Here is a 72089-nt window from a genome sequence, read left to right on the forward strand (position 1 = left end):
AATTTGTCTGCCTCTGAAAAAACTTGGCATTTGGATTTCCTGGCATACGTTGATTTTCGTGACGTCACGTGCAGATGCCTCCTTCTGAATCCCATGTCAGTGTTGGTTTGTTTATGAGAATACAACCTAGTGGTTTTCTGCAAATTTCTTCAATGTTATCACGTAATTATTAAAATGGTTAACAGATGTATCGTAGGAGGGTGTAGCAACACCAATCTTGATGGGATTAGTACTCATCGTTTTCCAAAAGACCGGACAATGAGAGAGAAATGGGAGCGCTTCGTGTGAGGCACCCGGAAAAACTGGCAACACGCAACAGACCACAGCATCATATGCGGGGCTCACTTCATAAAGCCCGACGACTTTGAGAACTATTTACAGTGGGAAATGGGCTTCAAGAAGCAACTTGATCTGAAAAAAGATGCAGTTCCATCTGTTAGAATGCCCAAAGCAACACTGTCTCCATTTGTGTCAGCGTCACCAAAGGAGCCAGCCGTGTTCGTCTCCCCTGACAGAAGGTGAAGTCCTGCATCCACTGAGGCCCTCGAAGCTGAGGACCAAGCAGAGCCGAGAAAAAGACCAAGAAAATCGGCAATTCACAAGCTGACTGTTGCCAGGGTAAGAAATAAGAGAGACTATACTCTAAAGTAGGTGTTCCTGTGTTTGTCTCTCAGCTTGCTGGCGGATCCACACGTGACGTCACGAATCTGGATCAATATGGCTCCAGACTCTCTTGGTATTTTTCCAGACGTGTTTTGTTATTTTATTTTTTTCTGCTGTAGACAGATGGCCTTGTGCAAAATGACCCTTCTGGATGAGTGTGTAAAGGGACATACTTTCATATAAAAAAAACCCCACTAAATTGGTCCAGGATATGCACTTTAACACAAGCCAAATACACGCGCTGGGAGTGGTAAGATGGCGGCCAGATGGCTTCACTCATCTCTACAGCAGGGAATACGCTAAGAGCTCTCCAGATTTTATATAGAGCTCAGTGCAATAGGAGCTGGAGACTTTTATTTTGAAAAAAAAAAGGCTGTAATTTTCCTTCAGAAACAGCTTCCTGTTGCTTGTTTCCGGTGATGAATGTAAACCTGTGTAGGAATATCAGAGTTGTTGTTGTTTTTTGGCTAGAAATTAACGACATGGCGTAACCCCCCCCCCCCAAACAACAACTTTACTCTCATAGTTAATGAACTAGGAACTGTACAGCTCCATGACCAAAGCTAATTAATTCAGCAGCAATGTAGTTATGACGTTTTATAATAATAATAACTCTTCTAAATAGAGTTATGTAGTTAGCACTTGTATGACTGTTGGTGTTTAGTTTTCATTTTTATTCACAGCAGTCAGAGCTGCACTTCAGTGAAATCTCTCCAGTGTGTCTGAGTTTCCTCGTCGCTCTTTCTGTCTGTTGTGGGACAGACAGGACAGGACAGGAGTGATGATGTTCACGGAGTGTTATGAGGACACTTGCTCGGCGGTGGCGCTGGCAGTGAGGAGAGGAGAGGCCAGACTGCTCCAGAGACTCCTGAGGAAAGGCCACTCGGTGGATGTGAAAGATAACCGCGGCTGGAGCGCTTTACATGAAGCTGCTGCTGGTGGACATGCGCAGTGTGTGCGCCTCCTGCTCACCGCTTCCGGTCAGTTCTAGCACACAAACACTGTCAGCCTTATTCTCGTGATGACGTCACACAAACACTGTTGGACTGTTTCTTTATCTCCTCTCTCTGTGGTGGTTCGGTGTATTGTGAGAAATCTGACAATTTTACATTATCAGGGGCCACATTACAGAAACTTCCTAAGTGTAAAATCCTATCTTAAGTTAGGAAGGCCTTTAGGAGTTTTGGTATTACAGAAGGAGGTTTCCTAACTTAACTTAGGAAGAAATCCTATCTTATCTTAAGATAGGAATTTAGCCATTACAGAACCATCCTAAGTTAGGAATATCTTAAGTAAGGATGCCAAAGTTACAAGGCCATACACTCTGTCCTAAAATTCAAATTTTCAACTGTCAGTAACTGAAAAAATGGCAGCAGCACTGCTAGTAGGTCTGTATGAGGATGAAGAGAAAAGAAATTTAATGGTTGAAAGGCTACTGAGACCACATAATGACATGTTGAATTTTTCGGATCGTGTTTTGATGTCTTTTTATCGCCTGCCAAGACATTTAATTTTGAATTTGGTGGAGGAGTACACTCCTGACCGCTGACACTATTTCGGCAACCTCCTGCCACTTTTTTTCCTTTACTTGGGATGTTAAACTCGCCGAAAATTTCCCAAACAAGGTGGACTTCCTCTCGTCCACCGCCACAACTAAAGCCTCCAGCTCGTCGTGCGCAAAATTAAATGCCCTCCGCTTCTTTTCTGTCATTTTTGTCAGCTTTTCTGAAGACTTTCTCAGTCTTTTCACCTATAACGGTTTAGGTCGTTACAAAGTAATTATTTCGTGCACATTCGAAGTGGCAGAAACGGACACGACCAATCGAAAAAAATCACTGACAGAACAGTTAGGATTTCCTAACTTAAGATATGATAGGAGGCCAAAGATAAGATAGGAAACGGCCAGCAACTTAGGAATTGTTTCTGTAATAGGAAGTTAGGATTTTTCCTATCTTTGAGTTCCTATCTTAAGTTAGGACGAGCGGTTAGGATTTTTTCTGTAATACGCCCCCTGGACTGGACTAACAACACAGATGTCCTGTACAAGAAGGGCCAAAGTCGTCTCCACCTCTTGAGAAGACTGAGGGCTTTTGGTGTGTGCAGGACACTGCTTAGGACTTTTTATGACTCTGTGGTAGCATCAGCGATTTTCTACGCTGTGGTCTGCTGGGGCTGTGGAAGTTCAGAGAGGGACAGGAAGAAACTTAATAAACTGGTCAGAAGGGCTGGCTCAGTCTTGGACTGTCCTCTGGACTCCATTGAGGTGGTGGGTGAGAGGAGGATGTTAGCCAAGCTGACCTCAATCATGGATAATCCCTCTCACCCCCTACATGAGGCTGTGGGGGCTTTAAGCAGCTCGTTTAGTAGTAGACTGCTACACCCACGGTGTAAGAAGGAGAGATACCGCAGGTCATTCATACCTGCTGCTGTCAGACTGTATAACACCCACAACTTGTAACGTAGCACCAATAACCTGTTTGTCATTTAATTTGCACTACTTCACCACTACTACCTCTGCCATCTCTCATCGATGCAATTATTATGTGCAATAGTATAGGCCCTAAACTATTTTTATGCATACTTGTATACAGGGTGCGATTTGTCATAAAACCAGAAGGGGGGGATGTTTTTTTTTTTAATCATGAAACGTCACAAAATTAAGGTAACAATAGGCTAACAGCTCAATAACATCCGATGATATCAAATGAATAACACTAAATGAAAATGAACACTAAACCAGAGATAGTAAATTCATCTTCCTATCCCTCTGACTAAATACACGAACACTAACACGACAAAGTTCACATTGCTTTTCGCGTTGCTGTGATGTTTCTCTCCCTCCGGATTAAATGGACAGTGACTCGAAAATCACTAAAATACATGAATACTAAATGAACAGTTTGCTCTGATGGCGCAGTTCACATTGTGCGCAGCTTTCCGATTTAAACTGTTTTTTTCTCATCCTTATACTTCCTGTTTCATCGACTGTAACGGATTTGCTTATTTAGTAATTTTAATACAGAATTTACTTTGAAATTATAATCAGACACTCCAACGTCCCCCCTAAAAAAAAAAATCAGCCATGAAAAAAGCGGCATCCGCCAAAAGGCGCGCTGTTTGCATCCCTGCATAGAACACAAAGATATTGTTATTATCTACAATGTATCTATTTGCTGGGGACGTTCGTGAACATCAAAGCTGCCACTTCGGGCCATTTTGAAAGTGAGTGCAATGTAGACCATAGAAAACTGTGTCACAACATGCCTGTCATGTCAACTTTTTTTTTGGTTTGTTTGTTTTATTGACGGGGTTGTCCCCGAGGATTTTTTTTCAGCAGAGATAAAAACCAGAGGGGGGGGATGATCCCCCCCCATCAAATCGCACCCAGCTTTTATATATATATATATATATATATATATGTATGTGTATGTGTGTGTGTGTGTGTATATATATATATATATATATATATATATATATATATATATATGTGTATGTGTGTGTGTGTGTGTATACAGAGTCTACCTGTAATGTGCAATTTTTCCGAGCCTCTCAATAAGGCAATTTTTCTATACTTTTTCACGGTAGATAATGCAAATAGCCCTCTGTATTTAATCCTTCATTTGTCTAATTTTTATTTCAGTTTTATTTGTTATCTGTTTGACATTTTCTTGCTATTGTAACATGTGAATTTCCCCGATGTGGGATGAATAAAGTGAATCTAATCTAATCTATATTCTGTGGTTGGTAGAAGAGAGCAACTGGACTTGCTTGAAGATTCTTGAAAACGTTTCGCCTCTCATCCGAAAGGCTTCCTCAGTTCTGTCTGACTAATAGGGAGTATCAGGTATTTATCCTCTCATGGATCATCATAGGATCAGAATTCTGATGGCTGCATTGTAGGTGGCTGATAAAAGATGTCTTAGACACCCACCTCTGTTCAGTGATGGCCGTTCCAGGTTGACAAAAATGAATGATCCTCTCTGGCTAAGATGTCTGCCAGTTTTCTGGAAGCCCTCTCATGCCCCTTTTCCACCAAAGCAGTTCCAGGGCTGGTTCGGGGCCAGTGCTTAGTTTGGAACCGGGTTTTCTGTTTCCACTGACAAAGAACTGGCTCTGGGGCCAGAAAAACCGGTTCCAGGCTAGCACCAACTCTCTGCTGGGCCAGAGGAAAGAACCGCTTACGTCAGCGGGGGGGTGGAGTTGTTAAGACCAACAACAATAACAAGACCGCGAAAGATCGCCATTTTTAAGCGGCGAGAAGCAGCAGCTGTACAAACGTGAAGTCATCCATTATTATTATTATTGTTGTTGTTGCTGCTACTGCTTCTTCCGTGTTGTTTTTGCTTCAATATTCGCGCCAAGGTTTATGCAAACGTAGTGACGTAACTGACGTATACAGCGATGTAATGACGTGTCTTCCCGAGCTATGGAAAAGCAAACTGGTTCTCAGCTGGCTCGCGAGTTGAACAAGTTGTGAACCAGCACTGGCTCCAAACCAGCCCCAGAACTGATTTGGTGGAAAAGGGGTATCATACTCCCACACCAGTCGAAGGGATCTCATCCCAAAGTGCGTAGAAACATGTCTGTGAAGATTCTCAGTCATCCAGGTACATAGTAATCTGTGGTTGGTAGAAGAGAGCAACTGGATTTGCTTGAAGATTCTTGAAAACGTTTCACCTCTCATCTGAAAGGCTTCCTCAGTTCTGTCTGACTAATAGGGAGTATTGACTGGTGCGGGAGTATGAGAGGACTTCCAGAAAACTGGCAGACATCTTAGCCAGAGAGGATCGTTCATTTTTGTCAACCTGGAACGACCATCACTGAACAGAGGTGGGTGTCTAAGGCATCTTTTATCAGCCACCTACAATGCAGCCATCAGAATTCTGATTCTATGATGATCCATGAGAGGATAAATACCTGATACTCCCTATTAGTTAGACAGAACTGAGGAAGCCTTTTGGATGAGAGGTGAAACGTTTTCAAGAATCTTCAGGCAAGTCCAGTTGGTCTCTTCTACCAACCTTCTCTACCTCTTCTAAGACATCTTTTATCAGCCACCTACAATGCAGCCATCAGAATTCTGATTCGGATTCTATGATGATCCATGAGAGGATAAATACTTGATACTCCCTATTAGACAGACAGAACTGAGGAAGCCTTTCGGATGAGAGGCGAAATCTTTTCAAGAATCTTCAAGCAAGTCCAGTTGCTCTCTTCTACCAACCACAGATTACTATGTACCTGGATGACTGAGAATCTTCAGACATTTTACATTATATATATTAAAAAAAACCTCACCTATCACTTTATTAGGACCACCCAACCATCCACCTGCAGTTTTATGCAGTTCTCTAATCAGCAGCACTAATGCAGATACAAATCAAGAGCTTCAGTTACTGTTCACTTCAAACATCAGAATGGGAAAGAAAGCAAGCACAACTTTGGGTGGTAAAAGAGAGCAACTGGACTCGCTTGAAGACGTTTCACGTCTCATCCGAAAGGCTTCTTCAGTTCTCAGCCTTTCGGATGAGACGTGAAACGTCTTCAAGCAAGTCCAGTTGCTCTCTTTTACCACCCACAGTTTACTATGACCTGGATGACTGAGAATCTTCACCTTCACAGACAAAGCACAACTTTATTCATCACACACTTGTGAAATTCCTCTCTGCATTTAACCCATCTGAAGTAGTGAACACAGACGTGAGCAATGAGCACACACACATACCCAGAGCAGTGGGAAGCCATGCTTAACAGCACCCGGGGAGCAGTCGGGAACTAGGTGCCTCGCTCAAGGGCACCTCAGCCCAAGGGCCGTCCCATATTAACCTAACCTGCATGTCTTTGTACTGTAGGGGAAACCGGCGCACCCGGAGGAAACCCACGCGGACACGGGGAGAACATGCAAACTCCACACAGAAAGGCCGCTGCCAGCCGCTGGGCTCGAACCCAGAACCTTCTTGCTCTGAAGCGACCCTGCTAACCACTTACACCACCGTGCCACCCACAAAAAAAATCATGGTCTCAAATTATGATCTCAAAGTGTGACTGACTTTCACTGTAGCATGGCTGCTCATATTGTCATTACTGGAATTACACGAAACAGAAATGCAAGCATCACCAAGCTGTGAGCAGCATCAGGGCTTGTAGTATTTTGTTTACTGTGTTTTGCTCAAAATACGGTGCAGTGAACTCTGTCTGTTTTCAGAATAGTAAGAAAGCACTTGCTCATGAATTGTCTTAGAAGCATTATTTAGTACTAATGAGCACATTTTGTTTCACAAGTGTAGTGTCAAGACTCTAAAATAAATAATCCCTCGAAAGGGCTCAGTTATCCCCTGAAGGAGCTGATTTATTCCCACATGGGACTTTTGTAATTGCAAACTGAGCAGATCGCTCAAAAGATTCCAACGTTGTCTTCGCTGCCTTGAGTTTTTGATGAATGGCTGGAATTCTTGGCGTAAATATCTGCCAAAAAGCTAAAAAAAACCCCTTACAAAACCTTTCATTTGACCTGTCGGAAGGACCAAACAAAAGCTGTGATAATCAAAAGGTAAATTTTCTTAAAATAAACACCACTTACTTGATATTGAATCAGTAGCGGTAAACCACGAGGTGAATTTTGTTTATCTTTTTATCTGCCGATTATCTTCCGATACTATGAAGTTATAACGAGGTTTCTCTTATTTTACAGTCATTCTTACATTCTTATACTCGTTTTTGTGTACCTTTGATAATGAGAGATCAACTGTTCGTATCACGAGATCATGATTCGCTGTTCTGGTGATTGTAATGCTTATGTGCAGTGTGCTATTGTTACACTCATTCTTACAACATGATGACATAGTGAGGCAGTAGCCACAAAAACACTGAGTGAGCGACAGTTCTGTAGGTGGAAACGTCTTGTTGATAAGAGACGTCAGAGGAAAATGGCCAAATTGGCTCGAACTGCCAGGAAGGACGTAGTAACTCATATATAATCACTCTTTACAACCGTGGTGAGCAGAAAAGCATCTTGGCATGCAACAGCAGAAGACCACATTGGGTTCCTATTAAAATGGCCAGGGAGTGGATGTATATATTTCTCTAAGTTGTCAACACTTAACAACATCTTTATTTCTCATCCTGATTTCAGAATCGGAATCAGAAATCAGAGTTGAGTTTATTGCCAAGTACGTCCTCACATAAGGAATACTTTGGCGATTGGTGCTTGAACAGTTAAAATAGAAGAATTTAGCAAAGACAAAAGTAGCTATATACATAGAATAAAAAAGTAGAAGAATCTGAAATATACAAATTTGAAAAAGTGGACATATTTAAGGGTGTGTGCGTGCATGAGTTATTGGAAGTCCATGCTGTACAGTATGTCTGGAATCCTTGACTTGCAAGTGACGTCAAAGCAAAATAGAAACCCGGATGTCGGCCATGTTGGTGGATCTACAAACACGGGGTCAAGTGACATTCCATACAAAACATAGTCATGCGTGTGCAACTCTCTTTGTTTTTCCACTCCTTTAAGCGTTCTTTTAGCTATGCCATATCTTTGTGCTGTATACGTATGGTTGTGGTCACAACAGTACTTGTGACCGTGGCACGTTCCGATTTTTTAGAATTCCGTCCGTGATTCGGAAAGAGGGCGAGGAAACTTAGTACGGAGAGGAGACGAAGGGATCAGGACACTTCGTCCAACGACCATTTTGTCCAATAGTTAAAACATTTCATCCAAAGCCTTTTTCATACGCACTATCACTTACCGGTATTTTATATTTCAGGTGTTCACGAACGAAAGCCCCGCAAGAGCGCTGCTCTGCGTCTAAAGGTTTAACATGATCCAGCTGGCTTTAAAAATTAATAACTTGGCCAATGGAGCTCACAGCGAAGCCAGATTTTACAGGCACCTCCCTCTAAGCCTCCCCTTTCAAAAGAACATGGTCTCAGGTTGGTAGGACCGTGCCTCGGCCCGGGATTCACAAACGAAGTCCCTGCGAGAGCACTGCTCCATACCTGAAGATTTAATATGATCCAGCTGGGAACATAGACATGCAAGCGAGTAGCCTGCAATGACCAGGGAGTTAACTCATCCCAGGGTCAGCAAGTGGCACGGGCCGACATGGTTACCCCACTTAGTACGCTCTTTAGTGTCGAAGCGCACATACTATGGCGCTCATTTGATTTACAAAAATATGTTTTACTTCGGTCAGATTCCATTGAGAATTCCTCCTTTTTTCAAGCAAACAAATACCTGAAATATAAAATAATTGGTAGTGCGTATGAAAAAGGCTTTCGACGAAATGATCTGTATACGTACTCTGGTCAGTAGAAGCGTCTTATCTTCGGAAAAGTCTGACTTTTTTTTAAATATGGGTCAAAACCACACACATCTATCTTCTCTTTGTATCGAATCGTCACTCGATCATTCAAATCGTGGTAATACTGAGAAAATTCAGCATTGTTTACAGACAAGCTTTCAGTGGCTGCCATCCGAGTTGCTTTGTATATCCGCCATCATGGCGGACGGTCATGACGTAGCACATTTTGATCACATGGTTGCAAGTCATCTATGTGCAAAAATATGTCACATGATGAAGATGGAGAAGAGACATGATAAGAATGCGTGAGAGGAAGAGAAGGAATATGTGTAATGGGCTAAGTCAATAACCAAGCTATACATTGTGAGCTGGAATGTGCAATAAAGGTTTGCAGAATGGAGATGTATAACATGGCCTTGAAATGCGCACAATCGCAGTTCAGAGACAAAGTGCAGTAATGTTACAGATTGGAAGTGTGAGGTTAGAGTCAGTGGGTAAAAAACTGGCCTTATGGTGTGAGGTTTTGGTTCTAATGGATTGCAACCTCCTACCAGAGGGGAGTGGTTTGAAAAGTTTGTGTCTGGGGTGAGAGGCATGAGAGGGGTCGGCCACAATCCTTTCTGCTCTCCTCAGGGTCCTGGACCTGTACAGGTCCTGAAGAGATGGAAGGTTGCAGCCAATTGTCCTTTCAGTAGCGCGAATGATGCCCTTGTCCATGGCAGTGGCAGCAGTGTACCAGACAGTGATGGAGGAGGTGAGGATGGACTCGATGATGGTGGTGTAAACGTGCGCCATCACTCTTTGGCAGATTGAACTTTTTCAGCTGCCGCAGGAAGTACATCCTCTTCTGTGCTTTCTTGGTAAGAGAGTAGGTATTCATCTCACACTTAAGGTTCTGGGTGATTATAGTGCCCAGGAAGTGGAAATACTCCACAGAGGTTACTGGGGAGTGACACAGGGTGATGGGGGAGGGAGGGTGTGGCAGAGCTCCTCCTGAAGTCTACAATCATCTCCCCTGCCTTTAGAGCATTGAGCTTGAAGTTGTTCTGCCTGCACCAGGACACCAGATGGTCAATCTCCCACCTGTAGGCAGACTCATCCTCATCAGAGAGGAGTCCAATGAGGGTGGTGTCGTCTTCAAACAGAAGTTGTTGATTAATTGTCTATTACAGCAGCTCTGACAGTCATGCTGGCTTCAAGGCAAATCACAGGTGTGGTGTTTTATTAACCTGCTCATTGTTTTCATAGCCACAGCTCTTTCGCAGGGACTTGTATGGCAGTTCGTGCAAATATGGCCAAAAGTTTGTGGACACCTGACCATCACACCCCATTCCAGATTTAGTCCCTGCTTTGTTTTCCACTAGATTTTGCTGCATGGCTGTGGGGATTTGTGTTCATTCAGCCACAAGAACATTACTGGTGCCATATGAAGAGGCCTGGGGGTGCAGTCAGTCTTCCAGTTCATCCCAAAGATGTTCAGTGGGGTTGAGGTCGTAGCTCTGTGCAGGACACTTGGTTCTTCCACTCCAACTTTGGCAAACCATGTCTTCATGGACCTTACTTTGTGCACAGAAGCATTGTTGTGCTGGAACAAGCTTGGGTCCATAGTTCTAGTAAAGGGAAACTGTAACACTTCAGCAAAGACATTTGAGACAGTTGTGTGCCTCCAACTTTGTGGCAGCAGTTTGGGGAAGAACCACACATGGGTGTGATGATCAAGTGTCCACAAACCTTTGTCCACATAGGGCAAATTATTACATTTTGTTTAAATCTGTTTATTAATCCTTTTACACCCACAGGGACCTATGCAAGGTCTGATTTATCCTCCCAACTCCTATTTACTTACTGCCGTGCCAATCCAGTACTTTGGCCTAGATTTTCCTGGCAAAGTAGTTAGGACTTGGGTTGTTGCCTGTGTAAAACTACAGAACAGCTGGGCCTGATAAGCTATCAACATCTAGTAATTGGAAGCAGTCATGCATTACTAGGGAAAAGCACTGAAGAACTGGGGGTATCCACTAGTGCAAATAAACAGTCGCTGGGGGTGGTCCCAGTTTTAGTGGTGCAAGTAAATAGGTACTGGGAGTGGTCCCAGTTTTAGTGGTGCAAGTAAATAGGTACTGGGGGTGGTCCCAGTTTTAGTGGTGCAAGTAAATAGGTACTGGGGGTGGTCCCAGTTTTAGTGGTGCAAGTAAATAGGTACTGGGGGTGGTCCCAGTTTTAGTGGTGCAAGTAAATAGGTACTGGGGGTGGTCCCAGTTTTAGTGGTGCAAGTAAATAGGTACTGGGGGTGGTCCCAGTTTTAGTGGTGCAAGTAAATAGGTACTGGGGGTGGTCCCAGTTTTAGTGGTGCAAGTAAATAGGTACTGGGGGTGGTCCCAGTTTTAGTGGTGCAAGTAAATAGGTACTGGGGGTGGTCCCAGCTTTAGTGGAGCAAGTAAATAGGTACTGGGGTGCTCCCAGCTTTAGTGGAGCAAGTAAATAGGTACTGGGGTGGTCCCAGTTTTAGTGGAGCAAGTAAATAGGTACTGGGGTGCTCCCAGCTTTAGTGGAGCAAGTAAATAGGTACTGGGGTGGTCCCAGTTTTAGTGGTGCAAGTAAATAGGTACTGGGGTGCTCCCAGCTTTACTGGTGCAAGTAAATAGGTACTGGGGTGGTCCCAGTTTTAGTGGAGCAAATAAATAGGTACTGGGGTGGTCCCAGTTTTAGTGGTGCAAGTAAATAGGTACTGGGGTGGTCCCAGTTTTAGTGGAGCAAGTAAATAGGTACTGGGGTGCTCCCAGCTTTAGTGGAGCAAGTAAATAGGTACTGGGGTGGTCCCAGTTTTAGTGGTGCAAGTAAATAGGTACTGGGGTGCTCCCAGCTTTAGTGGTGCAAGTAAATAGGTACTGGGGTGGTCCCAGTTTTAGTGGAGCAAGTAAATAGGTACTGGGGTGCTCCCAGCTTTAGTGGTGCAAGTAAATAGGTACTGGGGTGGTCCCAGCTTTAGTGGTGCAAGTAAATAGGTACTGGGGTGGTCCCAGCTTTAGTGGAGCAAGTAAATAGGTACTGGGGTGCTCCCAGCTTTAGTGGTGCAAGTAAATAGGTACTGGGGTGCTCCCAGCTTTAGTGGTGCAAGTAAATAGGTACTGGGGTGGTCCCAGTTTTAGTGGTGCAAGTAAATAGGTACTGGGGTGCTCCCAGCTTTAGTGGTGCAAGTAAATAGGTACTGGGGTGGTCCCAGTTTTAGTGGTGCAAGTAAATAGGTACTGGGGGTGGTCCCAGTTTTAGTGGTGCAAGTAAATAGGTACTGGGGGTGGTCCCAGTTTTAGCGATGCAAAAAAAATAGCACCAGGGCACAATCCTTGTTGAAATTTAGTAATATTACATTACATCTGGCTGCCGTCTACTGAAAGAATCGAGACTTGGGAGCAGTCAAGATGTTAGTAATTAGTGATTGAAAGCAGACATATAAAAGTTATAAGCAGGAATTGGTAGCAGAGTTAGACTCTTTTCAGAGTGATTGGTGTGTGGGTGGGTGGGGAACTGTTTTACCCCTTGGCCCCTAAGGGTAGGGGAGGTCTGAAATATGCATGATACTCCCCATCACTCACCCTTTCCTGACACCAATGTAAACAATCCGCTGCTTGACGTCCTGACCCCAGGGGAGGTTGGGTTTCAATCACTGCCATCAGTAAATGCAATTAAGAGCTGGGTTAAATTGAGCATGTCAAGCTCTGCAGACTAAATAGGATCTTGTAATAAGAGACCACGTTAATCATGGGCAAGTGGACATGAGGTAAAGTAATTCAGACCTGGGCTATATTTGTCTGATAATGAGTGGATGAAAAGTGTGTTATGATTTAACAAATAAAACATTGATACGGTGAAGGTTTCTATAAGGATGTTTAATATTTATGGAAGGAGTTTCCAGTGTCAGCACTAAGTAACAATTTTTCACCATGTGAGAGTCTTCAGGACAGTGGACTTAGTGACCTGACAGTATTTATTTTGGATGCTTGCAGTAGAGTATCTTGTTGGGTAATTCTCACCATATCCAAGGTTACAGTAGTGAAACAGTAAATGCGACATGTAAGCATGAAATGTAACAAGAAATTAAAGGACTAAAGACCATTATTTTGTTTTTGGTACACATTTTTAGTTTATCCCAGTGTTTACTTTTTAAATTCTTATTTTCACAACACAGCCTGATATATATTCATAAGTATATATAATTAGGCTTTATTATACATTCTGAATATTAACAAAATGTTATACTTGTGTGTAGTATGTCCCTGAGGGTGGCTGGAACACAGAAGAGCAGACAGGCAGGAAATGATGTGCAACACAGTCTTTTATTAATATTTTTAATAACACACACATCAGTTGACAACAGGTGTGATCACTTTGCTACTTACCTTCCCTGGCCCCGCCCTCAATTCACAAACTGATGCTTGACCACGCCGCCACTTCCATATAGTGTTCATGAAATAAGAGAAGAAAAACCCTTTGTTCATAACAGATGTTCTCTACATCTGCACTGTTATTGCCAACAAGGTGACTTAAAATCAAGTTTTATTTTTGAATAACACATCACCAAGTCGGCGGCACGGTGGTGTAGTGGTTAGCGCTGTCGCCTCACAGCAAGAAGGTCCTGGGTTCAAGCCCCGGGGCCGGCGAGGGCCTTTCTGTGTGGAGTTTGCATGTTCTCCCCGTGTCCGCATGGGTTTCCTCCGGGTGCTCCGGTTTCCCCCACAGTCCAAAGACATGCAGGTTAGGTTAACTTGTGACTCTAAATTGACCGTAGGTGTGAGTGTGAATGGTTGTCTGTGTCTATGTGTCAGCCCTGTGATGACCTGGCGACTTGTCCAGGGTGTACCCCGTCTTTCGCCCGTAGTCAGCTGGGATAGGCTCCAGCTTGCCTGCGACCCTGTAGAAGGATAAAGCGGCTAGAGATAATGAGATGAGATGAGACATCACCAAGTCAGTTCAACTTTCTTTATGTAGCATTTTTAAAGGAATGGAAAACGTAACGTAAATACATACATGGGTTGGTAGCTTGTAATATACTGAGAACCTGTAAGAAACGTTTCAGGCATGTTTGACCATTTATGAGAAAGTTGTGAGCGTTTTTGCTCTAATGCCACCAGTGGGCTGCCATGCAGCCTTTTGGAAGGACGGTGTGTGACATCACTTGGGTGCAAGGATGAGTGTCGCTTTTCAGTACTGAAGGGGCAAAGTGTTAAGCGTTAATCAACTTCTGCAGACAAGATGGTGGAAAGTGACTCGGAAGGCAGTGAGTACGAATTCATTGCAGATGCTACTGGCCTAGAACCCTATCAGTTTGAGCTAAGAGTTGAGGAAGGTGATTCTTAAGAAGAATCCGAGCAGGAAGCCAGCTCTTCAGATCCTGAAGCTGAGGAGGAACAACGGATGGGCGACACGCAATGGTGTTCATGCAAACGTTGTGATCGCACATGGCTGAAGCATGCTAACGAGTGCTTATACTGCCAGGAACGTGTAAAAACTCGCGCACTTGCCTCTTTGACAGATTTAGGTAAGTCAGATTGTATGCAGATCTGTTTGTAGGTAGTCTAGCAAGGTTACAGTCCGCAGAATGAGGCTGTCACGGCAGCACTACTTGTACCAAGGATATATGAAACGTTGCCTCCCCCCATTCAGTCACATAGGAGGACATCAGCTGTTTGCTCTTCCCTCACTGTTCATCAGTATTATCTTCCCCCCTCCACTTTTTTGTTAGAGAAAGGGAATTTCAAAATTTTTTCATGTAAACTTTTTTTTTTTTAAAGATATTTTTTGGGCTTTTTTCACCTTTATTGGATAGGACAGTATAGAGACAGGACAGGAAATGAGTGGGAGAGAGAGAGACGGGGAGGGATCGGGAAATGACCTCGAGTTGGAATCGAACCCGGGTCCCCGGATTTATGGTATGGCGCCTTAGCCACCTGAGCCATGACGCCCCCTCATGTAAACTTTTTTTAATGAAATAATTTCCTGCCGGGGCAGCGATTTCTTGTAGTGTGTGTGTGTGGAGGGGGATTAAGTGCAGATGAGCTTCCATGTGCTGCGCCCAAGTGATGTCGGAGCATTTCCGCAAACGATCGGGGGGGATTTTTCTGATTGGTTAAAATATTTTCAGCATTTATGAAATCGTCGATGATGGGGGAATTCTGCATAGAAACTGACTTTCGGAGATGGATATCTTAGTTGTGTGAGCTCCTTATTTTCAACTGTTCGCATGAATCGTTAGTTTATGTCATAATCAGTCTTCATTACTGTATTTTAACCATGTGCTTTCTTTTCCTTTAACAATGAGCATTGTCACTAAGCTGCTTTACAGAAATGTATAGATTCCGAATATAAATTTTACACATATGAATGAATGAATGAATGAATGAATGAATGAATGACAGTCTTACCCTTCAAAATGGCTACCTAGTCTGTATATCGTTTAATAGCTTTACAATTAAAAGTTAAATGTTCTATTGCAATGCAAGATTCTATATAGCACAGTATTGATTATCATGACCACAACAGTAGGTTTAACAGCTGCAGAAAAAAAAAAATAATGGTGACACACTTTATTAAATTCTAAATTTGTGCCCTGAGAATTAACTGTGCTTAGAAAAGTTCATTATCATATGACTGATGTTTGCGTAATGCATGCATGCTCGTATGATCACATCATTGCCTCGTAAATGTATTAAGCATTATCATTGTGGCATATGCAAGTATAAAATGAGCTCATCTAATCAGCCTGTGAAATTGCTCTGTTTTCTTTGTAGCAGATCAGTGAATACACACAACAATGACATTTTTAAAGACCTTTCCATAGCATCCATCGTTCTGTGGATAGATTCCAGGTAGATAAATGCCAAAAAACCTAGTCTGGAAAGAGTTTTGGTTTCAGTAATGAAAGAAATGGTTTATATTGATGAAAATGGATAATTAATAACTTAACAGTTTTATAGCATTTATGAAATATATCTAGAAACTGTTTGAATGAGAACATTGTTCAAATAAGTCTCTATAATAAGTCACTATAATTTCAGACCTAACTATTTATGTTCTGAAATGAAAGGCATGGAAATAATTCTCCATTTGATCTGAATTAAATGATAATTCTGTGAAAATGACCCTGTTAGACAAAGCATTTCCACAATTCTGTTCACCTGACAAGCGATCCATGACAATTTGGGAGGGGGAAAAGTGCTAGTATACAACATTGTGTGAATAAAGAGAACAGTGAAAAGATTAGGCAAATATAGTGAAGTGAAACTTCCACATCGATAAGGTTAATAAACCGCTAATTATGTATAATGTGCATTTTAGTTTCATATTCTTCCTGAAAGGGGCGGCACGGTGGTGTAGTGGTTAGCGCTGTCGCCTCACAGCAAGAAGGTCCTGGGTTCGAGCCCCGGGGCCGGCGAGGGCCTTTCTGTGTGGAGTTTGCATGTTCTCCCCGTGTCCGCGTGGGTTTCCTCCGGGTGCTCCGGTTTCCCCCACAGTCCAAAGACATGCAGGTTAGGCTAACTGGTGACTCTAAATTGACCGTAGGTGTGAATGTGAGTGTGAATGGTTGTCTGTGTCTATGTGTCAGCCCTGTGATGACCTGGCGACTTGTCCAGGGTGTACCCCGCCTTTCGCCCGTAGTCAGCTGGGATAGGCTCCAGCTTGCCTGCGACCCTGTAGAAGGATAAAGCGGCTAGAGATAATGAGATGAGATGAGATTCTTCCTGAAAGGTCACATGACCCAGTTTGCAATCTGTCCTACTGTATGGACAGTTTAAACTGGCATGGATTTAAGCCCCCCCATCCAAAAAAAAAAAGTTTTAGTATTGCAGATACTGAGATATGCCCACTGTTTTTTATTTAATTAATAAGGTTTAAAAACTAAACAAAATAAATCGTTATGTGGCATTGAGCTGAAGAGTTTATGGTATACATTTATATTTGATAATAGGTCCGAGCTTGGGTTTTTTCACTCGTAACATGAATGCAGTGAAAAGCAAGCTGGGTGAGTCCTGTTGAATTTGAACAGGGCACGGGAGCTTTGTGCATTGACATAACATACTGTATTCCCGGACTGCACTGTAGACTGCATGTAAAGGGTGTGCACCATCCTTTTATGTTTATGGTATTGTTAACATGCATGTTCACAAGCCAAAATGATAAGATGCTGCAGCAGACTTATTGCGTACACACACACACGTTGGCTGTTTGGCTACTGCTTGTACAACCCCGATTCCAAAAAAGTTGGGACAAAGTACAAATTGTAAATAAAAACGGAATGCAATGATGTGGAAGTTTCAAAATTCCATATTTTATTCAGAATAGAACATAGATGACATATCAAATGTTTAAACTGAGAAAACGTATCATTTAAAGAGAAAAATTAGGTGATTTTAAATTTCATGACAACAACACCTCTCAAAGTTGGGACAAGGCCATGTTTACCACTGTGAGACATCCCCTTTTCTCTTTACAACAGTCCGTAAACGTCTGGGGACTGAGGAGACAAGTTGCTCAAGTTTAGGGATAGGAATATTGACCCATTCTTGTCTAATGTAGGACTCTAGTTGCTCAACTGTCTTAGGTCTTTTTTGTCGGATCTTCCGTTTTATGATGCGCCAAATGTTTTCTATGGGTGAAAGACCTGGACTGCAGGCTGGCCAGTTCAGTACCCGGACCCTTCTTCTACGCAGCCATGATGCTGTAATTGATGCAGTATGTGGTTTTGCATTGTCATCTTGGAAAATGCAAGGTCTTCCCTGAAAGAGATGTCGTCTGGATGGGAGCATATGTTGCTCTAGAACCTGGATATACCTTTCAGCATTGATTGTGTCTTTCCAGATGTGTAAGCTGCCCATGCCACACGCACTAATGCAACCCCATACCATCAGAGATGCAGGCTTCTGAACTGAGCGCTGATAACAACTTGGGTCGTCCTTCTCCTCTTTAGTCCGAATGACACGGCGTCCCTGATTTCCATAAAGAACTTCAAATTTTGATTCGTCTGACCACAGAACAGTTTTCCACTTTGCCACAGTCCATTTTAAATGAGCCTTGGCCCAGAGAAGATGTCTGCGCTTCTGGATCATGTTAAGATACGGCTTCTTCTTTGAACTATAGAGTTTTAGCTGGCAACGGCGGATGGCACGGTGAATTGTGTTCACAGATAATGTTCTCTGGAAATATTCCTGAGCCCATTTTGTGATTTCCAATACAGAAGCATGCCTGTATGTGATGCAGTGCCGTCTAAGGGCCCGAAGATCACGGGCACCCAGTATGGTTTTCCGGCCTTGACCCTTACGCACAGAGATTCTTCCAGATTCTCTGAATCTTTTGATGATGATATGCACTGTAGATGATGATATGTTCAAACTCTTTGCAATTTTACACTGTCGAACTCCTTTCTGATATTGCTCCACTATTTGTCGGCGCAGAATTAGGGGGATTGGTGATCCTCTTCCCATCTTTACTTCTGAGAGCCGCTGCCACTCCAAGATGCTCTTTTTATACCCAGTCATGTTAATGACCTATTGCCAATTGACCTAATGAGTTGCAATTTGGTCCTCCAGCTGTTCCTTTTTTGTACCTTTAACTTTTCCAGCCTCTTATTGCCCCTGTCCCAACTTTTTTGAGATGTGTTGCTGTCATGAAATTTCAAATGAGCCAATATTTGGCATGAAATTTCAAAATGTCTCACTTTCGACATTTGATATGTTGTCTATGTTCTATTGTGAATACAATATCAGTTTTTGAGATTTGTAAATTATTGCATTCCGTTTTTATTTACAATTTGTACTTTGTCCCAACTTTTTTGGAATCGGGGTTGTATTCATTAATAGGGTATCCCTGTACTCACTATACCCTGGGTATGTACTTGGTACACGTGCTGTTTGGGGGTGAGTCTCACTTTGATTTTTATGACAGCGGCTGGATAGGTCTGTGAGAGATGTTGATTTTTGCAACGGCTCTGAAGAAAATCTGCTTGAAATCCCCTGAGTCTTGGGAACTAAGACTTGTTCACCCGCAACTCACACAATCATTGTATAGTTCTCTCAGTCTATTAGACTCAGGAGCTTAGATTGCAGTTACTGACTTTGTATTATAGACATGTGACTCTTGCAGTCTTTGTTTATAGTCCTCTCGGTATTGAGCTCTGTCTTAAGTGGCCACTTGCATTACCTCAGTTTACCTGGGTATATTCATTGTCTTTTATATGTACATTGAATGTCCTGAGCAGGAGCTCGGATTGTAGATACTAAAATAGTAATAATTTATCAATATAAGGTGTTTTGTGGTCAGTGTACTACACTGTAGCGTGTCATGTGGTAATGCATTATATGACAATGCAACTTTCATAAATATGATCAGTTGTATGTTCGTTCTATGCATATACTTGCAACTCTGACAATATTATTTTCAGTGACTAATAAAATGGTTTTGAAGGTTCCTACTTTTAAAACATATTTTTGATATCATAATTTTTCTTAAGAGATTTCATTTACAGTATGTCTCAAAATGTCTTCATTTACAATATGGCAGCTCAAAATGCATCTCTGGGCATTTAAAACCTGCAGAGATTCCAGGGGCCTCTGGTGGCCCCCAGCCCCCCAGCATTACTGGGTTGACACCCCCCCCCCCTTCCATTTTCCTGGATCTGCCCCTGTTAAATATTATAAAATATTAAATATATTAAATCTCATATAAGTTTAAATGTCACATCTATAATGTATGAACTAATTTATTCTTTTCTACCCTCAATCCTCTCTGTAATCTTTGTTGATCTCTCCAGATAGCTGTGAAGACTATGTGAACTCGCTGACTCACAACTCTGAAACACCTCTGTATTTTGCGGCAAAGAACGGCCACCTCCGTGCAGCACGGCGACTCATAAGGGCTGGGGCAGATCTCAACAAGATGTCCAATGACCTCTCCAGCCCACTCTTTGCGGGTAAGACAAAAACCAAAAAAAGCTCACACGCATGATTAATTTTTACATAATGTACTGTCCTGCTTTATTTCTTCTCTGTTGCGTTGAAAGCTGTGGATAGCGGACATAAAGAAATCGTGGAGCTGCTGGTCAGCGAAGGAGCAGAGGTTAATGGAACACACTTCATCTCGGGTTGGTCCTGTCTTCATCAGGCTGTATACAAGGTACTATAAAGTCAGAGGTGTACTTTAACTGTGTACCTTTTAATCCACCTACAGCATTGGTTCCAGGACCTGGGTTGGAAACCTTTGCTCTGGAACCCTTGAGCTGAAACATCCCTGACTGACATGTTCACAGATTTCATGCCAACTATACTAGCATAAATGTTTACTGGTTAAGTATAGTTGGCTTCTCTGGAACTTTCCACTGTTGTTATGGTTTATTCGATCTACTACTGATGTCACGTCACAGCTTCTCCCCACTGATTAAGGAATAAAACATGACAGGGGGTGCTGTTCTAGGAAAATAATCAGCAGTGGCATGAAGCAGTGACCACCCCATAAAAGAACATTCCAAAATACCTTCATTATTATTATACCCCCACTCCGGAGGAGGGGGGTGCATGGGTATACTGGTTTACCTCTGTTTGTCCGTCCATCTGAAACACCCTTTTGCTCAGCAGCCACAAATCATAGCCACTTGGTACCAAACTTCAGCTTGGGGTTCTATACTGTGTATACCGTTTTCAGGTCTCTCGCGCATCAACTTCCTGTTTACCAATTGGATGTATTTATGAAACATATAGGGTGGATTTATAAAATTTTCATAACACTTTTCTCAGCAGCTACAAATCACAACTGCTTGATATTTGGTACCGAGCTTCAGCTTGGGGTTCTATACCGTGTATACTGTTTTCAGGTCTGTCGCACGTTCACTTCCCATTTACCGATGGAATGTATTTACAAAACATATAGGGTGTATTTTGATGCTATTTCAAAAAGCAAAATGCTATTTCAAAATGACACTTTACCAGGATGCTATATGAAATCCCTGGGGAGAACACTGCTCTTTACTTACTCGTTTCAGGGTTAATTATTTGTTGAAGTCAACATTCATAATAAGTGTCCTATTCACTCACAGTTGATCTTGTTTTTTCTCTTCCAGGGCCACACAGAGATTGTAAAATTTCTGGTAAGTGTGTGTTCTCTTGAAGCTGTGGATGACTACGGGATCACGCCATTGTTCGTTGCTGCACAGTATGGACATCACCAGTGCTTGGAGATCCTTGCCAATGCTGGTGAGGTTGTTATTCAATAATTCCCTCAGCTGCTTATGATTATTGTCCTGTTGTCTGGGCAATGTTTATTGTTCCTTTTTATTACAACATTGCCATATTGCACTGCATGGCACTAGTGTTTATTCTTATACTGAGCCGCTGTATTGATCAGCAGGGAAATGCAAAGCAAGTGGGAATAAAAAGAGAAAGCTACAGAATTATAATTGCAGATATTACAGTATGTGCAAGCATGACTGATTTTTATCTGTAAATGCTGTAGGTGCGAATGTGAATTGCCAAGCGAAGGACATGGCCACCCCGCTGCTTATTGCAGCTCAGGAAGGCCATTTATCATGTGTGGAACAACTTCTGGCCCATAAGGCAAACCCAAACCTCTACTGCAACGAAGACCAGTGGCAACTTCCCATCCACGCCGCAGCCCAGTTCAGACGCATCAGGTAACCTGAACATTTGGTATATTTAAATCCATTGTGTTTGCAGGATGCAAAGTTCAGGCTTGCATGTGCAATTTATTGTCCCCAAGCCACAGGTAACTAATAAAACGCCTTTCTGTATACATGATCATGCATGACCTCCGTTTCCTCCCCATGGTAATCACAGAAAGTTGGTGTAAACAAGAAACAAATTGACTATTAGCACTATGGAAAAACACCACTGCTCATAATAAAGGCACTTACACTGTGTAATTGGCAGATGAAAAAAAAATGGAAAAGCGAAAGTTATAAATATGTGCTATTTTGTGGAAACCATTCAGTACACCAGTTTTAAAGCCAAAACAAGTTTGATTACTTTTTTGGTTGCGTTAAATACAGATCATAATCATATGCTGTTCAGCTGAAAATGAGATTTATAGGTTCTATGTAGTTTGTGCTGATGTGAGAGGCTAGAATTTTTAAATTGCTGTACACTGCAAAAAACTGAAGATTGAATTTGAGGAAAAAATCACTTAAAGGGGAACTGAAGTCATTTTTAAACTTTATTTCTTAATTAACGTGTTATTCAATTACGTTTTCGGTTTTATTAACCTTATATCGTGACTCGTATTGGCATATTATATTACACTTATCGGCCTTTTCAGTTTTTAGCCATGTTGAATGTAGTTCGTATGGTCCACGGCAGGCGTCACTTATCTGCGCGATCTTCACAAGACTTGTGCGAGACTTCAAATATGACGTGTCAGCGCCGCCATTTTGAAAACTGTTTACACAGCGGACAGATCACCATATCATTCCAATTTAGATTAATTTCGAGATTTGCCAGCTTCATCAGTGATGGAAATTATTCCATACGACTTCAAACCAACGCGGAGTAGAGAAGAGTTGGAAAGAGGACAGGATAAGGACTCGTCCGTCACGCTGGTATTTACGTCATTACTGTCGCACAATTAAAACGTGCCAGATCAGGCGGCTGGTGGGTTTTCAAAATAATAAATGCATGCATTTTTGTGATAAATACATATTATACTGAGCACATTTCTCACATAATCCTCACTAAGGTTTCGGACAGCACTACAAAATGGTGTCCCCACTTTATAGTGCCCTATATAGTGAGTAGGGAGTGATTTCGGACACAGGGCAGCATTTGAAGGAGGGTGCACGTGTCTGTTGACAACATTGGCAGATGTTGGTTACTTTAATTTCCGCTGTACGTTTTACTTCTGTCCTACGATGTCTCGCACAGGTCTCCGCGAATCTCGTTTACAGCCATTGCTTTGACATATGGACTGATATACAGGTACTCGTCGACTTACGACCTATGTGACTTACGACTGATCGACTTTACGACCGTCTGTTTCCCAGCTGAGCTAGCTGAGCGTATGACAGTTTCCGCCCCAGCTCCCAGCAGTGCCTCTCGCCGCATACAACAGTTTCCGCCCCAGCTCCAGGCACATGTGCAGTCTCTCTCACGCTCCCTCGCGCACTCCGTCATACAGTTTCCGCCCCAGCTCCTGGTTTATGAAACGAGCAAATGCTCCCGCCAGCCCGAGCGCTGCAACAGCTGATGATGACGTAGACGACCCACAGCCAAGCACCAGTGATGCCAGCGGTCACTAAATTTTGTATTTTGCTATGTTTTACATTTGTATTTTGGAATGTTTAAAACTAAAATGTTTTCTGTTTTTCCACACCTGTATTTCGTCTTTTTTGTTTTGCACATATTAAACGAATTGTACTGTACGCAGTGTAGTATGCAGTGTTTGACTTAAACCAAATAATGAGCCAAGGTAATGAAATAAGAAAATGTTGATAAAATAAGACCTTAAGATGATTACAATATCATTACACATCACAATATACTTACGTTCATTTAACATAGGCCCACTTACGACCAGATCGGTTTACGACCGGTCAGTCGTAACCAAACGCAGTTGTAAGTTGACGACTACCTGTATTACATAGCATATTTCAAAGATTCATAACTCGCTTTAGCAGTGACAAAATAACTATCAAAAATCCATTCCTATATTTATTAAAATGAGATAAATAGAATTTTAATAATAAAAAAAAATTGCCTTCAGTTCCCCTTTAATATTAGTGAAATTATCTTTCTGCATGGACAGATATTTTTACTTGGTAAGACATCTTGGAATAAGTTGGTTGCAATCTAGAACTAGGTTTAATAATCTCAGAATTGGTGTCTTGTATTCTTCTAATAGGAAATGCTAGATCGATTCAACTATATTCACAATATTTTCACTTGCTAAGACATGATTTTTTGCAGTGTACTGACCCATGGCAGTACATCTACAGCCAGGGGTTCAAACAGCAAAAATAACATGTATGATATTTCAAGACATGATATAATACATGCTATGTAACACAATACATATCCCCCGTTTCCGTTTCCAGTTGAGAGTATGCTGTGTGCATTCTGGCTGCCGTTTCTCACCAGAGCTTTTTATTTTATTTTCCCTTTTGTTTTTCATTTTGTGTTTGTGTAGTTTGATGTTTGTTTTTTGTTTGAATGTTTGTCCGCCAGTTGTGGTGTAGCTCCGGACCCAGTTTTGGGCGCTGGTTCCCTCCAGGCCTTGGTCTGCCGTTGGTGATACCTGTGCTCCTCACTACGGACTGGAGTGAGCTTGTTGCTCTTTTAACGTCGTGGTTGTCCAGCGCACTGTGTGGCGGTGCTTTTGTGCTTGGCACAGTGTTCTGAGCGATGTTGCTCGGTGGCGTCTTGACGGCTGTGCAGGCGGTGTGGGATTTATTTTCGTGCGCCTTTTTGGTGGGACTGTGGCTGCTACACCATTGGGAATGACCTCTTGACCTTCTTTTGGTGGAACACCCCCCCCCCCCCCCCCCAACTGTAAAGTGACCTTGGGTATGATAAAGGCGCTATGTAAATTTAACTGATTTATTATTATTATTATTATTACATGTTTAAAATGGTAAAAATAATTTTACAGTTTTAGAGATTGTGGGTGGCACGGTGGTGTAGTGGTTAGCACTGTCACCTCACAGCAAGAAGGTCCGGGTTCGAGCCCCGTGGCTGGCGAGGGCCTTTCTGTGTGGAGTTTGCATGTTCTCCCCGTGTCCGCGTGGGTTTCCTCCGGGTGCTCCGGTTTCCCCCACAGTCCAAAGACATGCAGGTTAGGTTAACTGGTGACTCTAAATTGACCGTAGGTGTGAATGTGAGTGTGAATGGTTGTCTGTGTCTCTGTGTCAGCCCTGTGATGACCTGGTGACTTGTCCAGGGTGTACCCCGCCTTTCACCCGTAGTCAACTGGGATAGGCTCCAGCTTGCCTGCGACCCTGTAGAACAGGATAAAGCGGCTAGAGATAATGAGATATGAGATTATTTCGCTATGTTGCCCAGCTGTAGGTTTTAAAGTTTGAGCTGTTGAATGAGCCAGTGAAAAGTCACTCTGCTTTTTCTGTGCTCTGAAAGTGAAGGGGATAAATAAGTGTTTTCTTTTCCTTTGTAAAATGATTGTTCTTATACCTTATTTTTTTGGATGGTGATCACCCTTATACACTTAAAAGGGACATATTATGAATAACTCACTTTTTCAGTGCTTGCGTACATATATTTGGGTATCTGGAGAGCCTACCAACCCACAAACTCTGAAATAAGACAACCCAGTCAGTTTCTTTTGGGCTGCCTATTTCAGAAAACATGTGCTTCAACAAGCTGTTCAGTTTTGACTCCCCTCCCAATGTCCCAAGCTGATTAGAATTATATCGCCCCCTCATCTGAGTGTCTCCGCTCCTGGCTTGAGAGCTGCCTTTGTGAATGAATATTCATGAGGAAAGTGCGACCTGATCGGCCAGTGGAAGGAGTGGGGTGGAATGGGGTGAGCAGTGCCTCATTATCACTTGGTCAAACAAAACCCAAAAATAAACACTGTTTGCCAGTCACAGCAAGTGCCCTGATGTGCCCCCCACACATTTAAATTAAAAATAAAACTTTATAACAACAATTTATCCATTTTAAAAGTTAAGATATTGCCAAAAATAGGCTTACCTGTGCACAGCCATTTGCACTGAAACCGGATAGCCACTTTGTGACGTTACCGGTTCACTAGAATGCTGTTTGCTTTTGTTACACAGAGCCATCAAATAAAGGCTTCTAATTCTGAAAAAAATCCCCAGGTGCAACTGCTCTCTCTCTCTCGCTCTCTCTCTCTCTGTGTGCTGTTCACTTTTTTAGATGGGTTAAAAGCAGAGAAAGAATTTCACTGTGCTGTAATGTATATATGCCAATTTTCTGTAACCATGTGATTTTTACTGGAAACAAAACATGTGAATCAACAGACTTTTATGGAGTTTAAGTCTCACATGGCTAGATAATGCATACGCAGTACTGACACAGATACTAGTAAACAATATCCATTGTCATAGTAACACAATTATTCCCATCTAAAAAGATAGCTTTTTTCAGTGAATAAAAGCAAACAAAAGCATGTCACACAAAAATACAAGAAATTTTTTTAAATAAACACTGAGTAGTCAGTGATGTAGTGTTTATAGGCAGCAAAAGGCTCCCAAAGACTGTGCGTGCGCGCTCACTATTTATGCGTACGTATGTGTTTTGTCTTTTCACTGCTTCAGTGATTGAGCTTATTTTTACAGCCAAATGCCTGACATTCAGGCATCTTATGGTTGTTTATAACAATTTAGAAGCGATGTATCCACTAGGTCTCAGCCTCAGAAAGTCGTGTAGCATGTAAGTGACGTCACAATCTCAAATTCTTTGCTGTAATTTATACTCAGAGCGTGAGATTTGAACCTCGGAGAGAGTAAGATAGCAGTACCTAGGGACATTGTACAGATTTTACTGTATTTTAAAAGAAAAACACAGTATACAGGTACAAATATGAGCAAGTGAATACTCGAACATGTCTTGTATGTATATCATCGGTCAATATAAAGGAGTTTATTTTTGGGGTTTAAAGAAAAAGGCACTCAAATCCGCCGTTTTGAAGAGGGCTGTTTAGACAGGGTGAGGAAGGGAGCTGTGGTGCTTCATCCTTGTGGTATTTTGACCAAAGCGTGTCACAGACATTTTATTAAGACCTCAGGGAACTGTGTCAATTTGTGGAAAAGCGGTATATGTCACTTTTAATTATTAAAATTAATTATGATGACTGAAGTGCTAAATAAAAAAAATATACATACTGCATACACGTGTACAAGATACTGTGACTTTTGATGAAGCAACCGATGCATGCACAGGACAACATGAAATGAGGAGCAGCACAGGAAGTAGGTTGTCAGGTGTTATGAGTTGATTTGTCTCTTAAATGCAATAAAGAAATCACAATTTCACCTGGCTTTACAACCAGGGAGTTTAAGAAACTTAGGCATCAAGTTTGGCTTTTTTATCCTCCACTGGCTGAAAGGCTCAAAGGGAGATTATGTTGTGGTGATGTCCGTCTGTCCATCCGTCCGTCTGTCTGTCCGTCTGTCCTGAGAAGGGTACTCGCCTTCTGAAATCAACTCCTCTCATAATTTTTGGAAGAATTTCGCGAAACTTGACAGGATTCTTTGTTATATGTTGGCAATACGCATATTGTAATTTCATTCAATTCAGTCGCATTTTACCAGAATTAGGGCCCTTGATTACCAAACTTGTACTTTGGCAATTTTATGAGGGTGTGCTTGTCTTCTGAAATCAACTCTGCTCACAATTCTTGGAGGAATTTCACGAAAATTAGCAAAAGGCTTTGTTATATGTCGGTAATATGCATATTGCAATTTAGTTCAATTCGGTCGAATTTTTCAGAGTTAGGGCCCTTGATTACCAAACTTGTACTCTGACAATTTCATGAAAGTGTGCTCATCTTCTGAAATCAACACCTCTCACAACTTTTGCAGGAATTTTCTGAAACTTTGCAGAAGGCTTTGCTATATGTCACTAATGCACATATTACAGTTTTGTTCAATTCGGTCACATTTCACCAGAGTTATGGCCCTTGATTACCAAACTTGTACTTTGACAATTTCGTGAGGGTGTACTAAGCACTTATAGCGTAGATATAGTTGCCAGCGGGAGATATTGTGCTCTTTAACCCCTTTTCCACCAAATCAGTTCCAGGGCTGGTTCGGGGCCAGTGCTGGTGCTGGTTCACAACTCGTTCAACTTGCGAGCCAGCTGAGAACCAGTTTGCTTTTCCATAGCTCACGGCGCTAAGGGAAACCATGTCATTACGTCGCTGTATACGTCAGTTACGTCGTTGTATACGTCAGTTACGTCGCTACGTTTGCATAAACCTTGGCGCGAATATCAACAATAATAATAATAATAATAATGGATGACTTCGCGTTTGTACAGCTGCTGCTTCTCCTTGCTTAAAAATGGCGATCTTTCACGGTCTTGTTATTGTTGTTGGTCTTAACAACTCCGCCCCCCCGCTGACGTAAGCGGTTCTTTCCTCTGGCCCAGCAGAGAGTTGGTGCTAGCCTGGAACCGGTTTTTCTGGCCCCAGAGCCAGTTCTTTGTCAGTGGAAACAGAAAACCCGGTTCCAAACTAAGCACTGGCCCCGAACCAGCCCTGGAACTGCTTTGGTGGAAAAGGGGCATCAGAGCACTCTTGTTTAAATTGTCCTGTTAACTCATACTCTTATTACTTGTAACCTTCTGCAGTATTCTAGAGAAATTGATCCCGGTAACGAACCGAGAGTGTGACCGGGGCGAGGGAAAGGTCAGTCCAGTGTATCTGGCAGTGCTTAGTGGTCAAGCAGAAAGCCTCCGGCCTCTGCTCAGAGAGGGCTACAGTCCAGACGCTCAGAGCTGCAGGGAGTTTGGATATTGCTGCCCGCTGGACATGGCTCTCTGGTGTAACTCTTGGAAGTATGAATACATTAAAACACATTTTAAAAAATAATTTTTTTGTATAGTATTAGTGTTTATAGTACATCTCCCTGTCAACGCAGTGTGAGCAGTGAATTCCTCCAGAGTCGAGAAATCACAAAGATGCTGCTGGCTGCTGGAGCTCATGTCAGTCTGGCTACATACATATTGACATTGCAGGGCCATGTACCTGAACATCTGTCGCTCATCCTGGAATATTCTGGCCTGCCTAAGGGTGAGCAGCTGGAGGCGCTAGTTCAGGCAGCGCTCAGCAAAGTGGCCCATGCTTCATTTTGGCTTCCACTGCTGCTCAAAGCAGGACTAGACCCCCTGCTTCTCCTTCAGCAGAAAATGTAAGAACCAAAGAGGCAAGGTCCAACCATTTATTCTATATTGTGTTATATTTAATCAACAATGATCCTGATTGTACTTTTTATACAAGATGACAGTTGTGGGGTAAAACGAATGGTTTCATATGTTGCTCTGTTCCTCCTCCATCTTTATTTTTTTCCATGTGATGTTTTAATCCTATGCAGGATAGAAGAGGCTGAATCCAGAATACTTAATTTTTTGCTGGAGTTTATTAATTGGAAGACCCTGCCCTTGAAATTGCTTCACATCCTCACTCAGCGCAGAGCAAAGGGCACTTGGACGCCGCAGAAGTATTTTGGTAAAGATCATTAAGAAGGCACAAGCAAACTACATAGTCTGAGTCAATGTTTCTCTTCTCTGATTCTCTTTTATGCAGTAAAATGGCTCTGTTGTACATTGTGTGCTTATAACGCTTTCCTTTCTCTGTGTTCCAGAGAGTGTTCCTGATCTGACTCATCTGTGTAGACTTGCTGTAAGAACGATAGTGGGCAGCGATGCTTTGTCTAAACCCTCCTTTGTTCGCCAGCTGCCTGTTCCCACACTTCTGCAAGACTACCTCCAGTTTAATGACATTTCGAGTAATTACACCTTCATGGCCTGAGCTAACGGAGAGGTGGCTAATTAAGTGATCACACATGTTCCACTCATAGTATTTAGTATATATGTTAATAAAACTGTTGAACACTGCTGAAATTGGACTTGCTCCTTTCCTTTTTAATCTTCGTTTTCCTCTTCCACAGCAGGCCTTCAGACAAAGCTGGAGTTGAAATTCACCTCTGCTCCATGTCTTTGGTCTGTCTCGTTATCTCCCTTCTCCTTCTCAGCTTCTCCCTTCGCTATCTGCCTCCAAGGTCACACAGGCACAAGACGTGTACTCTCTTCCAATGCTAATTATGGACTCTGGCACATCTGTTCGGGTTGGAGGCATATCTTTTCTTTGTCATCATATTTTTTTATTATACACTATCTTCTTACATTTTATGGAAGGGCGCTGCATGCTGATAAAAGCTAGGGGTGTATTTCTTTTCAGTCCACAGTGTAGATGTGAGGGGACATCTTCAATATTTCTTTGTCCAGGTGTTGGTGCACAGAATTTCAAGTATTTCATACTTGTAGCATGTGCCATTAGCACTGACACAAATCTTAACATGTTTCCCTGTACCTGACAAATGACCTGAACGTCCACGGTTTTTGAGTCTTGGTTCTAATGGATGTCTAAGGGCAAGTGGTAAATTCTGTCAGTAATATGTGAATAGTTTGTTCATTCTTTAACAACTGCAGAATTAAACTGCTTTATCCTGTGATGGATCCTGGGCATGAGAAATACAGCATGTATTGGATGCCAGTCCATTACAGGACACCATGTGCGTGCTCACATTCACACATTCGTACAATGCAAATTCAGTATCACAACTCTAACAATAGCTCATGATGAAAAAGAAATGTGAGAATGTCTTACCAAAGCTGTTCTTTTGGAATTTTATCCAACAGCATACAACCCCGATTCTAAAAAAGTTGGGACAAAGTACAAATTGTAAATAAAAACGGAATGCAATGATGTGGAAGTTTCAAAATTCCATATTTTATTCAGAATAGAACATAGATGACATATCAAATGTTTAAACTGAGAAAATGTATCATTTAAAGAGAAAAATTAGGTGATTTTAAATTTCATGACAACAACACATCTCAAAAAAGTTGGGACAAGGCCATGTTTCCCACTGTGAGACATCCCCTTTTCTCTTTACAACAGTCTGTAAACGTCTGGGGACTGAGGAGACAAGTTGCTCAAGTTTAGGGATAGGAATGTTAACCCATTCTTGTTTAATGTAGGATTCTAGTTGCTCAACTGTCTTAGGTCTTTTTTTGTCGTATCTTCCGTTTTATGATGTGCCAAATGTTTTCTATGGGTGAAAGATCTGGACTGCAGGCTGGCCAGTTCAGTACCCGGACCCTTCTTCTACGCAGCCATGATGCTGTAATTGATGCAGTATGTGGTTTGGCATTGTCATGTTGGAAAATGCAAGGTCTTCCCTGAAAGAGATGTCGTCTGGATGGGAGCATATGTTGCTCTAGAACCTGGATATACCTTTCAGCATTGATGGTGTCTTTCCAGATGTGTAAGCTGCCCATGCCACACGCACTAATGCAACCCCATACCATCAGAGATGCAGGCTTCTGAACTGAGCGCTGATAACAACTTGGGTCGTCCTTCTCCTCTTTAGTCCGAATGACACGGCGTCCCTGATTTCCATAAAGAACTTCAAATTTTGATTCGTCTGACCACAGAACAGTTTTCCACTTTGCCACAGTCCATTTTAAATGAGCCTTGGCCCAGAGAAGACGTCTGCGCTTCTGGATCATGTTTAGATACAGCTTCTTCTTTGAACTATAGAGTTTTAGCTGGCAACGGCGGATGGCACGGTGAATTGTGTTCACAGATAACGTTCTCTGGAAATATTCCTGAGCCCATTTTGTGATTTCCAATATAGAAGCATGCCTGTATGTGATGCAGTGCCGTCTAAGGGCCCGAAGATCACAGGCACCCAGTATGGTTTTCCGGCCTTGACCCTTACGCACAGAGATTCTTCCAGATTCTCTGAATCTTTTGATGATATTATGCACTGTAGATGATGATATGTTCAAACTCTTTGCAATTTTACACTGTCGAACTCCTTTCTGATATTGCTCCACTATTTGTCGGCGCAGAATTAGGGGGATTGGTGATCCTCTTCCCATCTTTACTTCTGAGAGCCGCTGCCACTCCAAGATGCTCTTTTTATACCCAGTCATGTTAATGACCTATTGCCAATTGACCTAATGAGTTGCAATTTGGTCCTCCAGCTGTTCCTTTTTTGTACCTTTAACTTTTCCAGCCTCTTATTGCCCCTGTCCCAGCTTTTTTGAGATGTGTTGCTGTCATGAAATTTCAAATGAGCCAATATTTGGCATGAATTTCAAAATGTCTCACTTTCGACATTTGATATGTTGTCTATGTTCTATTGTGAATACAATATCAGTTTTTGAGATTTGTAAATTATTGCATTCCGTTTTTATTTACAATTTGTACTTTGTCCCAACTTTTTTGGAATCGGGGGTGTAGTAAATTTTAGTGCTGGTAAGGCTTTCCTGTGATTTTGTGGTGTCCATGAGCATTAAGATGGAAAGTCAGGAACCTTGTTGCGAACAAACAGTCCTGTCCCTGCCAATTTCTGAAAGGACAGATTTTACAGATTTAATATTTAATTGACAAATACTTTTGACTGAAATATTCATGAAAGTTACAAAATGTATTTTGCATTAATACATAATATGTAATTTTCCCCAACAACTATACTTTTTATCAAAATGGTGGCAAATTTCTTGTGGCAGCTCCTCCCATAGCCACTGATGACAGTAGTTCTAACTTTGGGACCAACAGTTCTGTCATGCTGTGATGGTGCAAGCTTTCTGGCTCAGGCAACAGTTTTTTGTTTTTTTTTTTCAGTCAAAATGTGTTGAACCGGTTCTAGATTAGGCACTGGCACCAGAACCATGTTGTTGGAAAAGCCATTATAATTTTTATGGGGATTTTTTTTTTTTTGTATAGGGAAATGTGTGAAAATTATTGCCTGCCCTAAACGCACAAGATGCAGTTGTGTCAGATGGAGAGTCTGTTGAAAAACAATTATGTAATCTGTTAATTCATATAGATTACAGGTGGCATTGTAGTGCCCCAGATAGTGTTGCTGCCTCACAGCTCCAGGGTCCTTGGTTTGCTCCTGAGCTTGGGTTACTGCCTCTGGATGTTCTCCCCAAGTCCAGGGAGGTTTCAGGTTCTCCAGTACTCTAAATAGCTTGGGTGTGAATGTGTGCACGTGGTGCCCTGTGATGGACTGGCATCCCATTCAAGGTGTATTCTTCCTGCCTTGTGGCCACTGTTCCTGGTATAGGCTTTGGCTGTGCAAACGACTCTGTCCAATGAAGTTGAATGAATAAATGTACATATCAGTTGCCATATGGATTATTCTAATTTGGAGCTGAATTTTCCCAACATATTATATTCGAAAGTGTGATATCGATAATCAAATGTAATGAATTCAAACCAGTTTTTGCTCAGTCCTAAACTCCAGCAAGAATACATATGTATTTAGAATACAAGGAACATATTGACAGCAGATTGTAATACCATTAGCCAACAGCAGGGGGAACCATTGTTCTGTTAAGTATTTCAGCACTTCAAAAAGCAGACACGTTTCAGCTCTCACCTCCTGCTTTCTGAATTCTGAGCAAAGTGGAGGCTGGGTCTCTCAAACTCGGAGCCTTGTTCTAGACAATCAGGCTGCTTCTCTGTGGGAGATGCCGTGACTGCCTGGTATCAGCAATCATGAGCATTAAGGTCCTGCTTGTACTGCTGGTACGCTTTATTCCAACAGTTAAGGCTTTGATTTGCAATCAGGCTTTTGAGCTGCATTCGAAAACTTCCTCTCTCGCACTCAATGTCTGCATTTACTGAAAGATTATATATTGAAGAAATAAATTGTTCAAATTCATCACATTTTGCTTAATAGGCCATAGGAAGATGTTGCCCTTGAATATTTCTCAATTTCTAGAAATGTGTTTTTTAAATGTAAAATCACCAGGAAAAGCAGCTGGTATAAACAGGCTAGCAGGGTTAAGACCTCCATTTGTTTGAAGGAGAATACTTAAAAATAAGATTTGATTTTTGGCGTCCACATTATCCTGCTGGCTTAAATTGGATTTTTTTTTTTTTAACTTTTGCGGAACCAAGAACAGAAGTACCACCAGCAGTTATAAAAAAAAAAAAAAAAGGACAATGGTATGAAGCGTTAGCGCTGTCGCCTCACAGCAAGAAGGTCCTGGGTTCAAGCCCCGGGGCCGGCGAGGGCCTTTCTGTGTGGAGTTTGCATGTTCTCCCTGTGTCCGCGTGGGTTTCCTCCGGGTGCTCCGGTTTCCCCCACAGTCCAAAGACATGCAGATTAGGTTAACTGGTGACTCTAAATTGACCGTAGGTGTGAATGTGAGTGTGAATGGTTGTCTGTGTCTATGTGTCAGCCCTGTGATGACCTGGCGACTTGTCCAGGGTGTACCCCGCCTTTCGCCCGTAGTCAGCTGGGATAGGCTCCAGCTTGCCTGCGACCCTGTAGAAGGATAAAGCGGCTAGAGATAATGAGATGAGAATGAGATGAGATGGTATGAAGCAGAGGTTGGGGCTGATTTCTATAGATTCACTCATGTTAAGCGTTTATGCTGTATGAAACACCTGGAGATTTCGTGCACATTTGGGTTAATTTATTTCACCTTGCTTTGCTGACACCTGTAAGATGCCATTAACAGTAATTGAGAAGAAACAGTTGAAATACAATAGCAGGTGTAATAAACATGAATGAGGTGAAATAACTATCATTATCACAAGTGCCTTTATATGAGTTGGAAGGAAATAGACAAAGCAAATATTGTCTAGTCAAAATACAAATTACAGTGGTGCTTGAAAGTTTGTGAACCCTTTAGAAATTTCTATATTTCTGCATAAATATGACCTAAAACATCACCAGATTTTCACACAAGTCCTAAAAGTAGATAAAGAGAACCCAGTTAAACAAATGAGACAAAAATATTATACTTGGTCATTTATTTATTGAGGAAAATGATCCAACATTACATATCTCTGAGTGGCAAAAGTATGTGAACCTTTGCTTTCAGCATTGATGGTGTCTTTCCAGATGTGTAAGCTGCCCATGCCACACGCACTAATGCAACCCCATACCATCAGAGATGCAGGCTTCTGAACTGAGCGCTGATAACAACTTGGGTCGTCCTTCTCCTCTTTAGTCCGAATGACACGGCGTCCCTGATTTCCATAAAGAACTTCAAATTTTGATTCGTCTGACCACAGAACAGTTTTCCACTTTGCCACAGTCCATTTTAAATGAGCCTTGGCCCAGAGAAGACGTCTGCGCTTCTGGATCATGTTTAGATACGGCTTCTTCTTTGAACTATAGAGTTTTAGCTGGCAACGGCGGATGGCACGGTGAATTGTGTTCACAGATAATGTTCTCTGGAAATATTCCTGAGCCCATTTTGTGATTTCCAATACAGAAGCATGCCTGTATTCCAGATTTTCTGAATCTTTTGATGATATTATGCACTGTAGATGATGATATGTTCAAACTCTTTGCAATTTTACACTGTCGAACTCCTTTCTCATATTGCTCCACTATTTGTCGGCGCAGAATAAGGGGGATTGGTGATCCTCTTCCCATCTTTACTTCTGAGAGCCACTGCCACTCCAATATGCTCTTTTTATACCCAGTCATATTAATGACGTATTGCCAATTGACCTAATGAGTTGCAATTTGGTCCTTCAGCTGTTCCTTTTTTGTACCTTTAACTTTTCCAGCCTCTTATTGCCCCTGTCCCAACTTTTTTGAGATGTGTTGCTGTCATGAAATTTCAAATGAGCCAATATTTGGCATGAAATTTCAAAATGTCTCACTTTCGACATTTGATATGTTGTCTATGTTCTACTGTGAATACAATATTAGTTTTTGAGATTTGTAAATTATTGCATTCCGTTTTTATTTACAATTTTTACTTTGTCCCAACTTTTCTGGAATCGGGGTTGTAATACATAAACATCTCATTATCTCTAGCCACTTTATCCTGTTCTACAGGGTCGCAGGCAAGCTGGAGCCTATCCCAGCTGACTACGGGCGAAAGGCGGGGTACACCTGGACAAGTCGCCAGGTCATCACAGGGCTGACACATAGACACAGACAACCATTCACACTCACATTCACACCTGCGGTCAATTTAGAGTCACCAGTTAACCTAACCTGCATGTCTTTGGACTGTGGGGGAAACCGGAGCACCCGGAGGAAACCCACGCGGACACGGGGAGAACATGCAAACTCCACACAGAAAGGCCCTCGCCGGCCACGGGGCTTGAACCCGGACCTTCTTGCTGTGAGGCGACAACGCTAACCGCTACACCACCGTGCCACCCGGAGTTGTAATAAAAAAAAGAAAAAAGAATAATATACAAATAAAATGTTCTTGAAAAAGAATAAAATTTAAAATATTGGTAAGTAGAATAAGGTTCAAAGTGAAAAATTGTGTATTCTGTGATCTGTAATCTGTAAATAGTGCCTAATTTCCAATTTGATACCCGAGCTGATGATGGAGTTCAGTATCCTGATGGTTTGAGGATTAAAACTGTCTGAACCTACTGGTCTTGGATTGGATGCTCTAGTACCCTCTGTTGGATGGGAGGAGGGTAAACAATCCATGGCTGGGGTAGCTGGGATCCCTGATGATCGTTATCCTTCCTGCCACTCCTGTGAGTGTGGAGGTATTTTATGGTTGGCAGCTTAGACTTGGAGATGCACTCTGCAGCTCTGACCACCCTCTGGATGGTCTTGCGGTCTTGCTCAGAGCTGCTCCCGTATCAGGCCATGGTGTCTCCAGCCAGGATACTCTTAATGGTGCACCTGTAGAAGTTGTACAGGATCCTGGAATCCATGCTGAACTTTTTCAGTCTGCAGAGGAAGAACTAGTTCCTGGTAAAGGCAAGTGCAGCTTTTATTTCTGCTAATCAGAAGAGGCCAGGCATGATTGTGGACGTGAAACAGTTGACTGGCAATCAGGAATGGTATTGTTTCTCTGTCTTTCAATGAGTGTTCCTGTTTTTGTATCTGTAATCATTTTTTGTCCATGATGAGATCCCATTGTATAAGTCTCAAGCATAATAATTTTCATAATAGTTACTGATAGATAGTAGATTTTTTTCAGCCCTCGTATTGATTATCGTGGACAGTCATCATCAGAATCAGTGATTAAAAAAAAAAGTACCATATTGTGCCAGCCGTGGGGCATGGCTCTGGCAGCTGTTGGAGCTTCAAATGGAGTACCTGCCGATCATTGTCCTGGGCCTGGAGAAGAGCTTGGATGCACTGCTCCTGCTCTATGCACAGCATGACAAGGGCTTACTCATGGGTTTGGTGGAGGGTGGCGAAGATCTGGATGATCTTGGTGACAGGCAATGATGCTATGACTTCTTTCTTAAATTCCTGGGTTTCAGCAACAGGGTAACACTTGTGGTTTGTGGGGAAAATTAAGAAACAGGAAACAGACTTGAAACAACTCAAAAAGTGTTTTATTTGACTTTTTCACTTGCTATTCAGTGAACTTAATTATAATTAAGAAGAATAATAAATGAGTTTGCCAAAGAGCACCTTGACACTCCTGGCAAAATGTTCCCACTCCAACACTACTGGAAAAATGATTTGTGGATTGATGAAATGAAGGTTGGATTATTCAGGAACAACACATAGCACTATGTATGGCATAAAAAGGGCACATGAAAACATCATTTCAGTGGTGAAGTACGGTGGAAGGAGCATCATGATTTGGGGCTGCTTTGCTGCCTCAGGGTCTGGACAGTTTGTCATCATTGAGGGGAAAGTGAAGTCCCAAGTTTATCAAGGTATCGTGCAGGATAATGTCAGGGTGGCTGTCTGCTAGCTAAAGCTCAGTAGAAGTTGGGTGATGCAGCAGGGTAATAACCCTAGATATTTATGACCGCATGGCCTAAAAAAGTTAAATCTGCTTTTTTGACTGGCCAATTCAGAGTCCAGACCTTAACCCATGAGCTGTTCACACCAGAATATGGCTGAGCTGAAGCAATTCTGCAAGGAAGAATAATCCAAAATTCCTCCTAAATGTTGTGTAGGGGGGCGGCACGGTGGTGTAGTGGTTAGCGCTATCACCTCACAGCAAGAAGGTCCTGGGTTCGAGCCCCGGGGCCGGCGAGGGCCTTTCTGTGTGGAGTTTGCATGTTCTCCCCGTGTCCGCGTGGGTTTCCTCCGGGTGCTCCGGTTTCCCCCACAGTCCAAAGACATGCAGGTTAGGTTAACTGGTGACTCTAAATTGACCGTAGGTGTGAATGTGAGTGTGAATGGTTGTCTGTGTCTATGTGTCAGCCCTGTGATGACCTGGCGACTTGTCCAGGGTGTACCACGCCTTTCGCCCGTAGTCAGCTGGGATAGGCTCCAGCTTGCCTGCGACCCTGTAGAAGGATAAAGCGGCTAGAGATAATGAGATGAGATGAGATGTTGTGTAGGACTGATCCACAGCTACGGTACTGGAAGTGCTTGTTTCAGGTTCTTGCTGCTAAAGAAGGTTCAACCAGTTATTAGTTCAAACAGATTATGTTTGTTCATTATTGTAACCTAGATGAAGATCATACCATATCCTAAGATACATCCATCCAGCCATTATCTATAGTGACTTATCCTGTACAGGGTCACAGGTAAGTTGGAGCCTATCCCAGCTGACTATGGGCGAGAGGCGGGGTACACCCTGGACAAGTCGCTAGGTCATCACAGGGCTAACATCCATCCATCCATTATCTGTAGCCGCTTATCCTGTTCTACAGGGTTGCAGGCAAGCTGGAGCCTATCCCAGCTGACTATGGGTGAGAGGCGGGGTACACACTGGACAAGTCGCCAGGTCATCACAGGGCTAACACATAGAGACAAACAACCATTCACACCTACTGTCAATTTAGAGTCACCAATTAGCCTAACCTGCATGTCTTTGGACTGTGGAGGAAACCTGAGCATCCAGAGGAAACCCACACAGACACAGGGAGAACATGCAAACTCCACACAGAAAGGCCCCCATCAGCTGCTGGGCTCGAACGCAGAACCTTCTTGCTGTGAGGTGACAGTGCTAACCACTATGCCACTGTGCCACCCCACCTAAGATCCATTTATACATAAATCCAGGTAATTCCAAAGGGTACACTCAGTCCTTTAAGTGGAAAAAAATAAGTTCCAATACTTCCCATATTCACCTGTTGGCATATGAGTCTGGCAGCTACATATCTTACACCCAAACTTTTTGTCTTTACAAATAAGCCAGTTGTTCTGTGAGCAAAAATACTCTTCTTGGTCCTTTGACCAACAGTCTGGCCATTCATGTTGAAGGAAGTTATTGTTACCGTCTCAGTTGGCTGGAGTATCAGTAGCAACAGGCTCTTCGCTGTTAGCAGACGCGCTAGTGTTAGCTTGCCGCTCCCCACCTGCATTTTCTGCCACGGTAGAATTTGACTGTCGAAGAGCTGTGTCATCATCCGACTCTGTTTCGACTCTCATTCTCTTTGTGCCCTTTTGTAGCCAAGCCAACATTACTGTCCTGTTTTTGTTTCTTTGTTTTTCCCATTTGTTGTTTCCGACTTCTCCGTGAACAAGTGAGTGAACGTCACGTAGTCCTCTGAGCATCTAGAGAGGCAAGTGTCACATAGTGCACCCTGGGTAATGTAGTTTAAATGTCATAATGAATCACCAAGAGACACTGATATGGAGAGGACAGGAAAGGGTACTGTGAGCTTGTGAGAAGTCCTGGTACGCCGTAAAAAGTTTTTAGGGGTTAAAATCTAGAAGTGGCAGTACTGTGTAGCGGTGTGTACCGGCCCACTTAAAGCACTGGGCACACTTATATTTTCTTATCGCTGTGTGTAAAAAGAGACACCATTGCTCAGTTAAGGTTTTCTTCGCCTTGTTTAACTCCTGGTTCTGGTTTTATGATCAACATGACTCACACTGTGGACAGCATTGATTCCAGGAGAATGCAGCAGGATTTTGAAGACGACATGGAATAAGTTGCTTTTGAGGTGTAGAGATTTGTGCTCGCAGGCAGCATCATCACACACTCTGCTATGAAGCCAGCAACTGTTTCCTTGGTGCTAAAAGAAAAAAAAAAAAACCCTGAGATGACATGTGCATGTTTCAGCTCTGCTTTCATATTTAACACCAGCTCACACTGATTTAGTGCTCAGCTGGGCCCGTTTAGTGTCGGCTTTTAAGTGGTAATGGTTTTGTTTGGTCACATGTCTGATTTTGACTGGATGGTGTATGGGCGGTATTTTATTTTCCTTTCCAGTAAGAAGCCAGGCTGTTTCTCAAAGCCATGCTGTGCCCTTATCGGCTCATTATCCTTTTAGCACCATGGATCTGGATCACTAGGCCACTGTTGCCTGGCGACCCGCTGATGGGACTACATCTCTCTTTTTCTCTCATATATATATATATATATATATATATATATATATATATATTACTTGAAGAGGGAAACTTTGTTTGCCATTGTGTCTCTGAATTGAAACTTCAAAATGGTTGTATTGTGCACCACAGCAGTAGGTACACTGTTGACACATGAAGATGTTGTAACAAGCTAAACTGTTTAGATTTCACTTGTGTGGCAAGACTCTGCAAGCTGCACTCTGTGAACCACCATTAACTGCACAACATATTTCAAGCAAGCATCAACATCTAAGCGTGTCTTCCTATTTTAGGAAATCTGTGGCCATCCAAATTCTCCAGCGCCTACTGTTATCCCTTCCGGCTAGGTGGCTGCTTGCTAACAGCTAATGTTTCGTGAACAGTCAAAATAGATGCTTTCATACCAGGCAAAGCAGAACATGCCTCAGGCTAGATTTATAATAAGTCATCACCATCAACTTCATCCTCATACCAGTATGCAAAATTTACGGTCATTTAGCACAAAAGTCTTTTCGCAAGTCTTTTAGCACATCTCGAAAGTCCTTTCAGAACATTTAATATTTATTATAAATACCTACTGATCATGGGCGGCACGGTGGTGTAGTGGTTAGCGCTGTCGCCTCACAGCAAGAAGGTCCTGGGTTCGAGCCCTGGGGCCGGCGAGGGCCTTTCTGTGTGGAGTTTGCATGTTCTCCCCGTGTCCGCGTGCACTGTAAAAAATGATTTTGTGGGGTTGTATATTTTACTGATAAAAAATGATTATTTTTTCCACAAAAAAAATAGGTAAGCAAAGGTAATCGATTGCAAGGGGGTAGATCATACAGGCGCTACCTATTAATATAGAGTATAAACTTCTAATGGTGAGAAATGAGTAAACTACACCCAATTGAAGTGATGAAAATGGATTAAATAATAATCAGAAATATTAGGCAGGAAATAATGTAACGCAATAGGTAGGGTATAACTACCTAAAATGACTAAAATATAGCCTACTCGATTCTACGCGCAATGATTCATGGGAGCATGCTCGTACCGTGCTCATGATTCAGCAGAAAACAGCACTCGTGCATGCAGTGCTCCCAGAAGAAGAGACTGGAGCGAGTCTGCGTCTCGAAGGGAATTGCGAATTAACATTTACAAGGACGCAAACAGTTGAGCAGGATTTATTTTGTTTTTTTGTTGTGTGTGTGTCAGTTGACCTGAATGTCTGGCAGAACAGAGAACCATTTAAGAGATATGAACACATGTAGCATCACTCCACATTCTAAGTTATTCTGATTTATGTGAATACTGTCTAAACTTGTCTTGGGGGCGGAAGAGTGATAAATATGTACAAGAATAACCTTTTCTTAAACTTTTATCTTGGCACTAACTTTTTTTGGAAGGTTTTTACCTTTGGCACAGCAGAGAGAGAGTGAACTGCTTTTACTCAGGTTAAGCTACACACAAACAGATTTCTCTTGTCTTTTTTGAACATACACACACACACACACACACAGAGCTTGTGTTGTGTTGTGTCAGTGGCTTAATCTGAATAATTGGTAAAACGCACTGTTGGGTGAGTGCTGCAGGTGTTCATATTTTTCTTAAATTGTTCTTAGTTATTCTCATTTGTATGAATACATGTGCAAACTTCTCTAAGGGGAAAAACAGTTGTGTGGTGTATTTGTTTTCTATTTTTGTAACATCTTTTATTGTTTTATATCTACACTGTGCCCTCCACTCTTGACCATTTCTACATGCCCAAATGCATCGAGTTGCTGCCATGTGTTTAGCTGACTAGAAATTTGTGTCAGTGAGCAGCTGTACACATGTATCTAATAAAGTGGCCGGTGAGTGTATATATGTGTGCATTGTGTTTTACATTGTTTAAATACAGTATGTTGGATATGTTGCATGTTAAGACTTGAGTGACTGATTAAACAAGTTGACTTTAATACTGTCTGGCGTCTGCTGTGTCTGAAAATAGCTTCAAGTAAATCTAACCTTCCTGGAATAGGTAATAGTTAATTTGTCATAGTAGCTAATAATTATTAATAATTATTAATTACATAAATAATGGCTAAACATTTAGTGTTATTACTACTCAATAATTTTGAGTAATTTTTATTGAAAATCATAGGCAATATTTACCTTATTTCTTTGAGTAATTTATAGCTGTTGAATGTAGGTGGTATTTACTCAAAATAATGGTTGAAATTTACCCAAATAAAGTCTATGCAAATTGTTACCTTAGATAAATTGGGTAAATTCTATAGGTTGTTTTTTACAGTGTGGGTTTCCTCCGGTTTCCCCCACAGTCCAAAGACATGCAGGTTAGGTTAACTGGTGACTCTAAATTGACCGTAGGTGTGAATGTGAGTGTGAATGGTTGTCTGTGTCTATGTGTCAGCCCTGTGATGACCTGGCGACTTGTCCAGGGTGTACCCCGCCTTTCGCCCGTAGTCAGCTGGGATAGGCTCCAGCTTGCCTGCGACCCTGTAGAAGGATAAAGCGGCTAGAGATGATGAGATGAGACCTACTGATCATGTTTAAAGATGTTTGATGGATTTTTTTTAATGGAAGTTGCTGAGATTCCGATCGAATTGTGTACGAGCGATTGTGTTTCACTACTCCGTCATCTTGAAACCACCCTGTTTCTTCCTCATGTCGTCTGGGGGAGTTTTTCCTTGCCACCGTCGCCACAGGCGTGCTCATTGGGGATTGATTAGGGATAAAATTAGCTCATATTCTAAGTCTTTCAAATTCTGTAAAGCTGCTTTGCGACAATGTTTATTGTTAAAAGCACTATACAAATAAACTTGACTTGACTTGACTGTTTGATGTCGCCCATATGTTAGTTACCAGTCCTCCCTCCAAACAAGTTAACACCGTACACCAGTTCAGCCACAGTCGACTTCCAGGTTTGTTTTATAAATGTCTTTCTTAAAGTGGTAAGCTTAAAGTATATTATATTATTATTTACAATTTGGTAATTTGATAATGAAAAGTCAATTGAAATTTACAAGAATTTAAAGAAACATTTTAGAAAGGCCATTTTTCCATTGACTAAGCATTATTAAACTAATGTTTCTTTGTTTATTCTTTATTTTAACTTATTCACAAAATAAAACCAGTTGAAGTAATCTATACTACTAAAGGAAGGCTCTCTGTCTCTCTGTCTGTTCCCCTACGCTAGGGTGACCAGACGTCCTGGTTTTACCGGGACAGTCCCGATTTGGGGTTGTGTGTCCCGAGTCCTGACAAAAGTCTGTCGGGACACGGATATGTCCCGGTTTTCGCCACTCGCGACGTTTGCGACTGAGCAGCGTGGGAATCATTAGCGGAGAAATGTCTGCATTTACTATTTTGATGAATTGACAGGAATCGCAAACTTTCCTGGTTACTGCCCCCTGGCCCTGTGGCATGGGTGTTTTTATTTAGCCACATTATTCCAGACAACAGAACGTGTTGCCATGCAACAATAAAATAAACATTAACTGGCGCGATTGTTCTTTGTCTAGCAGCTAGCAGCAGTAATGCCGCAGCAATTATGCCGAAAAGAAAATGTACCTTTTCCAAAGATTTACAGGGCACCTACCCCTTCCTCCAAGAGGTGCAGAACAATGCGCACGAAGCCTACTGCACACACTGTAAGTGCTTTGTTCTTGTACTGAGTTGGGTAGCCTATGTTGCAAATGATGTGCGCTCCTGTGGGGGCTTTCCTCGGGCTGTCGCCCCTCTCCTCCTTTATTGCTGTTTTGTTTGAGTGTACATTCTCAAAGCACTTGTCTCTTTTTTGTTTCTGTTTAACATACCATTCTGACAGTTTGGCCATATTGCTGTGTTGAACAGCTTGTTGCACCTTCCATTAAAGTGTTCACTTTTGTACACATCATCTTGCTTTATTCATTCAGTTGTGAGGAATGGTTAGTAAGGTTGATTCTGACCTAGGCTATGTTGAGGTCACATATCTACTTTTTAAGTTCATGCTATAGTGCATACAATTTTAGAGATATAGCCTACATGTGCATCTGCATTCTTCTTGGTGTTCTTACAAACAGGTGGAATAAATCAGTTTAAATTTGGCCTATGGACATAGCCTGGCCTATTCTCAGCCATTACAAAATCTGTTGTCTGACCATAATTTAACTGATCTGTATACCACTATGCTACTAGATAACAAAATGCCTGTTTGTTTTATTTCATGTGAGATGTTGATAAATGTGAGCTTCAACAAAATGATAAGAGCACCTCTCTGAGTGTCACGTTTACGTAAAAAAAAAAAAGGTGTGCGTGCACGAGCATGGTCGCGTGCAAAAGTGTCCCGGTTTCAGACTAGGGAAATCTGGTCACCCTACCCTATGCAAATCGACACGGCTGGACATATATACTCCATACTTTGCACATGGATTGGTGACACCCCAGAGAGGCCCAAGATAACATTTTCCATTTTCCAAAACAGGATATTAGTGCTAATCAACACACTATTCATTTCCCACAGGCTACATGCTCGTGCTAACACACTGCACACAGCCTTGGCAGGGAATCCCTTCCCCCATGCGCCTGATAGTTTCGATTATATGGGACCTCGTAATCAGCGCTCCTCGCCGGAGACTTCCGCTAGGGCTGAGTCTCCATCACTGAGGAGACACGGGGAGCAATTTAGCCCCTGTGAAGAGCACCGTTCAGAGGAAATCAGGTTCACGGGCAATTACTACTAGTTATTACTATTTACAGCCATTTCAGTCATTTTATTAAGCTATTTACATTTTAGATAAGACTAACTATTAATTGCTGTGACTTTGAAATGCAAGAAAGAGAAATATTTAAGCTTCCATCCATCCGTTATCTGTAGCCGCTTATCCTGTTCTACAGGGTCGCAGGCAAGCTGGAGCCTATCCCAGCTGACTATGGGTGAGAGGCAGGGTACACCCTGGACAAGTTGCCAGATCATCGCAGGGCTGACACACCTAGAGACAAACAACAATTCACACTCATGGTCAATTTCGAGCCACCAATTAACCTAACCTGCATGTCTTTGAGGGAAACCAGAGTACCTGGAGGAAGCCCATGCAGACATAGGGAGAACATGCAAGCTCCATGCAGAAAGGCCCCCATCGGCCACTGAGCTCAAACCCAGGACCTTCTTGCTATGAGGCAATGGTGCTAACCACTACACCACTGTACCACCCCTGGAAACAATCCCCAAAGCTCAAAATTTTAGACTGTAGATTAAGATGGTTTTACTTAATGATCAACATGATCATTAACATTGATTCCAGGAAAATGCAGCAAGATTTTGAAGACTACATGGAAGAAGATGCTTTTGAGGTGTAGAGATTTGTGCTTGCAGGCATCATCATCACACACTCTGTTATGAAGCTAGCACTGTTTCCTTGGTGCTAAAAGAAAAAAAAAAAAACCTTAGATGACATGTGCATGTTTCTTGTCAGCTTCTTTTTGCTGACAAGCCTAACCTGTAGCCTCATTACTGTAGACAGCTTCAATTTGTGGTGTTATTAGTCAAATACAGTTAAATGTGATATCAAATGGACTTTTAATAATAATTTTGAGTCAGATTTTAGAGGTGGGGTAGTGGTTAGCACTGTCGCCTCACAGCAAGAAGGTTCTGGGTTCGAGCCTAGTGGCCGACAGGGGCCTTTCTGTGTGGAGTTTGCATGTTCTCCCCGTGTCTGCATGGGTTTCCTCTGGGTGCTCTGGTTTCCCCCACAGTCCAAAGACATGCAGGTTAGGTTAATTGGTGGCTCTAAATCGTCCGTGTGTGTAAATGGCTGAGAGGAGAAAACCTCTATAATAACCCAGTAGAAGGCAACAGAAAACCACTACTGTAACATTCCCTCGACACTTTGATGGCTGAAGCCGTCAGAGCGGCCATGTCACTGTAGTGATATGGATGGAAGATTTTAGGATTAGATTTCACTCTTAGTCGGCAAAACACACATTGTCAGGCAGGGCAAGAGACATAATCCCCCAGTGAATTATTTTGGGAAACGTGTAAATTATTGACGGTCAGTGGAGTTTGTTATATGATCAGAAGTGACAGTCAAGTTATCTATGAAAGTGCCTACAATTCAAGGTTTCTTATGACTTAACTACAAATATCTAAACATAAAGAATTGGACTTTCAGTCCACGTTTCAAGAATAACTTGTCAACAATTGATCCATAACATGCAGAGCAGCAGAAAATGAAAGTTTAATCTTTGGCGGCTTCTCATCCCTAAACAATCATAATAAACCCCTTGTTATATCAAGAAGAGTATTTTATTTTGATTATTGTGACCATTCCACATTGAAATGAGAATTGTGTGAAAGGACTTTAGATTTGGGGTGGCACGGTGGTGTAGTGGTTAGCACTGTCACCTCACAGCAAGAAGGTTCTGGGTTCGAGCCCAGCAGCCTTTCTGTGTGGAGTTTGCATGTTCTCCCTGTGTCTGCGTGGGTTTCCTCCAGGTGCTCCGGTTTCCCCCACAGTCCAAAGACATGCAGGTTAGGCTAATTGGTGGTTCTAAATTGACCGTAGGTGTGAATGTGAGTGTGAATGGATGTTTGTCTCTATGTGTCAGCCCTGTGATGACCTGGTGACTTGTCCAGGGTGTACCCCGCCTCTAGCCCATAGTCAGCTGGGATAGGCTCCAGCTTGCCTGCGACCCTGTACAGGATAAGCGGTGATAGATAATGGATGGATGGATGGACTTTAGATTTGTGCTAAAAGTCTTTTGTGCTAAATGACTGGATACCGTATGCAACAGCTGGAACGTTTGTAACATTTTCAAAGTTACACAGTCAGCCACTATCTTCAGTACTGAAATATTATTACTTTGTAGTTTGTGTATATATATATATATATATATATATATATATATATATATATATATAAAAAACACGTCCCTTTGGCCACTGTAGAGCTGATATGGAGTTGTTGTGTAGCCTTTTCGGAGCTAATTTCACTAAGGTCAGTCATTCATATTAGCAGGGGTGATCGGTAAAATGACTGACAAAATGATAGCTTAATATATTTTTAATCAGAAAACGCCGAAGGTAGCCTTGTGATGACCTGGCGACTTGTCCAGGGTGTACCACGCCTTTCGCCCGTAGTCAGCTGGGATGGGCTCCAGCTTGCCTGCGACCCTGTAGAACAGGATAAAGCAGCTACAGATGATGAGATGAGATGAGACACTGAAGGTTGGACTTTTATGAGTAATAACATTTGACACTGTGTCCTGAATGCACTGTTATTATGCCTATGTACCACTGAGGACTCAAGGGATACCTGAAGGTCTTTAGTCTTTAGGTTTCTTTTTTTCTATTTATTGATGGGTTGCTGCCTGTAGACTGCTACCTACTTTACCCATGATCTAAGAAGATTTCAAAAAGAATTTCACTGTGGCAGCATATAAAGCAGTACAGCCAGGTTAAACCTTACCTTTAGAGATAGTAGTGTAAATAAGCAGAAAGTACTCCACTAAAGGTCCAGTTACATCAAATTCTTTGTTTACAAAGACCCAGATGGGCAACAAACCTGAATGAATGGTGAAAACAGTTGTCTTTTAATCCCTTCCTGTGTCCGAAATCGCTCATTCGTTCACTACTCCCTACTCACTATATAGGGAATTACTATATAGAGGACTATATAGTGAGCTCATTTGTAAAATTAAAAAACACTTTCGGACACTGGTCTGTCGTGCTGGTAGTTACGTCATTACTGTCGCACAATTAAAATGTGCCAGATCAGTCGGCTGGTGGGTTTTCAAAATAATAAATACATGCATGTGTTTTTGTGATAAATACATATTATACTGAGCGTATTTCCCACATTTAATCAATACAAAGTACCTGCATCTTTCAGTTTTTTTTAATCAAGCCTGAATACTTTCTTCTTTGCCGCTGCCTTTTATTAAATCAAATTTGAGACTTTTAATTTGATTTCTTTCAGCGTGACCACAATGCATGATGGGCTATATTGCTTGGTTAGTGACCATTGCTTGTACACTACTTTTATTGATGCACTGTGGGATACTTTGAGTGCACTATATAGAGTGTAATAATCCTCACTATTGTTTCAGACAGCACTACAAAATGGTGTCCTCACTATATAGTGAGTAGGGAGCGATTTCGGACACAGGGCTTAACTCCAACCCCAAATAAAAAAATAAAATTGGGAAGGTACGTTGAAATTGAAATTAAAACTGAAAACAATGATTTGTAACTAATCTTTGACCTCTGTTGCACTCAAAACAGCACATTATTTGATGTTTTAATGCATAATTTTTTTTTTCAAAAATTAACACATTTTAATTTTGATTCTTGCAACACATTTAAAAAAATTGGGATGGTAAAACATTTACCACTTTGTAATGTTGCCATTCTTTCTCACAACACTTAAAAGACTTTCAGGGAATGAACACACCAAGCGATGAAGCTTTTCAGGTGTTATTTTCTACCATTCTTCCTATGAACAGGTCTTAAGGTGTGCAAGAGTACAGGGACTTTACTGTATTTTTGTTTCAAAATTAGCCACTCATTCTCTATTGGGGACAGGTCAGGACTGCAGGCAGGCAGACCAGTCCAGCACCCGCACCCTTTCCTTCCACAGCCATGTTTTTGTACTTTGTGCAGAATGTGGTTTTGCATTGTCTTGATGAAAGATGTCGTCTTAAAGGCAGCATATGTTTCTCCAAAATCTCAATGTACTTTTCTGCATTAATGCTACCATCACAGAAGTGTAAGTTACCTTTACCAAGGGCACTGACACAACCCCATACCATGACAGACCCTGGCTTTTGGACTTGTTGCTGGTATCAGTCTGGATGGTCCTTTTCGTCTTTGGTCCAGAGCACATGGTGTCCACACAAAAAAAAAAAATCTGGAATACTGATTTGTCTGACCATAATACACGTTTCCACTGTGTGATGGTCCATCCCAGATATTCTCCAAGCCCAGAGAAGTCGACAGTGCTTCTAAACACAGTTAATATAAGGCATCCTTTTTGCACAGTAAAGTTTTAACTGGCATTTGTGGATATAACTCTGTATTATAGTGCTTGACAAAGGTTTGCCAAAATAATCCCAAGCCCATGTGGTTATATCAGCTATAGATGAATGATGGTTTTTGATGCAGTGCCATCTGAGGGATTGGAGATCACGGGTGTTCAGCTTAAGCTTGTGCACTGAAATTCCTCCAGGTTCCTTGACTCATTTAATGGTATTTTGGACTGTAGGAGGTGGCACGGTGGTGTAGTGGTTATCACTGTTGCCTCACAGCAAGAAGGTTCTGGGCTCAAACCTCACGGCTGATGGAGGCCTTTCTGTGTGAAGTTTGCGTGTTCTCCCCGTGTTTGAGTGGGTTTCTCCCAAAGGCATGCAGTTAGGTTAACTGGCTACTCTTAATTGCCTGTGTGTGTATGAGAGTGGTTATTTGTCTGGGGAAGCTGCGACAGGCCTAGCAAGCTGGCAGTAGATGAAATGTGCTCACAATAGACACAGACAGCCTTGTAAGGGCTGGCAACTGGCAGGCCAATTGGCTTACAGGGTGTCAGGATGATACAATTTGGGTGAAATACAATTTGGTACAACCTTTTTCATTGATTACATTCACTTGTTGACATTACCTGTTTCAAATCACATCATTATTTAATTGTTTTACCTCATTACTAGCCATAAATTGCCCTGTCCCAACTTATTTTGGAATGTGTTGCAGGCCTGAAATGCAGGAACGGATGTATATTAATAAATTAAATGAAGTTGACCGGACAAAACATGAAATATCTTGGGTTCATACTGTCTGCAATGAAATACAAGTCAAAGTAAATTTAGAACCCTAACCCTGTTTTAAGTACTTATTTAAATAAAGTGTACGTAGTTCCCTTACATGAGTAAAGGTACATTCCTCAATCTCCTCACTTGAAGTGGACTAATTACTTCCACAGAATGCATGGAAGTAGCACGCTCTTTCACGGCTCACGCTGACTGCCAGGCTAATGTTTTTGCACATCCCTGTGTGATTCCATGTGTCTTGAGTTTCCTCAGTCATTGAGTTTGCTCACCGGTACCTTTCAAACAGGCCATTATGTGCTTATATGAGTGTGCCTGAACTAGCCAGGAGAAATGAACTATTTTAACGAAGTACAATGGAGCATGGCTTCTGTAGTTATGAGTATGTCTCTGTTCAAGTGCTTCAATAGGAAAATGTTGTTTTAGAAACTTTGAGGGCAAACATACTAGTATAAAATAAAAGACCATTGCATTCAACATTTTTAAAATGTTGTTTAAAAACGTTTGATGGCAAATATACAGTACCAGTCAAAAGTTTGGACACACCTTCTAATTCCATAATGTGGATTACTACAGTTGTTAAATAGGGCCAGTTACTGTATTTGTATTATTTACTATTTGGTGATCTCAAACACATTAAAAAAAGAAAGTAATTCCACTAATTAACTTTTGACAAAGCACACCTGTCTCCATTCCAGGATGTGTTGTAGTTGAGTCACTAAACCTCGAGTCCGAGTCCAGTCTTGAGTCCCCAGTGTTCAAGTCTGAGTCATTAAAAAAATTTCGAGTCGAGTCCACCATTGATCCGAGTCGAGTCTGAGAACAAGACTCCGGCCGCACCATGTGACGGTGGCTGTTTTAGCGCCATTAACATTAGTTTGTTCCTGAACTTGACATATGAACAGGTGAATGTGCATTCTCTTTGTCAGGGAGTGTGAAGTATTCTGTCAGAGATGGTTGGGAGATGGATGTAAGTGCAGAAGGTGTGTTTATTAATACAAGTGAAGACAGGTAAGCAATCCAGAACGGCAGGCAAAATCATAAAACAGTGAAACAGGCAATAGGTCGAGCGAGGCTCAAGATTCAAGAACCTTGAACTGCCACCTTATTGTGGTGGAGGGGTTTGTGTGCTTGAATGATCCTAGGAGCTATGTTGTCGGGGGCATTATGCCCCTGTCAGGGTTTCCCAAGGCAGACAGGTCCTAGGTGACAGGCCAGACTAAGAGCAGTTCACCAAAACCCCTATGGAGAGAAATCCGAGGACCGTGACGTCGCCCGGGATGACGCAGCCGGGGCCCCACCCTGGAGCCAGGCCCGGGGTTGGGGCTCGTATGCGAGCGCTTGGTGGCCGGGCCTTTGCCCATGGGGCCCGGCCGGGCTCAGCCCGAAGAGGTGACGTGGGCCCGACCTCCTGTGGGTTCACCACCCACAGAGGTAGCAGTAGGGGACTGGTGCAATGTGGATTGGGTGGCAGTCGAAGGCAGGGGCCTCGACGACCTGATCCCCGGACACAGCGGCTGGCTGTTGGGACATGGAATGTCACTTCGCTGGGGGGGAAAGAGCCTGAGCTTGTGCGGGAGGTTGAGAGGTACCGGCTAGAGATAGTCGGGCTCACCTCCACGCACAGCTTGGGCTCTGGAACCCAGCTCCTCGAGAGGGGCTGGACTCTCCACTTCTCTGGAGTCGCCCGTGGTGAGCGGCGGCGGGCTGGTGTGGGCTTGCTTATAGCTCCCCAGCTCAGCCGCCATGTGTTGGAGTTTACCCCAGTGAACGAGAGGGTCGCCTCGCTGCGCCTTCGGATTGGGGAGAGGGCTCTTGCTGTTGTTTGTGCCTATGGCCCAAATAGCAGTATAGAGTATCCGGCCTTCTTGGAGTCCCTGGGAGAGGTACTGAGGAGTGCTCAGACTGGGGACTCCATTGTGTTACTGGGGGACTTCAATGCTCACGTGGGAGATGACAGTGACACCTGGAGGGGCGTGGTTGGGAGGAACGGCCTCCCCGATCTGAACCCGAGTGGTGTTTTGTTATTGGACTTCTGTGCTAGTCACGGTTTGTCCATAACGAACACCATGTTCGAGCATAGGGGTGTCCATAAGTGCACGTGGCACCAGGACACCTTAGGTCGGAGGTCAATGATAGACTTTGTAGTCGTTTCATCTGATCTCCGGCCCTATGTCTTGGACACTCGGGTGAAGAGAGGGGCTGAGCTGTCAACTGATCACCACCTGGTGGTGAGTTGGATCCGCTGGCGGAGGAGGAAGCTGGACAGACCTGGCAGGCCCAAACGTATGGTGAGGGTCTGCTGGGAACGTCTGGCCGAGCACTCTGTCGGGGAGGTCTTTAACTCCCACCTCCGGGAGAGCTTTTCCCAGCTTCCGAGGGAGGCGGGGGACATTGAGTCTGAGTGGACCATGTTCTCTACCTCCATTGTGGACGCAGCTGTTCGGAGCTGTGGCCGCAAGGTCTCCGGTGCCTGTCGTGGCGGCAATCCCCGAACCCGATGGTGGACACCAGAAGTAAGGGATGCCGTCAAGCTGAAGAAGGAGTCCTATCGGGCCATGTTAACCTCCAGGACTCCCGAGGCAGCTGACGGGTATCGGCAGGCCAGGCGTGCTGCAGCTCAGGCAGTTGCGGAAGCAAAAACTCGGAACTGGGAGGAGTTCGGGGAGGCCATGGAGAAGGACTATCGGTCGGCCTCGAAGAAATTCTGGCAAACCGTCCGGCGCCTCAGGAGGGGGAAGCAGTACTCTGCCAACACTGTTTACAGTGCGGGTGGGGAGCTGTTGACCTCGACTGGGGACATTGTCGGGCGGTGGAAGGAATACTTTGAGGATCTCCTCAATCCCACCGTCATGTCTTCCACTGAGGAGACTGAGGCTGATGACTCAGAGGTGGACTCGTCCATTACCCAAGCTGAAGTCACTGAGGTGGTTTGCAAGCTCCTCGGTGGCAAGGCACCGGGGGTGGATGAGATCCGCCCTGAGTATCTCAAGTCTCTGGATGTTGTGGGGCTGTCTTGGTTGACACGCCTCTGCAACATCGCGTGGCGGTCAGGGACAGTGCCTCTGGAGTGGCAGACTGGGGTGGTGGTCCCTCTTTTTAAGAAAGGGGACCGGAGAGTGTGCCCCAATTATAGGGGAATCACACTTCTCAGCCTCCCAGGGAAGGTTTACTCCAGGGTACTGGAGAGGAGAATTCGACCAATAGTCGAACCTCGGATCCAGGAGGAACAATGCGGTTTTCGTCCTGGTCGCGGAACACTGGACCAGCTCTATACCCTTCATAGGGTGCTCGAGGGTTCATGGGAGTTTGCCCAACCAGTCCACATGTGCTTTGTGGATCTGGAGAAGGCATTCGACCGTGTCCCCCGTAGTATTCTGTGGGGGGTGCTTCGGGAGTATGGGGTTCGGGGCTCTTTGCTAAGGGCTGTCCGGTCCCTGTACGAACGGAGCAGGAGTCTGGTTCGCATTGCCGGCAGTAAGTCAGACCTGTTCCCAGTGCATGTTGGACTCCGGCAGGGCTGCCCTTTGTCACCGGTTCTGTTCATAATTTTTATGGACAGAATTTCTAGGCGCAGCCAGGGGCCAGAAGGAATCCTGTTTGGGAACCACAGGATTTCATCTCTGCTTTTTGCGGATGATGTTGTCCTGTTGGCTTCTTCAAACCAGGACCTTCAGCATGCACTGGGGCGGTTTGCAGTCGAGTGTGAAGCGGCTGGGATGAGAATCAGCACCTCCAAGTCCGAGGCCATGGTTCTCGACCGGAAAAGGGTGGCTTGCCCTCTCCAGGTTGGTGGAGAAGTTCTGCCTCAAGTGGAGGAGTTTAAGTATCTCGGGATCTTGTTCACGAGTGAGGGAAGGATGGAGCGTGAGATCGACAGGCGGATCGGTGCAGCCTCCGCAGTGATGCGGTCGCTTTACCGGTCCGTCGTGGTGAAGAAGGAGCTGAGCCAAAAGGCGAAGCTCTCAATTTACCGGTCGATCTACGTTCCGACTCTCACCTATGGTCATGAGCTTTGGGTAATGACCGAAAGGACAAGATCGCGGATACAAGCGGCCGAAATGAGTTTCCTTCGCAGGGTGGCTGGGCGCTCCCTTAGAGATAGGGTGAGAAGCACAGTCACTCGGGAGGAGCTCGGAGTAGAGCCGCTGCTGCTCCACATCGAGAGGAATCAGCTGAGGTGGCTCGGGCATCTTTTTCGGATGCCTCCTGGACGCCTCCCTGGGGAGGTGTTCCAGGCATGTCCCCCCGGGAGGAGGCCCCGGGGAAGACCCAGGACACGCTGGAGGGACTATGTCTCTCGGCTGGCCTGGGAACGCCTCGGTGTTCTTCCCGAGGAGCTGGCCGAGGTGTCTGGGGAAAGGGAAGTTTGGGCTTCCCTGCTTAGACTGCTGCCTCCGCGACCCGGTCCCGGATAAAGCGGAAGAAGACGAGACGAGACGAGACGAGACGAGGTTCAGACAATGCAGTGAAATTCTTACTTTGCTGCTCTCCTTACACACAACAATAACACATCTCATCTCATTATCTCTAGCCACTTTATCCTGTTCTACAGGGTCGCAGGCAAGCTGGAGCCTATCCCAGCTGACTACAGGTGAAAGGCGGGGTACACCCTGGACAAATCGCCAGGTCATCACAGGGCTGACACATAGACACAGACAACCATTCACACTCACATTCACACCTACGGTCAATTTAGAGTCACCAGTTAACCTAACCTGCGTGTCTTTGGACTGTGGGGGAAACCGGAGCACCCGGAGGAAACCCACGCGGACACGGGGAGAACATGCAAACTCCGCACAGAAAGGCCCTCGCCGGCCACAGGGCTCAAACCCGGACCTTCTTGCTGTGAGGCGACAGTGTTAACCACTACACCACCGTGCCGCCCACAATAACACACACAAAAAACACATGACAAAAAGGTGCTCAAAAAGGGAATAAAAGTAATAAAAGTAGTAAATGTAGTAAAACTAAAAAAAAAAAAAAAACTACAAAAAAACCCCCAACCTAAAGTAAAAACTAAAACTGAAGTAATAAAAAAAATAAAAGTAGTAAATGTAGTAAAACTAAACAGGTAAAAGAAGTGCCAGAAAATCCTGAGTTAATCTGTAAAGTGACTCTGTGCTTTGTGCAAACAGGTAGCTGCGGTGGGGATGCTGGAGAATGGGGAGTGCAGTATTTAGTGTGTTATATTGTTCAGGAGCCTGGTAGCCTGTGGATAGAAACTGTTTGTGAGTCTTGTAGTCCTTGATTTGACACTCCAGTAGCATCTCCCTGACGGCAGGAGTGTAAAGAGACTGTGTTGTGGGTGTGTGTTGTCCTTTAACAAACAGGCTATCGTAGACTCGGCAGAATCAAAAGATGACAAACAGGAAATCAGGGATCAGGAACCAAACAAGGAAATAAGGCTCGGTAATGTGTCAGCAACGCAACTCAATACTTCGCAAAGTAAGTGTGTTTTCATAGTTTTTATATAGGCATGCTGATTGCGCCTTAATCCTGTGCAGGTGCGAGTCGTTTACGGCATGTGCGAGAGAATCCGCTTGTTGCACGCGTGCTGTCCGGAGCGCGCCTGAGAGTCTATCTGATGCACACGCCAAGGCGCACAGGCGTGACACTCTTGCATGGAATTAGTACAAAATTAATGTAGACATAAATATCTTATGCCAAATTATTATGGCATATTACAAAAAATAAAGAAAAATTCTGAGTCTTCAATTTATGAGTCCGAATCCAAGTCTGAGAGTCATCAGTGCTCAAGTCCAAGTCGAGTCACGAGCCCTTAAAATTAAGGCACGAGTCTGACTCAAGTCCGAGTCCTGGACTCAAGTACTACAAGCCTGACACTGACACACACACAAAAAAAAAAAGTCATGTGAAAAAATAAGTCAATCCCATGGAAATTGTAGACTTTTCTCAACCTTTAAACAAGCAAACATTTCACTCTCTTTGATACAATGCCTACAGATAAAGGTAATATACTCTAACGAACGACACATAAAATTGACATTTTGTATTAATTTCCATCATTAGAAAACTCAGTCAAGTAAAGTAAGGACACGCTTACATTTATCATGCATTTAAGTCCATAAATTATAATCAGGTGTTCCGGATTAGGAGCCATTGATTAGAGCCTCCTGCAGGTGGAGGTGCAGGTGGAACCTGTCTTATTTAAACCTGACGTTTAGGGTCTGCTGCTCTCTTTGCTATTGAAGTGTATGGTGTCATCATGCTAACACCTAAAGCGCTCTCTAAGGACCTCAGAAAAAAAAAAGTTGTGGATGCCTATGAATCTGGCAAGGGATTTAAAAAGATCTCTAAATTATTAGAAATAAAACATTCCACTGTAAGGAAAATCATCTACAAGTGGTACATTTCTAAGAACTGCCAATTTCTCCAGGACTGGCCACCTCAGCGAATTCAGCCCAAGAGCAGACCGTTTGATGCTGAAGGACGTCTCCAAGAACCCCAAAATTTCATGACTGGATCTCCAGGTAACTCTTGCATGTGCGTGTTGGTGTGAAATTGCATACATATACAATCAGAAAGAGACTGGACAAATTTAACCTGCATGAGAGGTGTGCCAGGAAAAAAAAAAAACTTTAATATCCAAAAGGAATGTTAAAGCAAGACTACAGTTTGCCAATGAACATATAGGCAAAGACCAAGCCTTTTGGAATAACATGATCTGGACAGACGAATCAAAGGTAGAGTTGTTTGGCCACAGGGCCATTCCATGTCAAATCAACCAATGTGGTGTGCATCATCGTCTCAGAGTTTTTTTTTTTTTCTGGAGTAGATAAACTTAATTCATGTGGAAAACCAAAGTTTTGGATTTGAATGTCTCTTAGCTCCAAGAATAAAAATTTTTGAAGGACAGTTGAGCCCCTTTTAAAAATCCTCGCATGTACATTTTTGCTATTTTCAATCCTGTTTTTTTCAAGAAGTATTTGAGATATAACCTTGAAAGCTCCAGGATCAGACAAATGTATATAGATGTAAATTTATCATTATGAAACTGTCAGGTGTGAGCCCCCCTTTTCATTTTATTACAGTCTGAAAACATTTTAAAAAAATCTAAAAATGCCTTAATCACACACTTTGACCTTCTCATCTCATCTCATTATCTCTAGCCGCTTTATCCTTCTACAGGGTCGCAGGCAAGCTGGAGCCTATCCTAGCTGACTACGGGCGAAAGGCGGGGTACACCCTGGACAAGTCGCCAGGTCATCACAGGGCTGACACATAGACACAGACAACCATTCACACTCACATTCACACCTACGGTCAATTTAGAGTCACCAGTTAACCTAACCTGCATGTCTTTGGACTGTGGGGGAAACCGGAGCACCCGGAGGAAACCCACGCGGACACGGGGAGAACATGCAAACTCCACACAGAAAGGCCCTCGCCGGCCACGGGGCTCGAACCCGGACCTTCTTGCTGTGAGGCGACAGCGCTAACCACCACACCACCGTGCCGCCACTTTGACCTTCTTTTAAAGAAAATAAATGTGTCAATAATATTTTAAATCTTTAATGTTGGACCTCTAGTTTTTAATTGAGTCAATATAAGTTACCTTTAGCACCTTAGTGCCTGCTGTGAGGCTCAAATAAAAGGACTGACCATCAAAATTTCATTTTTTCAAGGTAAAACTAAAATTTTTAAATTGTAAGGACACACATATTTCAAAACTAATTCTGAAGTAACTACAACCGTGAACAAAAACAATTTTGTGGCCAGTGAAAGAAAGTGTATCAGTTCTTCCATAGTTAAAGTAACAAGTATCTGCAACCTTGTACACATGTGGTAATTTATTTTTGAAAAACATGAATTTTAGTATTCTGCACATGTTCAGAGGTATCTTGAGAGGACAGAGGGTGTGTCTAATTTATCATACTAATAAAACATTTAATACTGGTGCATTTCTTTCTTAATAAATAATTTTTGGTGCTTTAGTGCTCATCTAAAGGTAAAATAAAACTATTTTGAAACTACGACTTGGTTAATTATGTTCATTTTTTTTAGAACTCCATCAGAAGAAGTTTATTCCTCTGATTATTTTTTCTAATTTAATAATTAAGTACTTTTAATATATTTTGGATCCTGAAGCTCTGAATCTGAGGAAATTTTTGAGCAATAAAGCTGTAAACTTGAGAAAAAAATTGCAGGCAGAATAAAAAAAAAAAAAAAAAGATCTTTATAGGCTCATAAAACATGGACTACAAGGTAAAGGAGGATATCATGTGGGATTTCCCACTAAAATAAGTCAAGGAATGGATGAAATAAAAATTAGACCACTGCAACAACTTTTCTGAATTTTGGTTCATTTCATATGGAATAACTCCACACCGTGGGTGGTATAAGTGGTTAGTATGGTCGCCTTACAGCAAGAAGGTTCTGGGTTCGAGAACCGGTGGGGGCCTTTCTGTGTGGAGTTTGCATGTTCTCCTTGTGTCTATGTGGGTTTCCTCTGGGTGCTCTGGTTTCCCCCACAGTCCAAAGACATGCAGGTTAGGTTAATATGGGATGTCCTTGAGCGAGGCACCTAACTCCCAACTGTTCCCTGGGTGCTGTTAGCATGGCTGCCCACTGCTCTGGGTGTGTGCTCATTGCTCGTGTGTGTTTGCTGCTTCAGATGGATTAAATGCAGAGAGGAATTTCACAAGTGTGTGATGAATAAAGTTGTGCTTCCTTTCTTAAGCATACACATGTGGCACAGACCAAAGACGGCTTTTCAGGAGGAGAACCTCATACCAACTGTGAAGCATGAAGGTGGAAATGTTATATTTTGGGGTTACTTCGCTTCCTCAGGGACTGATCATTGATTCAACTGTGAATTTTGAATCATATCAAAGAGTGCTTAAAGATAATGTGAGGCCATCTTTTCAAAAGTTGAAGTTGAACCAAAGGTAGACCAAAATAAACAACAGAACAGAAAGGTGTCAGCATTAACTTTTTCATCAGTTTGTGCTTCAGTAGCTCTTCTGTGGGATTGGACCATATGGGCTAGCCTTCGTGCCCCATGTGAATGAACGAGCCTTTGACACCTATGACCCTGTCTCCAGTTCACTGCTTGTCCTTTCTTGGACCACTTTTGGTAGGTACTAACCACTGCTTACTGGGAACACCCCAGAAGATGCGCCATTTTGGAGATGCTCAGACCCAGCCATCTTACCATCACAATTTGGCCCTTGTCAAAGGCGCTCAGATCCTTACACTTGACCATTTATTTCCTTCTTCCAACACATCGACTTTGAGAACTGACTGTTCTCTTGCTGCTAAATATATCCCAACCATTGACCACATAATTCCATATACAGTATGCTCCATATGTTATCCATAATTTTGATGCCTTCAGTATTGGACTGGTACTGTATAAAATAAAATACCACTGTGACATTACAGACATTGCAGGAAGAGGTTCAGTACTGTTTTCTCCCCAGAGGAGGTTTCACCAAATTGAGACCTCAGTATTAAAGGGTTCTATCTGGGTGAAGAGCTGTTTTGAGAAATAAGTTTTGATATTTTTGTAATACATACTGTACCTCATCAACGTCTACATTTCAAGATTATGTTAAATTTATACTATTGTGAGACAATTATAAAGAGGATTTTAATTCTCTAAACACAAATACTGTTAGTTTTTATCAGGTTCTATCTAGTTGGTTCTCCTTACACAACCCCTTAGCCTATATATCAGAAGAAAAAAAGCAAGTTTAAGCCCATTAAGATCATAAGTATGATCATATATCTCATCTCATTATCTGTAGCCACTTTATCCTGTTCTACAGGGTTGCAGGCAAGCTGGAGCCTATCCCAGCTGACTACAGGCGAAAGGTGGGGTACACCCTGGACAAGTCGCCAGGTCATCACAGGGCTGACACATAGACACAGACAACCATTCACATTCACACCTACGGTCAATTTAGAGTCACCAGTTAACCTAACCTGCATGTCTTTGGACTGTGGGGGAAACCGGAGCACCCGGAGGAAACCCACGTGGACATGGGGAGAACATGCAAACTCCACACAGAAAGGCCCTCGCTGGCTACGGGGCTCGAACCCGGACCTTCTTGCTGTGAGGCGACAGCGCTAACCACTACACCACCGTGCCGCCCACTGATCATATATTCTTTTCAGTAAGTTTTTCTGAACTGTAAGATATTTTTACTTTCAATTTATGAATTTGTTTGTAAATATGATATTTTACAGTACAATTCCATTTTACAACTTTTAATAATGGAGTCATATTAAAATACATTCGACCATACAACACAAGTTTATGAACACACCCACACATGTCTTAAAAATTCTCAGTTAGCTGACCGTGCTTTTGCTGTTGCAGCTCCTAAGCTGTGGAACAATCTGCCTTTGCACATTAGACAGGCCTTTTCTTTAACTGTTTTTAAATTTCTTCTTAAAACCCATCTCTTCTCCTTGGCTTTTAACACCACGTGAGATGTTGATTTTATTTTATTTGTTTTTATTATAGGGCTGTTGTTGTCATCCTTCTTTTATGACTTTTAATTTATTTTATATATTTCTTTTATTTATTATGTCTTTTATTTATTTTACTGTACAGCACTTTGGTCCACTGGGGTTGTAAAATGCTTTATAAATAAAGCTGGGTGGATGGATGGATGGACCTTCAGGCCAGGTTGCACTGGAAGGTTGAGTTTATTACACACATTGCATGTAACATTAGTGAGATATTGTTGGTAATATGGAATGATATTGTTATCTGACATTAGATATAATATTAGTTTTTCTTGTGCTGAATTTCTAATGTGTCAAAATGTTTACACGTTATAAGTTCAGACCAGTCCTCTTTTGTACACAGTGTACATTAAACACCTACAGCTACATTTCTCCATGTTATACTGAGGCTTCACATCTACTCTTTTTCTGTCAGTGTGTAAATATAACATGGATATTGATTGATCATGGCTGCCTGTGTTGCATATTCATCCCAGACTATAATTGGCTAGCAGACAGACCCTTACAAAACCAAGTAGGTCTGTGACTTTGGAGACAGAACCTTAAATTTTATTATTATTATAATAGCAGGCATGGTGATGCAGTAGGTAGCACTGGCACCTCACAGCTCCCCTTGTCTTCCCTTGCATATGTGAGTGTCACATCCCAGTGGGTTCCCATAATACTCTGCAGCCTACAGTCATGGCTGTCCCAGACTATAATACCCATGTACCACACTCATGGTCACATTCACAATTTCCAGATTACTGATCATACATACCGTTTACAAATCAATCACAGTCCCACAGTAGATCAGGACTCCAGTCCTGCATTCACATTGCAAAGTAAATCTCAGGGTGTCATAGCCTGATCTTACCAAGCCTCTTTCCTCCTATAATCATTTCATTAAGATGTTCTGCTGAGTTTTTGACCATGCTCCTGAAGGGAAGGAAATCATGAAATTTTATCTCCAAGATCCTGTAAAAGGCTGTGGCACAGTAGTTTTGCTCATACCTGCCGAGGAATAACATTCATGAAATGTATCAGTCAGGATTTTTAAAGACAGCACTGGTTAAAGTAGTAAAGCACAATCCCAAATCAGAAAAACACTGGGGTGGTATGGAAAATGCAAATAAAAAAGAAAGGACCGATTTCTAAATTTACTTTGACTTGTATTTCATTGCAGGCAGTATGAACCCAATATATTTCATGTTTTGTCTGGTCAACTTCATTTCATTTGTTAATATATGTCCATTCCTGCATTTTAGGCCTGTAACACATTCCAAAAAAGTAGGGATGGGACAATTTAGGGCAAGTAATGAGGTAAAACAATTAAATAATGATGTGATTTGAAACCAGTAATGTCAACAGGTGATTGTAATCATGATTTGGTACACAGTCAGTATCCAGGAAAGGCCTCTGAGGAGCAAAGATGGGCCGAGGATCTCCGGTTTGTCAACAAATGCATGGGGAATTACTGGAATGTTTAAAAACAAAGTTCCTCAAAGAAACATAGGAAGGGATTTGGATACATCACCAACTACAGGACATATTATTAAATGATTCAAGGAATCTGGAGATATTTCGGTACATAAAGGGAAAGGGCACAAGCCTAAGCTGAACCACTGTGATGATATGGCATATACCTCAATATGGACAAGAGGTTAAAAAACATCAAACCAGGGCCAGGAGTCCATTCTCCCTTCCTCCTGTTTTGTGAAAGCCATCTTCTCAAACCTAGATGACAAGAACACCAGCTCAGACAGTGTGCCCACTTCATGTCCGACAAACCAAACATTGAATCAATGATAATATGGCAAAAAGTTTGGACCCCCACCACCACCAGAGTACCCTTTTATTAACTTAAAAAAACCCTCTTTAAAACCTTACTGAGGTCATAAAATAAAAAAAAATGAAACCAGACTTTTTCAGAAGGTATTAAACTAATTACAAAAGTAATGTAATTGTAATATACATGTATATAAGTTGTGAAAAGTAAGTCTTCAAACAAAAGTTTTCAGTCTTAGAAAAAAGTTACATTTGCTTGTCCTTCTAGGAGAACCCTTACTGGAAACCTGCCTTTAATAGAGAGTTCCACATAAATAGGTGAATAAGAACTCTTGACTATCACAAACCCCTCACAACCCATTGTTTAAGAATGTAGGATATATTAGCCAGTGCACTTTTCTTTTTTGTGTAGATAACAGAAAATTAGAACTCTCCCAATAATATAAATTATTCATGCAATCTGTCTATATGACTTAAATATTGTACTAATTCAGTACAGAGTTAGCTGAGCTCTCATGTTCTTCATTACTTATAGGACTAAATTAGCACAAATAATTGGTTTGGGTTGATACTGATCTCACATATGGGTTCCAGGTGCCGACTAACTGAATATGTGAAGAAGTTGCTGATTGAGAGAAATCTGTAATACCCTGTTGAGGTAACCGTCCCTTTAAATAATGACTGCAGTCAATCACCTGGACATTCTGTTAATCACTGCAGCACAGAGCCAAGCAGGATGGAGGAGATGGAGGAGATTGCACCAGAAAGGTCGCCAGAGCAGTGCCTGCAATTACAACCTAGCCCTGAAAGCTATTTTTTCAACCCAACTATCCTCTCATTTTTGTGCTGTTCCTTTTTTGGTATCTGCATTTGTCTTTTCAAAAAGTGTCAAAGGAAGCATCTAATGAAAATTGGACCAATTTTCTTCATGCTCTCTGGAGTATTAGATGAGAGTAGTGTACTCCAGACTCATGACATCTTCAGCTTTTAAAATACAATCCTCTGCCCTGTTACTAAGAACACATCACATTGTACAAGACAATTTGTACAACACAATGTTTGCATACAAGAATTTCTGTCCACAGTTGCTTGACTTTGACAGTGACCTACCTCAGATTATATTCATTTGCTCTTTCTCCCAGAGCCTAGCAGCAGATTCAACCTCAAATTTGAACTCATTGTTTAAACAGTCTGAGTTTCTTATCAATGTTTATTTCACACCACTGCATGCCTCCAGTGTTAAGTCCATAAAAATGACCCTGGACACCCAAGAAGCACCCCCCCACACACACACACACTTTCCCAACAAAAAAACTTAAGTATCTGACTTATCTTCCCTAGCTTAAACAGAGTGGAGTACAATCTGACATAAGAACGTCAAAGAGAAGGCAGCTGCTTTTGGGCAAAAAGAGGAGCGTCAGATCATTTAAATGCTAATTATCCATTTTCAACCCTTCATAAACTTTAACTGCAAGCCTTTGAAATTGGAACAAAAATAACATCTTGTGGAAGAATGGTCCTTTGGGACATGAAATCCTTTTTTGAGCAGTTAAGGAAGCAAAATGACTGTGGAAGAACTTTTTGAATCTTGATTTCCAATCAGGAGATCCAGACATTCTGTATGTATTACAGTAGGTTTATGAAACTCAGTTTGTTATGCCACAGTGCTATTGAACTCTCAAATCTGATTGGTCAGAAAGTGTTGATTCGTTTTATAACACCAGCTCTGACAGTACTAGGGCGGCATGGTGGTGTAGTGGTTAGCACTGTCGCCTCACAGCAAAAAGGTTCTGGGCTCGAGCCCAGTGACCGATAGGGGCCTTTCATGTTCTCCCTGTGTCCTGTGTGGGTTTCCTCTGGGTGCTCCGGTTTCCCCCACAGTCCAAAGACATGCAGGTTAGGCTAATTGGTAGCTCTAAATTGACTGTAGGTGTGAATGGTTGTTTGTCTCCATGTGTCAGCCTTGTCCAGGGTGTACCCTGCCTCTCATCCATAGTCAGCTGTGACCCTACACGGGATAAGTGGCTACGGATAATGGATGGATAGTAACAACTAACTCTCTGGGACTTAAATTATGCTCCACATAATGGAAAAACTAAAAAATGAATTTAAACAAATGTGTTGTTTAACAAAGGATCGTTATTGTTATGGTGAAGTAAAGAGATATTTATGGGAACAAATTCAGCAAATTTTCAGCCAGGGGAGAGTCTTTAGCACAGAGAACCAGTTTCCTGTTTATAACTGCATTATTAACTTGATAGAGAAATAAGAGAGGCTGTTGAGGAAATTATTTTTTTATAGCTGCTATGACATAAGTAATAACAGTAACTAACTTGTTTGGCAGATATTCCTCAACTAACCTTCCTCAAATGGAAATGTCAATGGTTAAAAAGTCATTCATGAATATGTGGTTGGTAGAAGAGAGCAACTGGACTTGCTTGAAAAGTCCTGACGTTTCGCCTCTCATCTGAAAGGCATCCTCAGTTCTGTCTGTCTAATAGGGAGTATCAAGTATTTATCCTCTCATGGATCATCATGGAATCCGAATCAGAATGCTGATGGCTGCATTGTAGGTGGCTGATAGATGGTCATAGACACCCACCTCTGTTCAGTGATGGTCGTTCCAGGTTGACAAAAATGAATGATCCTCTCTGGCTAAGATGTCTGCCAGTTTTCTGGAAGTCCTCTCATACTCCCGCACCAGTCGAAGGGAACTCATCCCAAAGTGCGTAGAAACATATCTGTGAAGATACTCAGTCATCCAGGTACATAGTAATCTGTGGTTGGTAGAAGAGAGCAACTGGACTTGCTTGAAAAGTCTTGAAGACGCTTCGCCTCTCATCTGAAAGGCATCCTCAGTTCAGAATTGAGGATGCCTTTCAGATGAGAGGCGAAACGTCTTCAAGACTTTTCAAGCAAGTCCAGTTGCTCTCTTCTACCAACCACAGATTACTATGTACCTGGATGACTGAGTATCTTCACAGATATCATTCATGTATACTTATTCATTAATGCATTAAGAATTGTGCTGTGTAAAAATGCTGTTGTACAAGACTGTATCAAACAGACTGGAGTGTGCTGTTTTTGGAAAACAATCAACTTTGTGGAAACATCAAGGACCTGTTTTCGGAGAACTTTCTTTGATATCCAGTTCTGTGCAAAAGTCTTAGGCACATGGAAAGAAATGCTGGAGACCAAAAATGGCTTAAAAAAATAATGAAATGAAATGTTTCAACATTAAAAAACAAACAAACAAAAACTATAAACAGCAGTAAGCCATAATAAATGAAACAAAGTCAATATTTGGTGTGAGACGACCCTTTGTTTAAAAAAAAAAAAAAAATATTATATATATATATATATATATATATATATATATATATATATATATATATATATATATATATATATATATATTAGTAGTCTCAGGTACAATAAGTGCAGTTTTATAAGGAAATGAGCTGTAGGTTTTACTGAGCATCTTACAGAACCAGCCACAGTTCTTCTGGACACTTTGACTGTCACACTTGCTTCTTAATTTTACACCAAAAACCCAGTAGCCTTCATAATGATCTCATCTCATTATCTCTAGCCACTTTATCCTGTTCTACAGGGTCGCAGGCAAGCCGGAGCCTATCCCAGCTGACTACGGGTGAAAGGCGGGGTACACCCTGGACAAGTCGTCAGGTCATCACAGGGCTGACACATAGACACAGACAACCATTCACACTCACATCTACGGTCAATTTAGAGTCACCAGTTAACCTAACCTGCATGTCTTTGGACTGTGGGGGAAACCGGAGCACCCAGAGGAAACCCACACGGACACAGGGAGAACATGCAAACTCCACACAGAAAGGCCCTCGCCGGCCACGGGGCTTGAACCCGGACGTTCTTGCTGTGAGGCGACAGCTCTAACCACTACACCACCGTGCCGCCTCTTCATTATGTTTTCTTATTTAATCTGAAAAGTGCTCTCTTATGTAATATGCTGCTCAGATACAAACATTTTTTTCTGTAACATTTATTTTTTTGCTGGAAAATGAGTGTTTGGACTCAAAGGTTTTTGTACTGACTCGATAATGCTGAAGTCATAAAACAGAAATCTATAACAAAGTTTGCATGAAAAAAAAAAAGAGTGCCTAAGACTTTTGCACTCTACGGTATCTTGATATACCTTGATATATGTCACTGAGTAGATTAACAGAAAACACATCAACTGAAATGCCACCCCAAAGGAAAGCACCAATTCATTTCCTTTCCATGAATTAGAAAATAAAGAGAAAGTCAACTTTCCCTATGGGCAACAAATGCAATAAAAATAATTTATTAATCTTTCTTTAATCCTAATATATTTGTGATATGCCTCATTGAATGGCCATGGGTATTATAGAGCTCATACTGCCACAATTACTATCTCCTAATATGATTATTGACCATCTAGCTGGATCGATGGGAAACAGGAATAGAGTGATTACCATGCTGTCTTTGTTTACCTGTGAGGTTGACTGAGGAGTGATGAACGCAGCCCCCATAAGAGAACTAATACCACCAACAACTAAAGCTCCAATAAGGTCCTCAATCACACTACATGACTGCACTGTTAATACATGTGCTATGCTATTAGTGAACTCCAACCCTGGCTCATTCTTTGCTCTGTTTGTTGACGTACTGTATGACACCACACTGCTGTTTGAGAATGCCCATTATAGGCTCGGCTGGAGGTTTGGACTTGAAGCCCCATTTATTTTCCAGTTGACTGGGTTATTTAAGATTAACATTCTGCATAACAGTGCTGTATTATTTAATAAACAGTTCTTCCTTTTCACACCACCAGTAGTTTAACTTTGCTATATGATCATATCATGTTGTTATGGATAAATTTTCAGCCTCAGGTGCTCAACCCACACTTTTCTGGTAAGGAGCTTCAGCATTTTGAAGGTTTCAATCTGATTTGGCTGTTCACAGTTTTGTGTGCTGAGTTCCACATTTTTGAACACCATGACACTAAACTTCATCTCATCTCATTATCTCTAGCCGCTTTATCCTTCTACAGGGTTGCAGGCAAGCTGGAGCCTATCCCAGCTGACTATGGGCGAAAGGCGGGGTACACCCTGGACAAGTCGCCAGGTCACCACAGGGCTGACACACAGACAACCATTCACACTCACATTCACACCTACGGTCAATTTAGAGTCACCAGTTAACCTAACCTGCATGTCTTTGGACTGTGGGGGAAACCGGAGCACTCGGAGGAAACCCATGTGGACACGGGGAGAACATGCAAACTCCACACAGAAAGGCCCTCGCCGGCCATGGGGCTCGAACCCAGGACCTTCTTGCTGTGAGGCGACAGCACTAACCACTACACCACCGTGCCGCCCGACACTAAACTTTTCAGAGCAAAATGTTATAGTCATGGCATCCTGTCATTAAAATTTATTTGAATTAATTAGTCATGAGGAAACAAGACAAAACAAGTCTTGGTCAACAGGCTACTGGGAAAAGGTTTGGTCGTTGGTCTGTTGTTGGTCTTCATCAAGCCTGGGGATCCGAACAAGCTTATTAGGAAAGCTAACTCTGTCATATGTGGCTGGACTTACTGGGGGCCATGGTGGAGAGAAGGATGCTTAACAAGTCGGTGAGCATTCCAAACAACACCTACGTTACCATCCCCTTCATGATGGGCTTGTTAAGCTGAAGGGCACCTTCAGTGGCAAGCTGATCTCCCCCAAATGCTCTGCAAAGAGACAAAGAAGGTCATTTCTGGCAGTGGCCATCAAACTTTACAATTCCTCCTCTCTTTGCCACAACATGGGATTAGACTGATGCTTGATGTCCTATGCTGTTCCCCTTCATACATAACCATTGCACAAAAGACAGTAACACTTTTCCATCTATCTCTCTCTTCACAGATATCTGGAAAAGAATTGCACTATCATTTATTATTATTGTTATTATGCACAATGTACAACCCCAATTCCATAAAAGTTGGGACTCTGTAAAATGTAAATGTAACCCAAATCATGTCCTATGATCACTTAAGGGTAGTGGGGTTCACTCTATAACTATACTTCAAAATATGGAACTATTCAGTGAGTGGTCAAGATACAAGTAAATATATTGTAAAGGAAACATTTATTTTAAACACACAAAAACACACACAACATGTAATTTACCAGTAGAATAATGACTGCTCTAGTAATGAAAATTAAGTAGCATGGGCTTGGTCCCTTAAACGCCGCTTCTACTCCTCAACACGGTTACTCCCGTTTTAGCTACAAAAAAAAAAAAAAAAATCCCTCTCCTGACAAACCGCGGCAGTCACACAGCAACAGGTCTCATACATTTCAACATAACCCACGCATAGTTATCCCCAGATTTCCCCAACAGCACCAAAAAAAATACTCTTTAGCCACCTAGGGCGATTTACATATGAAACTGACAGAAAATGTGTGGCCACACTCAAAACAAAAGATTCACAACAACTGCGCAGTTACTGAACAAAATAGCCGGCATATGAAAGGAAATACCCCCAAAATAAAACGGTGCAGGCCTGTTAAATGTCTCTTCCTTTTGGGTAACAATGTCCTTTACTCACGGTACCGCGGTCCCAGTCTTCCCTGGCGAACCAACATAGCAAGTCCGGTGCACGCCGCACAGGATGCAAAGGGAGACGGCTGACGTCCTTCCTCCCTCGTCGCTGGAGGAACCTCTGGCTTTCCCGGTCACCAGGGCGCTATCCAGGTAGCGGTGCTCCCGCGCTGGCTACCTCAGTGGAACCGCTGGTTGTACGGAAACCAGGGCGCTAACTGAGTAGCTAAGTGCTGTGATTAGCAGAGGGTCTAACTTTTGACCTGCTACTTGCACTGGGACGATTCCAAATCACCCAGCAAACTAGTAAACGAAAACTAATGCTCTGTGGCACTAACGGAAGATCTATTGCATTACTAGTCCCGTCGCTTTACTTAAGGACACAGTCCCCGACTGCTACATATTTACTCAACAGAGGAAAACTTGCTGCCGTCCTCTGAGTCAGTACACAAAATGGACGAACTCTCTCCAAGTTTTTAACTCCCCCCTCTCCCCAGCTAGTCCAGCATGTTCCCAACCAATCAGAATGCCCCTACGCATGCATCACAGTTTTAACTCATACCACAGGGCTGTACAGCACACTTATAATAATTTCGTCTCTCTTTTGTTTCTTGCTCTTTTAAGTCAATTACGGGTAAAGAAAATCCCTGTAACATTTGTAAAGGGATAGCACATGACAATAAACAAACTGTATCCTACAGGAGTTATGAATTATGTAAGACCATTGCTGTCTTAACAGAATATGAAAATAACAGAAACAAACAAACAAAAAACCCTCAGTAACACCTGGGTTACACTTCCCCCTTTCTAAAGGTCTGGATGTCCTCATCCGACTGAACTAGCAACTGGCACCAGGTAAGATACTAATAGTTAAGCATTTAACCACCTGACCCTCTTTAGTCAACTCCCCATCCTGGGATATACATATTTTCATCCCTTTATGCTGTATGACCAAGGGATGGTCAGAAGGTTTCCCTAGTTCATCATAGGTGAAACGGATCACCGGTTTGACTATTCGTCTCTCTCGAGGGGCAACGTCTTCCGCCGATTCCCGGCTCCCCAAATCAGAGAGACTGTCAACCTCTCCTAGGGACCCAGCGCTTTGCAATTGGGGAGTACCTAGTATCTCAGCACCACTCCCTACAGAGAGGTTACAGTCTTCACCCTCCCCTGGATCAACAAGGTCTCCCAGGTCTAATCGCAAGTCATCATTATCCTCCTGAATAATCCCCTCAACATTATCAGGGTCCTCAGGTATGCCTGTACCCACTTCACCACCCTTACTCACAGACAGTATAGACCCATCAGGGCCTGGGTAAGGAGCATAGCTGGTCACCGATGCAGGGGCATACACATACTCATCATCCTCAGAGTCGGAACCACTACCAGCGGGCCCCACTTGTTGGGAATGTGTTCAACTCTGCTGCCGTGTTCTAGGCACACGCTGGACTGTTGGTATAGCTTCCTCAGAACCTTCGGATAACCTTACAAGGGGGCTTACTGGTAGCAGGTGGTCTCGGTGCAGAGTTTTCACCACTCCTGCCCCCTGTTCGGGTTTTACTCGGTACACAGGAAGGTTTGGCAACTTTTCTTTGACTACATAGGGGACAGAGTTCCATTTATCCTTCAGTTTTTGTTTGCCAGTGCCTCCAAATGCACGGACAAGTACTCTGTCGCCTACGTCTAACAAGTGGGAGCGAACTCTCCGATCGTAGGCCTGCTTGTTGCGTTGGTGACTCTTGTCGGCTGCCTGCACAGCCAGTTCATAAGCGTCTTTCAGGTCGTTCCTAAGGGTCTCCACATATCTTTGGTGAGACTTTTCCTCTTGCCCATCCTGCACTGCACCGAAACATAGGTCCACTGGTAGTCGTGCTTCCCTCCCGAACATAAGGAAGTACGGGGAGTAGCCTGTGGCATCGCTTTTGGAACAATTGTAAGCATGCACCATTGCGGCAATTTGCTGACTCCAGCACCTCTTCTTCACTGGGTCCAGTGTACCCAACATTGACAACAAAGTCCGGTTAAAGCGTTCGGGCTGTGGGTCACCTTGAGGGTGATAGGGCGTTGTTCTTGATTTTTTGATACCCAGTATCGTAAGCAGTTCCTTGATCAGTCTACTCTCAAAATCACGGCCCTGGTCGGAATGGATTCGGGCGGGTAGTCCATAATGGACAAAGAATTTTTCCAGCAAGACTTTAGCTACTGTTGGGGCTTTCTGATCTCTCGTGGGATAAGCCTGAGCGTATCGGGTATAATGGTCTGTGACAACCAAAACATTTGCAATACCACGAGAATCAGGCTCCATGGACAGAAAGTCGATACAAACTAAATCAAGTGGGCCCTTACTGGTCATTTGGTGAAGAGGAGCGGTTCGGTGGGGCTGAGATTTGTGCGCCACACATCTCCCGCAGTCATATATGTAATTGGCAATGTCAGCAGCCATCTTGGGCCAATAAAATCGGTCTCGTGCAAGCTCAATAATGCGCTCGATGCCCAAATGGCCCCCATCGTCATGCAATGCTTTCAAAACCTGGGGGCGAAACTGCATTGGGAGGACAAGCTGGAGTATCTCTTTCCCTAACCTCTTACTGACAGTCCTGTACAGGACTCCACTCCGTTGAACTAACCGGGGCCACTGTCTCAGTAATAAGTGAGCCTCAGCATCATCACGTAAGGGGACATAGGGGCGGCGGCCGTGTGCCAAAGCTTGTTTCACCTTACTAATGGAAACATCTTGATCTTGAGCTAACTGTAAGTCGTTTACACTCAGCGGTTCCAATGACGTAGCACTAACCCAAGTAGGGTATACATAAGCAGGAGGAATGCAATGGGGAGAAGCACCCAGTTGGTCAACCCCTCGTGGGGTAGTTCCAGTGAGATGGGACAAACTGACACTTTTGCAGACTGCTTTCACCCCGGAGGGCGGTATCCACCCTTTATCATCTACAACTTCTTCCTCTACACCTTCTTCCTTTCTTGATAAGAGGTCTGCATCAGTGTTTTCACGTCCAGGTCTGTACTGAATTCCAAAATTGTATGTGGCTAAGGCTGCTAACCATCTGTGCCCACAAGCATTCAGTTTGGCAGAAGACAACACATACGTTAATGGGTTGTTGTCAGTTCTAACGGTAAATTGGGCACCGTAGAGATAATCATGAAATTTGTCGACTACCGCCCACTTTAACGCTAAAAACTCCAACTGGTGGACTGGGTAGTTTCTCTCAGAGGCACTGAGTTTCCGGCTGGCGAAAGCTACCGGGCGTAACCCGTCGGGGTACTCTTGATTTAGCACAGCCCCCAATCCATCAAAACTTGCATCTACGTGTAGTATGTAAGGCTTACTGGGGTCGGCAAAGGCAAGCACGGGGGCATTTGTCAGGCAGTTCTTTATCTTTGTGAAAGCCTCAGTACACTCAGCAGTCCACCGGTCCCCGAAAGGCTCAGACCTATTTAAATAGGGTTGTTTTTGGTTGGACTTTGGCGGGCGCCCTCTCTGGGGAGGGGCATAGCCCCTGGTCAAGTCA

General features: G+C 42.7%; 1 protein-coding gene across 2 annotated transcripts; it reads left to right on the forward strand.

The window, feature by feature from the left end:
• Positions 1–1078: 1078 nt before the first annotated feature.
• On the forward strand, positions 1079–29560 carry asb3 (ankyrin repeat and SOCS box containing 3). 2 transcript variants are annotated; one of them, XM_060940194.1, is made up of 9 exons: positions 1079–1643; positions 19771–19929; positions 20020–20132; positions 21073–21205; positions 21465–21642; positions 28289–28495; positions 28579–28848; positions 29032–29165; positions 29302–29560. In XM_060940194.1, exons 1-9 carry the CDS (start codon positions 1445–1447, stop codon positions 29466–29468), a joined length of 1560 nt encoding a protein of 519 aa, XP_060796177.1. In that variant the 5' UTR covers positions 1079–1444; the 3' UTR covers positions 29469–29560. The 2 variants fall into 2 exon arrangements, with proteins under 2 accessions (XP_060796177.1, XP_060796178.1); XM_060940195.1 differs by lacking the exons at positions 28289–28495; positions 28579–28848.
• The last annotated feature ends 42529 nt before the right edge of the window (positions 29561–72089 follow it).

This window comes from Neoarius graeffei, chromosome 14, assembly GCF_027579695.1.
Source record: "Neoarius graeffei isolate fNeoGra1 chromosome 14, fNeoGra1.pri, whole genome shotgun sequence".
In the NCBI taxonomy this organism is placed as follows: domain Eukaryota; kingdom Metazoa; phylum Chordata; class Actinopteri; order Siluriformes; family Ariidae; genus Neoarius; species Neoarius graeffei.

Excerpts from the sequence above, each read along its gene's own strand:
- asb3 (XM_060940194.1), top strand. The coding sequence starts at position 1,445 with ATGATGTTCACGGAGTGTTATGAGGACACTTGCTCGGCGGTGGCGCTG. Across the intron at positions 19,930-20,019 it reads CTCCAGCCCACTCTTTGCGG|CTGTGGATAGCGGACATAAA; the intron begins GTAAGACAAAAA and ends TTGCGTTGAAAG. Across the intron at positions 28,849-29,031 it reads CTTCTCCTTCAGCAGAAAAT|GATAGAAGAGGCTGAATCCA; the intron begins GTAAGAACCAAA and ends AATCCTATGCAG.